Source organism: Patella vulgata, chromosome 1, assembly GCF_932274485.2.
Source record: "Patella vulgata chromosome 1, xgPatVulg1.2, whole genome shotgun sequence".
Taxonomy (NCBI): Eukaryota; Metazoa; Mollusca; class Gastropoda; family Patellidae; genus Patella; species Patella vulgata.
In genome coordinates, this window is record NC_065879.2 from 63,547,912 (window position 1) to 63,605,216 (window position 57,305).

Consider the following 57,305-nt stretch of genomic DNA (forward strand, 5'->3'; position numbering starts at 1 on the left):
ACTGTTATATATAGAAGGGTAACCCGTGTTTTCCGTTTGCGTTCGTCACTTCCTTTTGTTGATATCTTCATTACGCATCTGTCGTAGCACTGATCTCTGTGTTAAAATTATATTTAGAACGCGTTTAACCAGTTCTATCACATATGTGATAATGTCTGACACCAATATTTTCCTTTACCGCTGCTGATCACATGTTTTCGTATATTCTTATTTTTGCCTTTGACTATTTACATGTATTTTTATTCTTAGGTATTGTATCTTCTTTAAGTTTGTAAAGAGCATCTGGGCACTTAGGTGAAAGATGCGCTATATAATTATTAATGTAGTTCGTCTATTTATAGCAATTCTCTTTCTGTCTCTTTTCTCCCCTTTTTCATGCCCATTTTTGTTGATTTTTGGTCTAGAATGGATGAAGAGGGTTTGAATTAAAATTTTCTGCCAGGGTTTGGTAAATATTCATGATACATGTATGTACGGCATCTAGTTACATGTTTTTAGTGTGCTTCTTCAAGTTTGTGTATCTCAAAATTTTGGTGGTCAACCTCATACAAATTTTAGTGCAAAGACATGACCATTTGTTACTCTGTCTGTAGTGAAAAGCATTCAGCCCAACGAAAATTTGGGGAAAGGTTGGAGGTGGGCAAAGAGGCCAGAATTAACATTGAAGTTAATGGGGAAATCAATGGTGGTTACCTCCCTTATAACGTGACGCTACAGTGGCTTATAACTTATTATAGATAATGAGTGTTTTACCAATAAGCTACAATGTTAATGACACTTTTCCAAATTCTCAATTATTTGAACATCCAATAGCTGTATTATATTGATAGCGCCAGTCGAAGAACACACTCGACAAAATATCGTAATGATGTTAATGAATATTAGAGATTTTGATCGGAATGGTAACCATAGGCGTACGGGCTCGATGGCAGTTAGGGTAGGGGGGCAGGAACCCGAATTGCCCGAAAAAATTTTTTGGTTTACAGACAGCGGCGCGGTCTTGCTCGAGAGGCGAAGAATCGGGGCTTACCTTAAGTGGATCCTACCCCCCCCCCCCCAAAGAAAATTTTGGAATATCTGACGGCTGCAAACACGTTTTCCTGCTATTTCAGCCCGTGAACAAAGCAACTTCAAAGTGGTCTAATATAGGCTAATTAAGATGGCTGGCTCGAATTCCAACCAGAAGATCAATCGTTTACAGTCCACGGAGACGGGACCGTTGGGAGAAAATTTGGAAAATTTAACCACCGCAAATGCGTTTTCTGCTATTTTAGCCCGTGTAAGCAACTCCAAAAGTATCCAATGGTTTTGTAACCGAAATCCCATTCTGAATTCCAACCATCCAATCAGACTGTTGCAACTGCATTCACAATAATAATCGATGCCTGAAATTGTCCAACAAAGTAGAGTGGCTCCAGACAAAATGTTTTAATCCATAGTCAACTCAGTACAAATTCGTGGTATTCAATTAAAATAAAAGTAAAATTAGTTCTTTATTAGGGCTCGACGACAGTTAGGGAAGCAAAAATAGAAATGCCCCAAAAAATTTCAGGTTTACAGACAGCGGCGCCGGTTTTCTTCGAGAGGCGAAGAAGCAGAGCTGACCTTGTATGGACCCCCCCCCCCCCTCCACCCCCTAAGAACATTTTGGAAGATTTGACGGCTGCAAAAGCGTTTTACTGCTATTCCTGCCCGTAAAATTAGTGTTTTATTAGATTTCGGGCGCTTTATTTGGCTAAGTAGATGAAATAAAATTTTTTTTCACTTTACCCGTCTGCCCGAAAAGTCAGCTTGCCCGAAAGTTAGGGGGCAGCTGCCCCCCCCCCCCTGCCCCCCTGGTCCGTACGCCTATGATTGTAACCCGTTCCACCAAATCTATAAAAGGATTTAAAGTATCATAATAACTTGTAATCGTAAGATGCGCCTTTTTTTAAGGACGTAATGATCTAGTCTACCTTCTTAAACGGCCATGCTTCGTCAATTTCTTTCATATCGATACAAACAAGTAATTGATATACATGTTCAGTCCGTTTGTGGGCAATTTCAATTTACTTCCGCGTTCAGCCTTAAGTTCATTTTGTAATTCAAGTTCAATATGGTGTAACGATAAAACATGGAGTACATGCCAGCAACTATATAAAGTAAAGTAAGTCTAATATCTTGGATTATTAATATCGCTGTAAATGGGATAACGGGATAGAATATGCACGGTGTATATATGTATTAAACTTTTGTACATTCATTACTATACATATAAATGTATAACCACTTATATGGACATCCGGGTATCATTATAGGGAATATGTTGACGGGAAATATTTCAATATTTCAATAGTTTTTGATAATAGTGTGTTTCCAGTAGATATCGTATGTTACACAGAGTGTGTTGGGTATGTATGATTAAATATGGATCCTTAAAACTTAAACGCTAATCAAACTCGAAATTCATAAATACACGGTGACAAGTCACCGTAATGCATGAATTTTACCACAGGGGGACGTGATAAAATGACTGACGAGAGAGAGAGAGAGAGGGGGGGGGGGGAGATTAGGTCTTTTGGGGACGAACAGGTGGTTCAGTTTTATTTCAATAATTATCTTGCACGTAGGAGTCTTCAGCAGTAGGGAGAAAACCCACGAGGTTAGACAGGCCACAGTGTCAGTATTAGCTGTTTCGATAAGGGTATTCATATTATAAAACCACGTGAATTGCGTAAATACAGACACATGTTTTGTGACGTTGAGCTGTGATGAATGAAGATAAGTATACATTATATAATCCTATGTGTATCGAAACGTAGCATGTTAATAAATTCAGAAGTAGTATATCCATATAAGTGTGTTTTATTTTTATACATTATACTAATTAACAATTCCCCGAAGGACGGACAGGGCAGCCCCGGTCATGAGGAGGCGCGTAACCCTAGGGGGTTTACTCCCCCGGGCAAGAGGAAATATTGAAAAACTGAATGTAACACTCCCCCGGGCAAAAGGAAAAATTGAAAAACTGAATGTAACTGGCGATTGCTAAGTACAAATCCTCCCGAGTCATTTTGTTTTTCGATCAATTCACCAAGACTACGCGAGGACACTAACTTCTTTAGGGGTCACTGACAGGCCTCCACGTGCCACTGTATATTCGTATTATCCAAAGAAATCGTTGGTTATAATGCAAACTAGTGGGCTTTCAAATTGTTGGGGTTGGGTTGGTTGGGGTGGGGTGGGGTGGGTGGGGTGGGCGTTGTTCTCCCCCACTGCGCCGATAAATGTGGCATAAATGGGAAGAGTCCATTTGACGTATCTTTGGCGGGGAATACCATACATTGACACTTGGGTGAGGAATACTAGCTAAGCTTCATTTCTGTTCGCTAATGATAGACAGATAAGCTATCACACACGCTGTATGATATGCGAAAGGTGCGCAGTTTATCGATACAACTGTCATTTCAAATGTACTAGGACTGTCCCATGTCATATTATATTCACAAAACGTTCAAGTAGAAGGAAATGTTAGATAACAACTCTACGCTATTGTATTATTCACATTGACTCTACAATAAACAATTTATTGAGCAAAACTAAGTCCATATCAACCGACAGTCAATTATATACGTTATTTACACAGCTAACGTTATATTATCATCTAAATATAGGTTAATTATTTCAAATCTGTGGGTGCGGTGGACAATTTCACCTTTTCCGGTGGAGGAACAACCATTCTAGTACGAACAGCCACTCCAGGTCCCCAAAGTAAGACCGGAGCCCTAAAACTCTAACATTTGGTCGAACTATTGCACATAGATAGATATTGCTGCCAGGCACAGTAATAAATGATCACCGGTGCACGATTTGTTGACAAAATATTGAGTTTTAATATGAATCAACAAGAAATCAGAATTGGGTTCCTTGGTGTATATTTATTGTATGTAACATATTTTATCAGTTCGCTTGCACGCTTCACTTGTTGGAATGAAACTGGAGATCTCAGAGAAAACGCAGAGATTTTGTTGAGGATTTGACTTTATACTCGGAAATCTAGGGCTTATTTTAAGGTTTTTTTGTCCAGGTATGGTTTTAGCAGTTCGCTTGCACGCTTCACTTGTTGGGATGCAACTGAAGATCTCGGAGAAAACGCACAGATTTTGTTGAGGATTTGACTTTATACTCGGAAATCCAGGGCTTATTTAAAGGTTTTATTGTCCAGGCATGGTTTCCGGTGTTTTAGAAAAATTTATAGAATTTGACTTCCGATAACACGATATCACGCTTACACTTTTATAACCAATATACAACAGGATTAACATATTTATATTTATAATCGCGTGTCAGCATCATTAACAGTTCAAAGAAATATCCAAAGGCAAACGAAGCTACTCTGTCACCTGCAGCTGACGATGTTCTGCCATGTAATTTTCGTGTTTTAAGGTGGTGGTGAGAATACGTCAACAATACAAAACTTTTGAAACAGAAATTGAAAGTGGTAAATGATCATAATGATAGCTGTTTCCCCCATACAATCTTCAAAGCACGGATTTCAGATTTTCAACGCACAGATTTTTTTTTATCCAGAGGCATGTCTGTGCCTGCAGGCAGGCCCTGTGGAAATCCCGTGTAGGACAAATTATTTGCCATATTTTAGCCCTGCTCGGATAATCACTAAAGAATCTGCGAGCGTGAAATAGTTCGATACAATTTACATGTTATTTCTTTACTATAATATCGACGTCCCATTGAATGAAAGAGGCAGCTCTATTCATTTTTTTATTGTTTGTCCAAGGTGACGATCTAGAATATAGTGTCCAGCATATTTAAATTTTACTGGGAGGGTTTAATCAAAAAACGTGGGAGAGGTCAATTCCCATTTTAATGGCTTAAAAGCTTTAAGACTTGATTAATGTCACGAGGGTATAGTTCGATGAAATGTTTATTTTCTTTACTACTTTAGAGTTTCAATGAGTTTGGTTGAAATAAGTTAAGCTATCGACACTCTAGAAGTCTATTGGAGGAAAACGAAGAAAAAGAATATTTTTTTATCAGATCTTTATCTGTCTAATTTATTTTATAGTTCGGTAATTGATCTTGATTAAAGTATTGGGACATAGATAGAAACATTGTTATTCGAGTAGAATAAGTATAACCTATAATGCTATGCCTGAATATTGTTTGTATAGAGTGAATTAACCTTTCCAGTTATATCATATGTTGTTATAGATACACATTACCCTTCACCTTTCCCAACTATGAAAACTGTTTAACCATCATCACACGACGTGAACTAATACATTTTTAACCCTCTGAGAAATAGGGGGTGGGGGGTGATGGCCAAATGGTTAGCACGTGCGCGCTGTATCATAAGGCCTGTCATTGAGTCAACTGGCGTGGTTTAGAATCCCCGGTTGTACGTGACAAGGAGTAGGGTCGCCTGTCCAATCTCGTGGGTTTTCTCCGGGTCCTCCGGTTTCCTCCCACTGCTAAAAACCCCTACGCGCAAGCGAATTATTGAAATAAAAAGTTAAACCATAATGTTAGTCCCGAAATGACCTAGTTTGTATCGAGTGGAGATTCCCCCCCCCCTCTCCGTTTATGTTCTTACTAAGTTTATATAATTAAACAAATACAGCAAACTACAAAGTTATGATAGTACTTTTCGAGTTATTAAAATATCCACGGTCTGAGTTTAATGGGATACGGTAAAAAAAACACCGGGCAGAACCCCCTAGGGGGTTTTGACCTAGGTCAGAACCCCCCTAGGTCAAAAACCCCCCTAAGTCAGAACCCCCTCTGGTCAAAACCCCCCATTTTTATATTATATAATATTAAAATCATTTCAAAATTATGTTTTTGTGGTTTGTGAATTATTGAAATAAAAAGTTAAACCATAATGTTAGTCCCGAAATGACCTAGTTTGTATCGAGTGGAGATTAACCCCCCCTCCTCTCTCTCTCTCTCTCTCTCTCTCTCTCTTCGAGATGACAATTTAGAGTAAAATTCAGAAAAAAATAAACGCAAGAAATGGTAACTGAGGACAGATGGGTGTCACTTTCGTCTATGACTTTCTTCGACTTCACGTTGTGGGATCAATTATTTCAATCATCAATTAACTGACTTTGGAACACCGTTTATGCTCTTACTAAGTTTATATAATTAAACAAATACAGCAAACTACAAAGTTATGATAGTACTTTTCAAGTTATTAAAATATCCACGGTTTGAGTTTAATGGGATACTTTTAAAAAAAAACACCGGGCAGAACCCCCTAGGGGGTTTTGACCTAGGTCAGAACCCCCCTAGGTCAACCCCCCCCCCCCCTAAGTCAGAACCCCCTCTGGTCAAACCCCCCCATTTTTATATTATATAATATTAAAATCATTTCAAAATTATGTTTTTGTGGTTTGTGAAGGGAAGTACACAACAAAATCAATTATTTTTATATTTTATTTGCAATTATATGGGTGACATTTTTTCCATCGGATGGTGTGCCCAATACCTTTTATGGTTTGCACACAAGTTGTAAAGTCTTTCTTGTAGATCTTCTGTTGTTTTTTGGTGGTTGTCCGCGTGAGTATTGCAGGAGTGCATTCTTGACATTGCTGTGATCCAGATGGAGATATTCGAGAGGCCGCCAGATTAAGGGGTCTGATATTCCCAGCAGGGCACTAAACGCCCTGTTCCAAGACTCACATAGATTGTTAGTGCGAGACCCACCACCAAGTGTTGTCGGATGAACGTTCCCGAGTTCTGCTGGGAATAGAGGGGGGGGGGGTATAGGAGATTTTAATTTGTAGCGCTATGTCTTCAGTTGAGATTGATCAGATAATTGCTTTTCACTTGAAAGATTACAATAAATGAGGCTATGTTATTCCTAGTAAAAAGCAGATTATGTTATGTTAATGTGTGGTCAATTGTCTCAGTTGGTCATCATATTTTTTTTTTAAATAATATTTTATTTTTCAAATAATATTTTATTTTTCAAATAATATTTTATTTTTCAAATATTTCTTTTTAAATAATAATAAATAAAGGGAATAAATTAATAAAAAAAATAAATAAATAAAAAGGGGGGGTTTTGTCCGTTTTTAATTTAAGTCCAAGGGGTTATGACCTAGGGGGTTTTGACCAAGGGGGTTTTGACCGGAGGGGGTTTTGACACGGACCCATATACCCGAGTTTAATATCCTTTCTAGCTCAGACCAGAACGGCTTAAACGTGGCAAGAGCCACATACTTCTTGATAGTTCTACATAAGGTTCGCGCTAGGATGATGTTTTTACCCTAACCTCTAAGCCGAGGGGGCTATGGGTATGTTCCCCTTGAGCTCCGAATAATGTCTTCCCTACGGTCTCAGCATGATATCTGAAGATTAAACAAACCCGCTCTTACGTATATAGAATAGTATAATGCGTCATCTATTAGGGCGGGACAATTACCATTTTTGGGTAAGTGTTTCGTATAGGCAACGTTTTACGTCAGCACTATTCTAGTTAATTGTACTAATCCGTGCACGAGATGACTGGACTATAGAACCCTACTTCCAGCAATGGATACTGACATAACTGTCGGTGAGTTATTCTAAGATAGTAATAGAATAATGCAAGCCACTTCATTACCCTAGTTTTCGTCACACATCATGTAGGTAAAGATTTCTATATTAAACAGAACACGTTTCTTAATACTAAAATAAACCCTATAGTATTATACATGTACTGAACAATCTGATTAAAACGCAGATCGTATTTCGTTTCGTTTGATCTATAGTTTATAATTTCATTTTATTATTATTCACTACATTATATATAGGACCTAGAAAGATCAAATAACACACTATTTATGGATATCTTATTGTTATGGTTTATTTCATTGCGACGTTTCGACAAGATTTCACAAGTCGTTATCAAGCATATATCAACACAAATAAAATATGCAGTTGATTTCACGACTATAGAAATCTATAGAAAACTACACTGGTAATCTATGACTTTTTGCTAAGGATATACTTCGACTAATGCCATCGGTTAACAGATAGCGGAACCCAACACCTTCGTTAAATATAACAGCTGAGATGTTAAAGAGAACAACAATATGAATTAACATCGAAAATCATAATTTGTACGATGGGCGAAAATTTGTATGGTTGTGCTTACCCGTACAGCCTGTTCTGGGTCTGTATCACAACAGGCCTGTGACTGTTTACTTGGGTTTATAGAACATGTACTTTTATAATTAATTACTGTACTTACAATATTCGTGTGTTAATGTGTATGGCGTGTCTTCTTAATGGTTTTGTAATCTGCTTACAAAATAACGATCTGGATGGTGTGTCCCAACACCCTTGCAACACCCTAGACTCGCTCCTGCATGTACATCACTATTGTTTTACATGTACACCATGTTAACAGTTACATATAAAGACAAAATAATTTTAGTTGTCATACTTATAGCTGACTTTTTCCAATAATCATCATTATTATTTTTAGTTTTAGGTGTTCGAAGATGAAAAATTATATTATACAACCAGAAACTATATAATCTGAGACATAGATAAAAAAAATATCACGGTTGTTAGATCTACCCAGCGGGTTCCGCGTGTTACTTACACTATGGAAACGGTAAGCTATCTTCCAATATTACATTATTTACTTGAACGTTGATTTTTAGATGTTCGTCATGGACGGATTGTTTATGACTCAAGACACAAGAACTACGTGAAACCCCCAAACGAGAATTAAGCATATAATTTCTCGTGTACAACAACCGTCACTTCTTCAGAATCTAATGCAGGGGGCAACTATAACCGTATTTCTTACTAAGTGTGAAAAAGTAAAACATTTGAAAAAGCGACTATATCAGACATGTCAATACGGTAATAGCTGGAAATAATTATTTAGATAATTATAATTTATATGATTACAAGGAAATGAAATGGGGTTTAAGGGTCTAGTTTTATACACCAACCTACCTGATGAAGACAAAGAAAATAGCTTTGATTGAGTGTCTTAGTTTAGACTTCGACAGAAAATTAAACGAAATTAAAGAATATTGATTGAAAGCAATTGAAAGTAATGTGAACTTCATATGACCATAACTTGGTAATACTGCCTTGTATCGTGTGTGATCTTAAATCTAAAAATGAATTGGGGTTCAACGCCCTATTGTTCTGCTCCGAACTTGGCTAATGAAGACGGGCATACGCCATACAATAATAGGAATTGAAGTGTAGTGTTGCAAATTTTAATTGGCATTTTAAATTTAGGGATTAGAGTGTAGCGTTTGAAATGTAGGCATTAAAGTCTGGTCTTTGAAATTTAGGAATTAAAGTTTAGCTTTTGAAATTTAGGAATTAAAGTCTAGCGTTTGAAATTAATTTCACCCAAAACACGTCAGATTATACTTTTATGCCTGTTGAACCGAAACCATGAACATAAAACCTAGATTTTCAAACATTTTTATTATTTTTGTTAATATTATTCAGTTACTGCTAAATACTTACACTGGCTTCATCATGGGCGTACAATTTTGAAAGAAGACCGGCTGCCATACTATACAAATCAAACACATAACATTCAAAGAAGTCAACAATTTTTGAACCCTTATAGAGGTTTAACAAATTTTAAAATTTTGTCACTGAGTTCAAAAGTAATCGAAAGATTTTGACATTGCTCATTCTAAGATATATTTAGTGAAAATTCTGTTATTAGATTTACTTCCGTTCGGTTAGTCTAAAGTGTGCGGAAACGAAGTACTTGACGATGCGCTACTAATACTCAGATTAAAAGGATGCGATTTTTCTGAACACACGACTCTACCACAGATACATGGGGACAGGAACGCCCTTATTGTGCACCTATGTGATTTTTCAAATTTTTGATTTCTTCATATTTTTCATATGTTTCATGATTTCTTCATATTTTTCATGCTCCGGTTTTCTCCTACTGCTAAAGACCCCTACGCGCAAGCGAATTATTGAAATAAAATTAAACCATATGTTAGTCCCAAAATGACCTAGTTTGTGTCGAGTGGACGTTAAACCCCATTTCTCTCTCTCTCTCTATATATTTATTTTTTCATGATTTCTTCATATTTTTCAAATTATGTTTCATATAACATTTACTATCAAACATGTTCGTATTAAAAAAAAAATACGCTCTGATGTTAATTAAAGAGAAAGGTAAGACGCTTTTCTCTTGACATTTTTTTGTCCTTGAGGTACCCCTGTCGCTATTTACTACTTCAAAATCATGAATAAAATTGTCTTGCCTTTCAAATCAGCTACTCGGCACATCTATTAAAGGGGAAATTTAATGTAACTCACTTCACGTTTTCATGCCCGGGTACATTGAGATTTAAAAAAAAACCATTTATATTTATGTCTTTGATAAAATTAAGCTTATTATTTGTACAATTTGTATTATACGACTTCCTTTCTATATAACGAGGTATTTTTATTTTAAATGATGTGAAGAAACTGTTAGATGTAGAATTATAAACATATGTTTGTCCCGGTCTATTTTGTCACTTTTCTTATCTCGTGGAAGCCAGTTCATATGAATAGCCAGTTTCTAACCCATATCCGCTCATACTATCAAAGTCATCCGTGTAATTGTTACCGCTCCTTACCACATTCCTTTGTTTACGTCATTCCCGGAATCTACAAATCGTGATAACGGGTCAACGTAAACAAATACCCATGTGTTAAAATTATATTAAGGGTTTGTTTAATAAATTATGCCACATTGCCTTTTAATAAGGGTATATTTAAAGTTGGTGGACGGCGACATTGTCTTGTCTACAATATCACCCTTACTGGAAGTGGATGTAAACTCTCAGAAATGTACGAACGGCGACATTGTCCTTTGTAAAAAGTATCTTTATATTATGTCACACACTTAAGGTTGGTGGACAACGACATTGTCCTTTAAATGTATAGCCTATACATAAAACCAAATGACTTTATTAGTATAGCACCGGAACTTCTTCCGGTGGCAATTTCTCTATCATGGTTAGTGATGCCGTCTCATGGCTATTATATTAGTATTGCACCGGAGTATCTTCAGGTGATCATTTCTCTATCATAATTACTGCTGCTCTCCAATGGTGAACCAAACTGTACATTGAAAGTGTTCCGTCTTCATTAGCCCAGGTTAGGAGCAGAATAGTAGGACGTTAAACCCCAGTTCATTTCATTTATTTGAAAGTGTTACTTTTTTTCAAATTTCTTTTTATTTGAATGTGTGTTTTGTATTGGGGATTGGTTGGAACAAAATAGGCTTGTTAGAATATTGTAGTCCTTGATAATTTTCTGGCATGCGTTCTTCGAAAGTTTGTGAAGTAGTTACTTTCGGTCTTATAAATCTTCAGAAGTTTCACACTTACAGACGGAGGTCTTTCTTGTGGCTTCAAATTTTATAATAACTAGTGTTTAGACATTTATTCACGCAGGAAGGCTATAATCAACTCGCTAGGGCATCAGCTGGCCGAGATATAAATGGACTTAGTCTCGATTTCCAAGAACCATTGTTACGATGATTGACAATCTGAATGAAATTTTCAATATTCATTTTTCTTTATCTATTTTAGAACTATTATAGCAAGAACGGCCGGATTTTATATATATCCTACATAATGCATCTTTAACTAGGCATATTTGGAGGAGACGTTAGATTCTGGCCTTGCTTGACATAATACTAGGAATTGTTCTACTCTCCAAGCATCTTCCAGATTCCAATAGCATCAAATCAATTTAAAACAGATAGGACAGAATTTATTAAGTCTAAAAATTAAAATATCACTAGTGTTCAGCCACTTGAACTAAATCACCATTCGGTGAATATAAAGATAATATTCGAATAGTTGCTATAAAAAACGAGAACACCAAACTTCAGATGAATGTGTATTATTTCTCAGCCATATATAATACCATAACCACATACAAGTTCAGACATCTTAAAGATTCTTATTTAAAAAGTGTAACATTCATATACTGCAGTCTCTGGTTTTAGGCTGTTTCTTTTGTCTGTCACAATAATAAAGCGGGGTTTTTTGGTCAATAGTGCCCAAAGTACTGATACAATCACAAGCGAGGCCCATGATACTATAATGGTGTGATAATCTGCCAATCGCTAAGATAATTAATGTTTCTTAAATTAACCACTTTAAGTAACCTGCCATCACTTTTCGACCCGGCATTTGGTGACGACGTTAATCCAATCTTATGTTTTTGTTGATTTATTATATTGTTTAATCCTTTATGCATTGTTCATCTATCGACGTGTCAGTTTTAATTACAACATTTACTTTTATCCTATTATCTGATTTTCCTTAAATAGAACACAATTGTACATTTATGTCTACGATATCACCTTAGGTGAAAGTGGACGTAAAACTCTAGGAACGAACGAACATTGATGGCAGTCACTATAGTTAGGATCCCTTACTAAGTGCAGTAACTGACCTGTCAGTACTCACCTCTAAAATACTAAATATACTAACCGGCATAAAACAATATTATAGGTAGATCTATAAATAATACTTATCACAACCAAAACGGCTGCGTATATTAATGGAGATATTTCAAAATAAAACACTTTGCATTTTAAAATGCACGCAGCCATATTAACAAGTTTTTTTTTTCACTTTTGTATGAAAACAATTAATTTTAGGACACAATATTTAGAAATTAACATACTTTTCCTTATCGGCCACTTTTCCCAATACTTTGGGCGCTATTGACAAGGAAATGCTTTTGTCAGTATTTTTTTTTTTTTAAATTAGTTCAGATATCGGATGATGTCTTGAATATGCATATCTATAACATTTCCTTTTCCAGTTACTTTTCTCAATACTTTGGGTACTATTTAATGAAAACACCGCTCATGTTGGTGCAAATATAATAGGACCGTTTCCATGTAAGCGTTTCGCACACAGAAAACAAAATTTGCTCGGTAAACGACTTTTAACATTTTGTTCCGGGTCCTACCTACACGCGTGGACAACCGGATGTTTATGTTCAGCTTCTACTAAGACATCAAACGTGCTTGTTGCTGTATGGTCAGCTTGAAAATGGCAGATTTTTTGGACATGGTATGTGTTATTGTTATTTCAAAACGGCGTCGATTAAACATAAACAATGCCGACCTCCATGCTTTAAAGAGAAATCCTTTCTTATCATGCCATTTACGTGGGATTCCCATAACTATTCTGTGATATTTTCAGTACATACGGACACAGAAAATTCTCACACGGCAATGCCGGCGTTTGTCTGTTGGCGAAAACGCGTATGGAAAGCGGCCCTTAATTCTCAAAACGTCTTCAGTGGAAAATACATTAAGTCTCGTAATTACCCTAATATCTGTGACGACTTTGCCTGAAATTGTGGTCGCCCATACGCCAGTGTGCACATGTACATCTTTTTTATGTCATATACCCGGCTGATGAACATAGAAAATATGCCTTAAAACATTTCGTTCTTTTTATAAATGATTTAGGTTGTGGTATATTTTATTTATGTCGGGTTGTTGAGTATTAAATCTGTCTAAAAAGTCGAGATTGATATAGGATACAGAATGTTGAACCGGAAGGATAAAGTGTATAATGCTATTATATACGTGTGTTTAGTAAAGATGATATTATGACTGTATGATGTAAATACTTGACACGGTTTATGCACACAGTATTATCGTCTAGGTTTATTTGTTTAGGTTGCGTTGTATTTAAAGCTTAATTTGGGTTATTATCCCCTCCTAATGTTATATAGAACCACTTTTGAGCTTTTGCAATAATGGTAAAAATAAGTACATTCTGTCTTTTTGGGTGGAAGCAGACTCCAACACCCAGAATTTGTAATTTCAATATTTCTTATTTAATTCTTTTATTTCAGAAAAGCAAGAATTATATACTAAACGCCGCGGGTTCAAATCCAGCACCAGCGTTGTATAAACAAAAAGACCAAAACCAACGGTTAAAACCACCCCCGGGGGATGATGTTCCTCCGCCACTCCCATCTAGGAGAGGAAGTAACGTGGAGTTACCTCCTTCTAAACCACAGACTTCTTTATTGGAGGTGCCACCACCCCTACCTACACGAAAACACAGTACACATAATCAACCAAATTTTAGACATGCTACAGACACACGAAAGCAAGGAGAAAACCCACCCCCGTTACCAACGAGAAACAGGTCGTCATGGAAACCATCAAATGATGGTATGTAATATAAATACAATTTTTTTTCTGTTATCATGATTAGAAGTGGCGCATTGCATCTCTTTGATAATAATATAAGGCAGTAGCCTACTCATTATTTTTAGCGATTTATAATTTCTACACATCCTTTTTTAGAGAGGGGGGTTGGATGGCTGAATGGTTGAATGGTTAGCACGTGCGCTCTGCATCATAAAGTCTGTCATTGAGTCAACTGGCGTGGTTTCGATTTTCAGGTTGTATGTTACAAGGAGTAAGGTCGCCTGTCAATACCTCGTGGGTTTTCTCTGGGCCCTCTGGTTTCCTCTCATTGCTAAAGACCCCTACGCGCAAGCGAATTATGGAAATACAATTGAACCATATGTTAGTCCCGAAATGACCTAGGTTGTGTCGAGTGGATGTTAAACCCCATTTCTCTCTCTCTCTCTCTCTCTCTCTCTCTTTCTCTCTCTCTCTCCCTCTCTCTCCTTTTTAGCGAATGTTAAAAAATATATCTCAATGAATCCTACTAGGAAAACCGCCGAAATTAAAACAGACTCAAAAGTCTCATTTACAGTTTATGTGCTTTATCAGATATTATGTTTCTGTTTAATAATTTTACAATGTAACAACATGCTAATTATGTCTATAAACATATCTTTACAAGAATTAGATGGGGGTACAAATATTGTATGGGGCATTTAAATTCGTATGTAAACAAATTTGCGCATGATATGCGAAGAGTTGAATTTATAATTATTTTAATTCTTATACATGTACAAAAGATGATTTCAAATCCGTACAGAATAATGGGCCTGCGCTCCCAAAAGTTCTGTTTGCTTTTATTGTCAAGCAATAGGGGAAACCTCAGCACAATACTGACCCGGGTAATGTTTTCTTGAATGGTTGCTGTTGATGGCCTTCCAGGACGCGATTTATCGTCAAGGCTTTCTCTGCCACGCTTTAATTTAACAGCCATATGGAAAAGGAATGGACATCGTCCCCTAAAGCGGAGACCATGTCGGCTGTATCTGTGTTGCAGGTTCTTGATGACTGTCCTATAGCCAGTTTTGTCCATTTCTGGTGATTTCAATTTAGGGCAGTTTTGTCCATTTCTTGTGATTTCAATGGGTAGGTTCACAAGATGGTCGAGTATACGAAGACAATAATGACACTACAGTTGCAGCTCTTATGTTGGTAGCAAAAGTTTGTTTCAACCCAACTGATCTATCTAAAGTGGAGACCATGTCGTCAAATCACCGGCCTTCGCTTCCCCTAAACCTGTGTGAACCAGTTCATATTTACGTGCACGTCCCATCCGAAAAACTATTATACGTTGTCCCTTGCCAGACCCTCCACCACTGAACTTTCTCGGCCGAAACCGGGATCGAACACAGGACCTCAAGATAAGCTAGCCAATGTCTTACTCGCTGAGTCACCACGACTTCCCGGACAGTAAATAGATTTGGTAAATTTTTAATGAATCAATCAATCACTCTCATTTTCCATATCTTTCAAATTCAACTTTCCATTTTTTGACCCGAAAGGGCCAAGGAGGTGTGCTTTATTCCCCAGAATGTATCGGCCGTACTCAACCCCAAACGACCACCACCATAGGCCCCTGATACCATACAGTTTTATTAGTAAAATAATGTGTATTATCTGAACGCCAAAGCCAAAAATAACGTCAGATGTTAATGTGGTACAAAATAGAAATCAAACGAAACGAAATGTTAATATTATTTTAATTAAACCAAGACACGTATTACTAATGTTCATTTTGATTTTTAGTGTTTGAAGAAAGATTTAAATTCCATAAACTTAGTGAATTACCCGAGCCGACTCCTATCACTCTCCTGAAGAAACAGTATCCCTCTGCTCATACCAAGTCAAGTCGTAAGTTCGTTTCTATCATAGCCACAATTTCTCGAGCCTGCACATTTTATCTTCTGTCGTCATTTAATTCAGAAAGCGACTGAAAGATTTAAAGAATTTTAAATTTGAACTCACCATAAAAAGCTATATAATGGGAAGAGATTGTGGTAACTACGGTAGTAGTCGTCTCGGATTACACGACCATGGCATTATATTCATCATGATGAATTTGAAATTATAATATTATATTTTCTATTTCATGGATAAGACTTCCGCAATGTTTCCGATCCTGGCACTTATATGTAGTGCTATGACAAACTTTATAACTTATCTATTTTGGTAGAGTATGTTCATTAAAGCCTCATTGTGTTATTTTAGTGCACTATATATCGCTTGCAAAATACAATATGGTGAAAGATTATTCTCTAATGATTATCGGTCCATTAAGGCTTCAATTCCGTTTACTGTGTACAAATATATGTTGAATTGAAATCCGCTCGCTGTGTTAAAAGCCCGTCGTCGTTTTTTTGTGGACGAACATCATCGATGGACCTGTTTTAAATCCTATTAAATCGAAGCCATGGATTAAGCCCTGAAAATTTTGATATTTTAGCCTAAATTACAAATGACGCATCGTTACTTTAATATCGGGATTATTTGGTCAAGCGGTCTGTCTAACGTGTGCGCTTTAGATCATATAAGGTACAAATATCGCCGACTTTAAACCAAAATATACCACATCTTACTTCTGAAATGGTTTAATTTGTTGTTATTCATGTGTTTTTGTATCATTATTTTTGCAGCTAAACAAAAACCGCCCCCGCCGCCAGATGATTCGACAGAAAAAATGAGACGTATTTCATCAGATAACACGGAAGAAAATGATTATATGTAGGATAAAGGATTTTTTTCTTTTCTAAAATTAAATTGATTGTTAGTGAACGCGTAGCACATCCAGTTGTATCCAAGTTAATATTTAATTCTCTTGGTTTTAATTTAATGACTATTCGAAATCAATCTTTCAGAAAGTAAGACATTCTTGGACTTTTCGTTCCGTCATTTTGTTGACGTTTCTACCAGAAATTGTTACTGTAGGATGTGAATGTGATGTGACTGACTAGCAATCTGCGAAAAAACAATTCCGTGACAATCGAGGGTTCTCGACCATTACGGCCACTTTAATGAAGACCCCGGCTTTTGTGTTGGTTCGTCCGTGATGGTACAACTTCAATACTATTGAAAGATTTAAATAATTTCATTGTCTTTAGCTGGCGATGGCTGTGAAATCCGTTTTGTGACATTCAGGAATTCTTGGTCATCTGTCTTTATCATAATAATAAATGTTTATTAATAAGGCACAAGAATCCATAAATCTTGCTCAACAAATAAACAATTTCTTTTAAACCTAACCGAAACAGCTATTTCTTTAGGTCATATTTGAATGGATTTGCTGTAGAATTGAATAGAAGTTCATCTGATGTTCTCTACCCATTTTTTTTTATTCGAATCTAACGAATGACGCGGATTGATACGAATGTTGTTTAGGGTGTCTAATCGTCGGAATATTAAAATGTGGTATGTTATAGCAGTATACACAATCGTGAGGTAATGGGGTTATGATTAAAACTAAATAATTGGGATAATCTTGTTACACCAACGGATATATACATCAAGACTGTGATGCTGTGTATTATCAAACTAGCAGAATGGGACAAGGAGCAGGTCGGATACAGAAGGAAATGAAACTGGTGTGAAGTTTTATGGCCTATATAGATAATAAACTTAATTGATCGAGGTTTATCCTTTCCTAAAGACCAGAGAGAAGGGGCAAAATAAGAATTTCTTTGCAAGTTTCCATTATGATTAACATTATGGCGTGATCTGCAGTAATAACAACAGATTTAAGGACTTATTGTGTAAGGCATACCAAATCAACTAACCCAATGGACAGTAAAACCAGTAGACACTCTGCTGTTTAAATTTATTTTATTTTACTTTACATGGTAAATGTTTTTTTTAAACAAATGTAATTGAAGTGAATATGACTATTGTACACCTATGCTAGATTAAGCGGTGGGATGGAGTGGGGGGGGGGGGGGGTTATAGGAATATCCATTAGGATGGCATAACATTTACACTCTTAAGAGTTTATAAAATTATTTATTAGTTATTATTATATGTAGCTTTTTTGTTAATCCGCTGAGAGGGATTGTTTATTTATTTTACGCTTTGCTGGACAGTATAGGCTGGATTATAATAATGTGAATGCAATTTTCTTTTAATTGATTGATTGAGATTATTATTACTGGAGATTATTGACTGTAACATTAGAAAGCGAGTGTGGTAATTTGTACAATACTGTAGAAATTATTGTACTAAATACCAGACCAATAGCAAAATAAAGAATCGGAAGTTCCACAAGTTAATCCGCATTCTCGTCAAACATAACACCCTTCAAAATAATAAACTATTGGTTATACGTCGTAGTTAGTTGAAAGGCTAAAACCTTTCATTCATAATATGACAATGGTAATGGCGGAGAAGTTATCTAATTAGATTCGAACATCAAAGAAGTCACCCAATCCTAAGTTAAGAAAAGGTTTAAGTAGATAGCTTGCGGAATAATTTTAATACCCATTTATGTTACCAACGCCCTGCAGGTCGCATTAATTGCATGGCGCATTAATTTCTTTTCTTATGTGTCATTGTTATTTAACGAACTTACTGGACTTACAATACATTATCACGGTCACCAAGAATATGAATTAAGTTTGGAAAACTCATTAATTAAAGGAGCTAAATCGCTAATATTTGGGATCTAGAAATTGACCCAAATGGGTCGCAACGCATATAATAATGTAATCTGGTTGTATATAAACTGATTTACATTCAATTGTTTCCGTTTTTACTCTAATTTCAAATCAGTTATATCCAGCGAAATACGGGATGTGTCTCAACCCTATAGCAATTTCTAGCGTCTGGTTATTCCAGTCTATTGAGCAAGCTCTCCAGTTGAATAGTGCTAGCCTCGTTCTTTCTGGTCACTTGTTGCAAATGACGCTAAAACGCACTAGGGTACACGATTCGTGTACCAATGGTAAAATGTTTATTTTGTCTTAAATATTGGATATCAGAAGCCTGCCTTTTCCTGGTAAGATCACAACATCAAAGTCGATTTCAATTGACAAATAATTCGTATTTTCAACATGTAAGACTTTGGATGATATTGAGTTAGAGACTTAGCTACTTTAAAATAATCACTGACTCATCGTATTATTTAAAACAGGCCCCAAACACGTAAAATGAATTTAATTTTAAATGGCAGTACAAGACTATGTATATATATATATAGTTGTTCTTTTATTTTCAGATTTCGAATATAGTCTAATTTGAACATGTTCAATGAAATAATATGGGGTTTAACATTTTACTTATCTGTACCAAACGCATTATAATATATGAATACAACATTTTATATTAGTACAAAGTGCTGCTAAGACAAGCCTATGGACAAGACAGACTACACAGAAATAATCAAGTCGCGGGGACAGTCGCATTCGTCCACTGCGTTATATACAGTTCCAGTCCGATAATATTTAATGCATAAAAAATATTTACAAGAAAACAGGTCTATGTGAGATGGGCGAGGGACGAATGACGAGCTTTGCGACATGGTTTTGAGTTTTTGCGCTCCCTTGAGTTTTTGTGCGTTATCTTTCAACCGGAAGAATTTGTTTTTGATATGCAGGTATTTAGTGGGAATGCTCAATTTGGGATGAGTTTACCTATCCAATCCATATTATTACTAGGACCCGTGTCACCCAATACAGAATAAGGGTATATGACAATTTTATAACCTTCTTCTTCTTCCTTGGGGCTTAACATTCGCTTCCACCTAGAGTGATAACCTCTAGCTTTTTATGCTCCATGTAGGGAGTGGTCATCTGTATTATGTTTTGGCATCCTACAGTCTCGCACAGAGAGAGAGAGAGAGAGAGAGAGGCGGGTACCCATTTGTGTTCTTTGCGGGCACGCCAACGTGTAGCATACACGGGACCTTGATTTCTTTGTTACATCTGAACAAGGTATTGACGCTGTCCTCGCCAAACCCACCGTATTGCACCACCGGCGAGAGGAAACCAAGCTGTAAATTCCCGGGGAACTGTCTCTTAAGCACACCCCAATCCCTGCGTGACAGCCGTCAATACGAGAGTGCGATCAACAGAAGACGGCGAAGAAGATAAATTAACGACAGACTTGATCTATTCAAAATGCCTACGCATGTTAAATGAAATAAAAATTAATGTAATAAAATTTTGAATGTACAGAAAGGTTTATCATTTTTAAAGGGAATAACATTCTGGTGATTCGAAGTTCTATGTTCGAAGCTACATTATAATAATACTTCCGGTTTTCGAAGTTACAATATTATTCCGGTTTTGAGAAAACTGGGTATTCCGATACTCTGGGTAATCCGACATATTGTAACGATCCTGTACGATGTCGGATGTGACAGAGTGCACTGTATAAGAAAATAAACTCTGAATTTGGTGTTTTACATTTTAATAACTATGAAATATGAATCTATATAACAGTGTAACATAAATAACCCAGATAAAACCACACGCTTCCATTACCACGTGGTTTATACAGCTGGACGTCTACTTTCGGTTTCAACTTCCGACGGCCCCGGCGACTGAATAATGCAAACAAAATTTGTTGATCTGTGTTCATTAAACCTCGACTGATGAAATACATCACTGTTCGACGATATTGTTCTTCAAATTTCAATACCACCTCTCTTCTTCCGAAGAAAAACCCTCCGCCAATCCAAACCATATTTCTGCGAAACACCCTGTCCATAGTGGGTTCGGGGTTCGGTTTCGGAAAGACTTGATTCATCGCAACCTTTCTTGGGTTGAAATTTCGAGGGATCTTTAGAATAAATTTCTTATGCGTGTTTACGATGTCCCGAAAGTAACCTACATCCAACCATGCGTAGTGTTTCGTCTGAAAGTAGTCCTGTCTAACTGCGTCCGCCACAACCGCGAATTTTGAGTGCTGGGCGGATGAATATCCAGGAACAATTGTGTTTGGATGAAATTTCGGATATCTGGGTTTTCTGAAGATCCGACCAATCTCTTTCAATATTTGGTAACTCCAGAACCTGTTGCGATCTGTGAAAACAATCCGAGTGATATTTTTCTGATTTTTCCGGAACTTTTTCATTCTTGATATAAATCGTTTACAGTCGGAATAAACAACCAATGGATGCATTAGAAATTTGAATGACGAGGCCCAATCAAAATATGTGTCTGTAGAGAAGTAGAGTGATTTCCCCTTCTTGAATCGTCCCAGATCGAAGTAGGCTGTGACAATGGTCATAGTAACATGATGTTTTCCTGCAGTGTAAGTTTTACGAGGTTTATTAACGTCGACTGTGTAAGATGGCGCTGTTGATTTAGCATCCCCTAGATCAAAGATATCGACCTGGAAAAAAACAACCCTTGATTATTCACCCATTTTATTAAAGATACATTATGGGAGATTTTTATAGAGAGTTGGCCATTCTTGCTATAACAGTTCAAAAGTAGATGATGAAAGAAGAATATATTGAAAATTTCAGTCAAATTACTTTATTCTGAACATAGTTATCATCGTTGTAATATTTGACTAAAAATGGTAGCGAAATGCGTCTTCACCTTGGCCGACCGTTTGATTGACAGGCGTTAACTCCACCTACATATCTCGATTATCAAGTAAAGTTTTCAATGGCATACGGAAACACTTTACAGCGGTCTCGCTAAGTACACTCTATCATTTAGCCTCGATCTAACTGACGTATTTTCACCAGGTTGCCCCATACTTGATTTAATCAATTAGTGAAATCCTATTTAAATCCGAGCTGTAGTCGAGCCATCCGTGGGTCTACAGAGTTGATTTTGGGCTTGTTGTTTAAATAAAGATCTAATTTATAATTTCTATAACATCTGAAGCCTAAATTAAGACTTGCAATAATCAGATTTAGCTCTCGCATAATGCATGTTTAAGTTAAATATTTACTTGACCTAATACTGGTGGAAGCCACGGCGCTTGGTGAAAATCAGCTGGGATAGGAAGTTGATCATACTCATGTACAAATGGATTGAACTCGCCATTGTAACCGTGATGTGCTACCCATGATTAACAGTGCAAGGTTTAAGACCACGCTACCATCAATAACCCACACAGTACCGTGGTGGGGCTGTCCGAGCAAAGGGGAGGGGGTGGATTTTGTAACCAAACATCTGTTGGTCGGAAGATCGTGAGCAAACCAGTCGGTGGTTGGAAGCTTTGCGTGCTTCTAAGCAGGTCTAGATTTCTTTTGCGATTTTGAACACGTTTTCTGTTAAAATTCTTTAAGATCCTATCCCTAGCTATCAGTATAACGTAGATGTCTCCTATGGGGTCTATAGCGCGAACTAAAGTTAAATGAAATGGGGTTTAACGTACTACCTATCTGCACCAATCGGGCCGCCATGCTGTGAGGGATATGTCCGCCTGCTCTTCATCGAATTTCAACTATACAGGATCTCGGGTTTTCTTCCCATCCGAAAGACTGGAAACTTTTCTTTGGCGAAATAGACAGTAATAGACATCTCAATGGCGTAACTTACTAACGTGACCTGCACATTCGAGCTAGTGAAAAAAGACTATTTTTCTTGGCAATGATTTGCAATAGCAACGGTATTGACCAGATCTGGACGGCAAATCCCACCACTACGCTAAAGTGCACCCCGTCGTCTGGCATGATAAAGTGAGAACTTAAAAACGGAAAGAAATTAAAACTTAACTGTAGCATTAATAATGTACGCAATGACTATAGTCTAGTCGACTAGATACAGATGAAATGGGGTTTAACGTCCTATACTGTTTGCACCGACTAAGCTAATGAAGATGGCATGTATACAGATACACAGTGAGCTATGAGGGAATGTTACCCGGACAATGGCACTACGGCCTACTCTTATTTTTCCGTGTACGCCAATATATACACGGGATCTCGGTTTTAGGTCCCATCTGAACGACTAGACACTGTTCCCTGTCAAGCCCTCCGTTCTACACCACTGACACGGGTAAACCACGCCAGAAAATACCGAGGAACACCGGGAGCGAACCGGAGACCTTCTGGTTAGCGGTGACCGCGGTTCCCACGACTAAATATAAATACTGGCAATTTTTAAATGAGTGAAAACGAGACTCTAACATACCAGTCGATTTGGATCTATCCACTGCGATATGTTCACCTGAAACATACAGAAAAACACAATGTGATTAATGCAACTGTATCCTTTCTACCGAGAAAAGAAAAACAAATAATTTTGTACAGTATCATATTGAAACTAGTCTCAAAAGTAACAAATTGAGAATATTATCGATAATCTAAGCATTGGTCTGCTTACAGTTAGGTACTTTGCGCGAGACTTTTGCTGATCTTCTGGAAATGAACTACAAAATTTATACGACTCGAAATAAGAACTGAAGGAATCACCGTCTCCCCAATAATAGCCAGATTGTTGTTGTTGTTCTTAGTGTTTAACGTCCGCTTCCGCCGAAGGTGATATCACAGACAGATTTTTTTATTTTGGTCTAATATAAGTAGGCCTACCATCGATCCTAAAGGTCAAACAAATTTAAAGGGATGACCTAGCTGTAAAAAGAATGATTCGACCGAACGTGGGGACATAGTATGTTATACACAGCCGTGGAAGCTGAAGTTTTGATTTTGTTTTGTTTTTTTGCTCCAATCTGTTTTGCTCAACATATCACTATTACCATAACTAAAGTAATCATTAGCAGCAGTCGAATACAAAGATTCTATTTTTTTTTAATACGACAATACATACTTCCCAATTAAATAAGTTGTATCAAAGATTAGGCACATTTTGTATCTGGCAAAGAAACGACAGAAAAGACAACTTACTACTGGTAAAAGGCCTAAAAATGGATCAAAAGAAAAACTTCCTTCCTGTGACATTCTCATGGACGAGATATCCCATTCTTCAACCGGGCTGGATAAAAACGTCACACATGTCATAAAGATTAACCAAACGAATACTATGATATAGTTTTTGTTTTGAACAAACGTTGTACCTGAAAAGTACAAACAGTAATATATCTTCTTGTCGACACTTTATACTTCTACTTCCCGTTTTCTTTAAATGCATTGAACATGTGCAGACGCCACGCCCATGAGTTGTTAGTTACAGCCAAAATAGAGTCTGCTTCGACTATATCGAATATAGTCTGGACGAAACAGTGCTAACCAAAATTTGCCCGACAGTAGCCTTTCTACTTCTCGTCTTCTTCAAATGCACTAACAATGGCTAATCCATCCTTAGGATGCAGGTGCCTGATGATGGTACGGCCTAGACATTGTGGCGTCAAAAATTGAATTTGGAATGTAGAATTGAAATGAAATGGGGTTTAACGTCTTACTGTTCTGCTTCGACTGGGCTAATGAAGACGGGGAATCGAACTGAAAACGAAAGATACTGAAAATGTGAATGCTTGTTTAATATGATACGAAAAAATCATGAAAGCAATATTGTGCACTATTCTGATAATATTCCGATTATGGCGTCGTGATACTTTTGATTTCTGGCCCAAAAGTGGCGCAAAAGTCATTGTAGCAGTGGCGCATGAGTATTGCTACTCACGTACTCATTATCACTGGGCCCCTGAGTCAATCCCAGTCAAGAAGCTAACGCCTTTGTCAGATCCGAGCTAGTCATTACAGCGTATAAGGTCTGCTTCGACTACAACGGGAGTCTGTGCAGAACAGTCTCATAACTTTGTACACTTGGGTGAGAGAAAAATCCCCTTAAAAGACGGGTTTTCCATTATGACCAATTCCACTAAACTTGACACAATTTTCGAAAACCCAGTTCTGTATCGCGTTCACAAGATTTTGCGAATCTGAACGGAAAAGGGGGCCATAACTCGGCGATTGTCATTTAGAAAATGATGTAACATAGTAAATGGCGTTCGATCGCGCAAGTTAGTTGGGGGGGGGGGGGGGGCTGAGGCTATTTGGCCGAAAATTTTCTTTGTCACCCGAATTTCCAGAATGTTTTAAATAACTAAAACGAGTTTTCCACAAAGCTGTGATGGTTGTTTATTTTTAATTAATTACACAATTATAGTACTCAAAACGTAATCCGTCAGCTATTTCATTTTACAATTATACAATTATATTTAAAAGTGGACGGTTCGCCGAATCTGGAGTCCCAGCTCGTACGGCCAAATCTATTTGTTAAGGCCAGCTCAAATTTTGTCATGGTCGTTGAGATGTAATACGGTTAAGGAACGTGATTGTTGGCGAGATTGTAGGTTAGGGTTAGAGTGAACATTGGGGCTAGGTCCAGGGTTAGGCTTTGGGTTGGGATTATCGCTAGCCCGGTTTACAACTCGTGACCTAAATGTATGACGAAAAATTGAGCTGGCCTTATAATTTAGCACTAACCCAACTCCTACGCCTATGAAGGCAATCCATAACTTGCACAAAAGATAAATGTTTATAGAGAGAAGAACAGACAATTCGGACTAACAATGAGTTCAGTAAGTACTACAAACCTTGGGTTGGTTGCATGCTGTTGCGACTGTCGACCGCACGACTTATGATAAATCAAATATATTACTTGACCAAAAGTGTCCTTTTTTTCTGTCAATATTCATTTCAACTGACAGCTAAATCTGTTGTTTACGTCGCCATTTTGTAATGTTTCGTCGGGATCACTCTAGTTCAGCTCTGAACGTAGGTCTCATTCACGTCGAGTGCAACGAGAACTTACGTTCAGAGCTGAACTAGGATAACTCCTGAGTTTTGGGAGAATAGCCTCGAGCAGACAAGTTATCTTATTTTCATTTTTTTTTATTTTCTTAGTGCACGCTCAGGGGTCTTTCCTGTGGGAGGAATCCGGAGTACCCCCGGAGAAAACCCACGAGGTTGAGAAGGTGCCCCCTATATCCACGCCACATACGCTCACACCAGGGATCGAAATCACAACCGCAAGCCAGAGGTGATCGGCCAACCAGAGGTCGAAGCGCGGCACTCTAGACCACTAGGTTATCCCAACTCCCCGAGTATAAGTTCAATGATAATAAATGAAATGAAATGGAGTTTAACGTCCTACTGTTCTGCTCCTAACCTGGGCTAATGAAGACGGGCATACGCCATACAGTGTGCTATGGGGGAAATTTTGCCCGGGCAGCGGCGCTACGGCCTACTCTTATATCGAATTCCAACTGCCAAAGGATCTTTTACATGCACGCCAATGTGTTCACGGGGCCTCGGTTTTTCGTCCCATCTGAACGACTAGACAGCTGTCCTTGTCAGGCCCTCCATATTATACACATTTGAAATCAGGGAAACATACTACAGATTAAATATAAATGAATTAGAATATGGTTATCTACCCTTATAAAAACGAACGCGAAACGACTGGATTGTAAACAGTTTTTTTGGTTGGTTCGTAGACTTTAGCCACAATCAAGGTCAGGACAGATAATTTGAAATCGTGGAAACCCTATGGATTAACCCAGGGTATAGTGGAGTAAAACGGAATGAGCACTGGGGATACCGATGATGCTCTCGACTCTTCATGTATCGAGATGATACTATACTATAGCTCCTTCTTGAAGAATCCGATGTGAATTAAATCGTACTTCAATAAGCAAAACTGCCAATTTGAAAACAACGATTGATTATTGTTATGTATTACATTTCTGTCGCATCCAAGTACATGTACAATTAAGCACATAATCCACTCTTTCCGATCGAAGCGTTAAAAGCTCGCTTTACCCGGCATTTTAAAATGGAATGTCTGACGTCTTACTTTAAAGACGTCATGAAGGCGGGGCTAAATATATGCCGTGTACAACAGCCAATCAAAATATGCGAATAGGCAATTTAAATTGCAAGTAGAGAACTTTAATGGGTCGCGTAAAACTAATGCACATGGTTATGAATGTCGTATCATTCTGTTTAAAATACCGCTTGATAAACTTTACTACAACAATATTTGAAGGTAAACAAAAGTTGTTTCACTACATTGGGCCGGGTATATTTAATTAGTCCTAATACTATAAAATTAACTTATTTTTAAGATGTATTAATAAGAAATTAATTTTGCTAGGTGAGACTATATGCATCCAATCGTAGGCTATACACTAAAAACAAACACGAAAGTATATCTAAACGTTTTAGCTACGTTCTCATAGCTAGGGCCAACTGTACTGGATATAGGGTAAAATTATTTTGGCAGACCCGTTGCCTCGTCGGCGTCGCATTTCTCTTAGTCGACGGAAGAGCATAAGAAAATGAGACCTGTCAGCCACAATATCTACATTGACCTTGAAATTTTTATTCGTGATAAGCTTATTGTCATTTGATATTACAATAAATTAAGGTAAATTAATATTGAACGCCAGGATCACATCATCTAGGACGATTCTGCTGAAAGCTATAGGCCTATACAGAACCCATTTAAGTGCATCACGTATACTCAGTTATAGTAAACTATGAACAGAAGACAGATCAACAAATTATGAAATCTTAGAACATTGTTCCTACATTATGTAGGAAACTATAGTGTTAAACTGGTTTAAGTATGCATATACATTCTACAGACAACTATAAAATCTACCCCTCTGTTGTATTATAATGTTTAATTCTAAAAAATATATAAAATAAATATTTTTCTACAGTTTTCAATACAATATCATAGACATCTATAGGATTACACAACTGACTTAAGAATACAAGTATAGACAACTATAGTTTTTATCACCAAATCTTTAAAAACTATAGGATTACACAACTGACTTGGGGATACATGTTAGTTCTATAGAAAACTATAGTTTTACCAGCAGCAGCAATGAATCTATAGTTATTTTTCTATAGTTTCTTAAAATATTCTATAGAATTCTATAAGAAATTAACTACCGATCCTATTATACAAAACTATAGTAGGCCTAAATGTCTAATTAAACATACATTATGCAAGAGCTAAATCTGCCTATTGCAATTTTTTATTTGGGCTTCAGATGTTATAGAAATTATTAATTAGACCTTTATTTACACGACAAGCTCAAAATCAACTCTCTGTAGACCCACGGATGGCTTCGATACAGTTTGGATTTAAACAGTCGTCCATTTAAAATTAAATCAATAAATGGCGGACCAAGATAACGTTTACCGTTAGCCGTTGATGTCACCATCGGAAACTGGTGATGAAAGGCCTGCCAAGCGAGGCTACCATAGCCATTGAGCATGTTACTTGATAATTGAGAATATGTGGGTGGAGTTATCGTCTGTCAATCAAATGATCGCCAATTCTCATAAACGGTGCAGACGCCTATTTCTAGTCCAAACTTCCAACAGTGAGAATTCCGTTCAGAACAAAGTAATTTGGTTGAAATTTTCAACATTTTCTTTTCTTATCATCTATTTTTGAATTATTATAGCAATGACCAACTCTTTATAAAACTCTTAACTAATCAAGGAATGACACTTATCAAGAGAGTTGACATCTTCAGACAGTAGCATGACTTAGCCTCTCTAATAGTTTTAGATACTCTGGCTCTTTCATCTTTATATAATTGCCGATGTACCTCAAGATGTGTAGACCTCCATTTCCGTTCAGCCAAACGACGACTTTTCTTTGTATCACGTACCTCGGTGTTATACCAGTTAGTGCCAGGTTGGGGTATAATCTGTCTTGTAACGATTGGAGCATGTTGATCCACGATGGTGAGCAGCTTCGTGTTGTACAGGACAGCAAGATCATCTGGGTCTTGAGGAGGGTTACAAACTAGGTCAAATGAAGCAAGGCCAGCGCGGAAAACGTCAAACTGAATGGATCGTATCTTTCGAATAGACTTGAACAGTTTATCGGGTTGGGGCTTTTCAAAATTCCATTTTGAAGATACCAGGTAGTGATCCACCCGATTAGATTTTATTACATACTTCGAGAAGGTATTTGTTGAGTAATAAAACCTTCTAGTAGTTTATCGAGGGCTGGCCGTCCTTACCGCACGGTACAAATAAAACCTTCTAGTAGTTTATCGAGGTTCGGGTGCTTCCGGAGTCCAAAATGGCCGCTTTATATCAATGAGAATTTTGGGGATAACTAACCCGAACCCTAACTCTAACCCTTTTTAAAAGACTGAACTTGGGTCTAATTTAGTTTTTACTTCTCTTAAAAGGGTTAGGGTTCCTGTTAGTATTCCCCTAAATACTCATTTGTATAAAGCGGCCATTTTGGTATGAGTTCTGGCTTGTTCTGGAATTTGTTGCTTCTAGTGGTGATAATATTTGTACCGTGCGGTAAGGACGGCCAGCCCTCGATAAACTACTGGAAGGTTTTATTACTCAACAAATACCTTCTCGAAGTATGTAATAAAATCTAATCGGGTGAGTGATCGGCGATCTGTATATCGCCTATTTTGACGTCTTCTATCAAGATACAATCTTGACGAGTGACAATCCAATCAAGGATGTGGCCTGCTTTATGAGTTGGCTGATGAACATATTGTTGAAGGTCAGCAATATCCAGCACTTATGAGTAATAAAACAGATAGGCTATATTGTGAAGTTGTAAAAATGTTAATAAGAAGTTCAAAATTAAAATAACAATGATACAGAGAAATCCCAAGTCATATAAAGGCCAATATTCAATCTGCAAAATTTTTAATTATTAAAACATAGTTAAAACCTCAAAAAGTGTAACGTAATCACTAAAAAAAAACACAACGGCAACAAATGACGAACGATAGAAGTATTAATTACAAGCCAATCAACTTAGATCCGTATATTGTGTAACTACTGATCACTACAACAACAGCTAATCACGATAATAACAAGTACTTTATTCCTGACAATCTCGAACCAAATACGTAATACTTTTTCCTGAACTGATCAGTGATCAGGAACCATCTAAAAAAAAAAAAACAGTAAGTAGATATAGTTTCGTTGTTAACGCTAACAACAGTTTCGGACATGCTCAAATGCCCAGGAGCAAACACACACCGGGAGTCAATTCAAACTGTCACCCCGGTATCTCCAATAATTTATAATATAACATTTAAGCCCAAACCAAGACCTGCAATGGGTAGATTTAGGTCTTACATAACGCCTATTTAAATATAGACGTGGTAAATAAATTTTCCATATATGATTGGCTCTAGAAATATGGTTACTAACTTATTTCGAATCCGGGTGCTGAAATATGTACGTGAGAGATTCCGCACGATTCCGAACTTAGAGGTGCGTTAATATTGTCCAATGATGAATTTCAGTTAATAAAAATCGAAGAAATAACAGATTTACGCTACAATATAGAATATCAAAATATTTAAGGATTCATGAAGCGTAAAATATAATTAAAACTCTGTAAAATAAGACCAATAGCTTCCAAAAGTAATCTATTTCAACATAGGAGTCATTTTACTCCGCTACAACAGAAATACATGAGAATTATCTCCCATGTCAGGAATTACTGTTGTCATTTCATGGAAAATTAATAACAAATTTTCATAAAAATTACCGGTTAATTTACACAAGAAAAACTGTGAATGGCCTCAGTATTTATGCTAAGATCATATTTAGAACTGGCAATGAAGGTATATCGGAATTAAGCAGCTGTATAATTAAGGATCGTGATCATAGCGTTAGCCAATATTTTGTCACTTTTGTGACAAACTGTGGACTCTTTTTTTTTTATTACCGGTACGTCGCTCGAGCAGGTGAGGTGAGTGCATACAGGACTGTCTCTAAAAACGTGATTTGTGTGATGTGCATAGGCTATATATTTACCATTTGGTTGGAGCCCTTTAGTTCCTTTTTAAAGTACACGGATATCAGCAACACCCCATGTAATATAACATATGAAAACAACAACTTGATTCATCAATTTAGTAGAATTTTATTTTGTTTTTGTATCTCCTGAAAAATTGATATATAAATGATTATTGTTAAGAATATAAAATCGACTCTTTGCAGACAACACTAACATATTTATCTAAAAATTAATGACCCAACCGCATGCACGACTGTCTTAAATAGTGATCTTAAAATGTTAAAGGGACTATCCCAATTTGAACAGTCTCAAAAATAAAAGTCTGCTGTTTAAACGCCAAAATATAGAGGAATGGTGTATTTACCTTGTCTCAAAGTTTCAGTTCAAAATATCGAGTCGTTTGGGCGTGAACGTCAAAACTGCTTATCCGGACACGTAACCCTTTTAAGATTTCGGGTCAATTTTTATGTTGGTTGACCTGATAATCGGTTGCCGTTCCTTTAGAGGTCTATACAATAAATGACCCATGTGCTGTACTTGATAACGAAAGGTAAATTTAACCTACACATTACACTCGGCAAGAGAAGCGAAGACGTCACAAACTCATCTTAATGTACAAAATTATGAATCAGCTAAACCTCCATACCTCCACAATTTAATTCATTTTCCAAAACTCCTTATAATCTTTGTAATAGCAATAATTTAACTGATTACTTTTGTCTAACGACTTTACTAAATCCTTTATACCTTCTACCTTAAAAGAATGGAATAGCCTTGATCTAAGTATTAAGAATTCGACCTCTATAAGTAAATTAAAAATCTAAAATAATTGATAAAGATAAAAATATACCCCCTTATTTCAACTTTGGCAAATATAAAAATCAAACAGTTGTCTTCGTCTACCTTGAAGTTGCAATGACCTGAATGGGTATAAATATTTAAGACATTTCGGACAGTCCCAGGTGTGATTGTGGTCATTCCTTCGAAGGTACCAGTCATTTTCTTTTACATTTCTCCTTACATTCTGATGCACACAAAATATCTATAAATCTTTTGCCAACCAAGTTTATCAATACACATAATCTGTTAACCATCGTTAAAATGGTCTACTACTTGTTTTTTGACAGCAGCAGTAGGTTTTAAGATCAGTGTAACATCTATATCGATCATAACCAAAATGCGAACATGAACAACTGCGTAGCCTATGTGTAAATATAATACAAACTATTGTTGATTATGTACTCATTTATTGTGTTATTTTGTTGTTTACCCACTTGTTTCTTTTATTTATCCACATTTACACATGTATTCTTGTATTTAGGAGAGAGGTCATATACATGTAAGCTATGCCTGTTCTTTAATCCCTTTCAATTTCTGAATAGAATATTGCTTATAAGAAAAAAAAAATATCATCAAGTTCAATAGTCTCTGATTGAATAAAACAAAAGACAACTAGAAATTAGTTTTTCATTGTTTTTTCTTTTCTTACTGTCACCTGTTTTTTCTTAATTAATAATGACGTGTATAAACCTCATTTTGACACATACAAATTTATTTTGTGGTTTATAATGGTTTATAATTTAAATGGGGCGCCAAAGTACCTAGGATCTTTATGGGTCTTAATCCGGCCCTGACTGCAATAAATAACAATCATTAGCCTCACCTAAAATGCCTGCACTCAAAACAGGTCTTAAAAGTCTCTAACTCAATATCATGCAAAGTCTTCGACATTGAAAACACAAATTATTTGTCAATTTAAATCAACATTGATGTTGTGATCTTACCAGGAAAAGATGGGCTTCTGATATCCAATATTTAAGACAAAATAAACATTTTACCATTGGTACACGAATTGTGTACCATAATGCGTTTCAGGCCCATTTTTAACAAGGGACTCGACGAACGAGGCTAGACATATTCCGCAAGTCATGTCAAACGGTGACGGCATAAATATATTCATATCTGGAGAGTATACGCAATAAATACTATGTAGACTAGAATAACTAGACGCTAGAGATTGTCATTCGATTGAGACTTCTGGCGTATTTCGCCGAACATAACTGATTTGAAATTATAGTAAAAACGGAAATGATTTAATGTAAATCAGTTTATATATTACATATTACATTATTATATGCAGTGCCACCCATTTGTGTCAATTTCAAGGTCCCAAATATTAGCGATTTAGCTCCTTTAAAAATGATATAGTTTTAAAATATTTTGCCGAATTAAATATACACAACAGTACAACAATGTACATGTAGCGACATAACTGCAAGTATTATTCATATTAGTAGTTAAAGATGCATTAGGCAAGATTTAGATAAAATTCTGGATGTGCTCACTATAATAAATATATAATGAAAAATGGACAGGCTAGTATTGAAAATTTCATTCATCTGAGTGAAGTTATGAATGTTTAAAGTTTTGACAATAAATAGTGTAAATAGTCTTGATTGCCAAGTACCATTTATTGCTATTATAATAAACAAAGTCTTGGTTTTCCATTTTAATGTTTAACGAAGATATGGCTATTGTCTAATCCATTTGATATCTCAGCCATCCGATGATGGTTTAGAGAGATGATTATGGCCTTGTCATGGGAATAAAATAGATCTGCAATAGGCAGATTTATCTGTTACATGTACATTTGCATCTTCAAATTAATCAAGTACCATAACGTTTTTCACTGAGTTTGACAGTTCATTCTTAGTTTCCCTGCATTACACATGCATAATATAGTACTAATAGTAGTCTATGCATGTCTTTCGTTTTGGGCTTGAAATAGAAATGTCTGCCTAGCATCGCTTGACCATTTTGATTTAAAAGATATGATTTGGATCCGCATCAGTTAACTCCTACAGTTCTGTGGTTCATGCAACGATATGCAAAGATTGACACCTGAACACAGAGAGTATGAGTATTGGAGCTATCCACCAAAGGTTTATATGCAAACACACTACCATATTCCTGAAGCAATGGCCCGAGAAATTCCCTCTCTGGCCATTGCTGGATTAGCTTCTGATACTTGTGCTTTTGAGGGAGTGTGTCTATTTTTCCCGTTCAATCAAATCTATCACAAAGCACAGCAACATGACAGCCCTTCTTTTAATCAGGAGCCTTTTCTAACACTTTGGACAGTGATTTAAGGTATTAAAAACGGTGAAAGTGTCGTTCGACTCAAAACAGTATTGTTTACATTATAATCCGTGCTGATAACCTTGTTTGTCACACAATTAGTTTTTCTTCAATATTCTGCTATGCACTGGTTAATTGGGCATAATAAAATCGTGAGTCATGACGTAACGTTCTGTAAATATATTTTGTCCAATTTGGAGCTCTGTTTGTTATTGTTACGCAGTTAGCTATTAGTTGTTAATCGGACTATTGACCAGTCAGAATTTAGAACAAGAATTTGTCTTCTATACAGCAGTGAGTAGTGGGATTAGCTCTAATCAAACGAATCACTGCGAGGAGTATGACACACTACCATCCTGATACTGCTTGATCGTTCCCACTTTATTTTCTCAAAATTGCATGTAAGATCCCCTCTACCATTAGAATCTGCTATATGTAGCCCCTCAACAACCAGATCATATTATAAAGCATGGTCCTTACAATATCCTCGAGGTATTTAAATGGCATAGGCTAATGGCCCATATGTGTATTATTGTAAAGCATTCTAGAATAAATTAATGTGATGTACCAGTATGTACAACTATGAATAGATGCAGTGTAGCCTACCGGAACATTGAACCATTTAAATTGCTCACAGCAGTTACACTGTACTTTTGACCTGGAATATATGTCTAATACAACAGTTAACTTAATAACAACATCATAACATTTAATGTCAAGAGGCTGACTCACTGAGTGAAAATAAAATCTTTGAAAAATAGATTATGATTAGATTGTGGTACATGTAACTATCTAATATTTGCTTTACCAATTCGAAGTGAAGCATTTCTCGAAAAGACTTCTGTACGGTACAAAGATATGCGGGCATATTAAGGTAAAAGTTGTATTTTTAACCTATTTGGTTATGCTGAATTTCAGTAGTGGTGTATGTCGAGAAATACTCTCCATTTTCACAGTCAGATTATTTTCAAGGCCAAATTTGTTTTTTCATATCTGCACACCCATACACAAAATTGGTCTTTACAAAATTTAGATCAAATTTGACTAAAACTTCTTGTGGGTGCCACAAATCTGGGTAATAACTAGACTAAATGATATGTCAGATCTTAGATATTAAATATATAAATTATATGATTATAATAGTGAGATTTTGTATGTCTGAATCCCAGTTGGCAGTTGGGATTTACAGAAGCATAGGGAAAATTGTTCGGGCAAAATTCTCAAATTGCCAACTTAACCATAGGAATAAAGTTTACTGTGTTGATGTGACGTTTAACCCTATTCCTTATGTTTTGTAGGTCTCAGAAGAGTAAGATGTGTTTGAAATAATTTATTTTTTAAAACAGAATGCTAAGAAGAATGAGGATGAGAAGGGGTATGTATAATAAATAACTTCTGTTTTTCTTCAATATTTATGTTACTTATGTCATGTGGGTTATCCTGCCAGTCTTGGATTACCTGTGCAGACTGAGGAGAAGCTGCTAGATTTTTAATTCCTGGTTCTCACTTGTCTGACAAGGAAGAGTGTGCCGGGGATGAAAAACCAAGGCCCCAAATACAAATTGGTGGTGCATTTAAAAGATCCCATTTTAAGGTTAAATTGACTAATAAGTAAATTCTTCAACTTATCAGTTTCCATCACATACAATTAAGACAGGCAAGTATATGACAAAAACAGGAACCAAAATGTAGTGCAACTCCACACTATGACTGATACACAATGTACTTACATCCCCATTTTAAAAATATAGTAAATGGTTTTGTATTTATTTCTTGGGTGGGGGGTTGGATGGCTGAATGGTTAGCACATGTGCGCTGTATCATAAAGTCTGTCATTGAGTCAACTGGTGTGGTTTCGAATCCCCAGTTGTACGTGACAAGGAGTAGGGTCGCCTGTCCAACCTCGTGGGTTTTCTCTGGGACCTCCGGTTTCCTCCCACTGCTAAAGACCCCTACGCGCAAGCGAATTATGGAAAAATTGAACCATATGTTAGTCCCGAAATGACCTAGTTTGTGTCGAGTGGACATTAAACCCCATCCCTCTCTCTATTTCTTGGGTTTATTCCCTTTGTTTGTATTTTCAGGTAGACTGGGAATCGTGCTGAGTATATTCTTTGTGTGTTTTCTGATGTTACGATATAAAGGCTATTCCAATCAGATTTATCGTCTTCTATATGCGACATTTGACACCGTGTACTCTTACGATCAATCAAGACCCCATTTCTGCTGTACCGTCTTTCAGGGTGGATTAGGAAATTTATTGTTTCAGTATGCATTCTCGTACGGTCTAGCTAAAGATAGAAATCTCACCCTTCTCGTCTCCAAAGATGAACTGGGCCAATTACAACAAGTATTTCAAATTCCTAATACATCATTTGATGAGAGGGGCCACAGAGTTTGCCGATATTCCAAGAAATATGAGGATAAATATGATGTTGGTTACGACAGTAGTATCATAGCCGTGTCAAATAATACCGACCTTCATTTTGAAGGCTATTTCCAATCTTGGGTTTATTGGAGAGATTATGATGATGATCTTCGCCAGCAGATTCAGTTTCATCCGCAAGTCTTAACACAAGCGAAACGTCTGCTTGCTGAAGCACTAGGAACTCTCGGGAAAATATCACGGGAAGTGACTTTAGTAGGTATCCATGTCAGAAGGGGGGATATGATAACTAATGACTATTTTAAAAATTATGGCTACAAGGTTGCTGATGAGAAATATTTAGCCACAGCTATGAAATATATCCGTGATCGTGTGAAAGGGGATATCGTATATGTTGTTTGTTCCAATGATATGGTTTGGACCAAAAAGGCTATAACGGATCCAAATGCTGTTTTTATCAACGGTACGAAGCGAGAATATGACATGGCAGCGTTGACATTATGTGATCATTTTATTATGACTGTCGGAACGTTTGGTTGGTGGACGGGATTCCTCGCCAGAGGGATTATAATTTATTATGACATGCCATTTAGACCTGGTACTCCATTGGCTAAAAATTGGGCCAGCGACTACAAAGAGACCTTTTTTTACCCTGGTTGGATTGGGATGAGATAGCATGATACGATTGGATTGGGATTACAAGTCATTTTTCTTAAACTCCGGAAACAGTTGTTACCGAGAGAAAACGCATGAAGTTAGGCAGACAATGCTCCTCCTTATCACATACTAGCCTGGGATCGGTCCCACAACTTGTATAGGGGTCATTCCATATCAACTGAACCTATGGTGGGAACATCACCCCCTCCCAAAAAATAATAAAAAATATGTTATAGGTCTAGTATATGGCCTTAAACTAACAAATCCAAAATTTTACCTTTCTAGGTCAAAAACTTGCTGAGGTATGGCAATTTGAAATGAGGGTGCTGAAACGGATCATAAATTCAGTTATTTTTTTCAGGTTTCCAGGTGCTTTAAACTCACATTTCTAATATGATAAAAGTTGATCAAAAATGATAAATATGACGGGTCTTTCAGAAGTAATTTTAATCTGATTGTCAAAACCCAATATTCCAATTTGTGAAGCGGAATAACCATTTTTTATACGCCCACATAGAAATGTAGACATATATTGCTGTCGCCCCCGTCCATCGTCCACAATTTCTTGTGAACGCCAAAAGTTATCATCCAATTGTTTTAAAATTATGTTGTTTACATTAGTGAGATGAAGAAGCCTATTGAATTTCAGCAATTTCTGTGTATTACTTCTAGAGCCATGGCCGTTGTTTCACTTTATTGAACCTTGTGAACGCTCTAATGCCAAAAGTTAACATCCGATCTTTGTGAAATTTGTATGGAATATTTAAATTAGGGACACGAAGAAGCCTATTGAATTTCAGCAATTTCCGTTTATTACTTCTAGAGTTATGGCCCTTGTTTCACTTTGTTTAACCTTGTGAACGCTTTAACGCCAAAAGTTATCATCCTATCTTTCTGAAATTTATGTGCATTATTTGAATTAGTGAAATGAAGAAGCCTATTGAATTTCTGCAATTTCTGTGTATTACTTCTAGAGTTATGGCAAAAATTATAATCTGATCTGTATGGAACTGTCTTGTAAAGGCCCCTAATTACCTACCAAAGGATTAAATATGCGACATCCCTTGTCAACCGCTCGGACGATTTAGCCGCTGTGGGCGTATGTTTCGTTGCCTGGCAACCTATCTTTCTAATTTGGTAGGCAAAAAAAATTAGAACAATACAATGTAGATCCAAAATGATTGCATATTCGTATTCAACGCAAACATCACTCTATATAGACACATTTGAGGGGTATAAGTACTCAATAGTGACTTTGCCAGAGGCTGTGGAAATCCTGAAAAAAAAGTGAATAGTTCACTTGTTCCACATTTTGCCACCTGGTGGCACGAACTGTGTGAATCGCACATTGTGTGTGATGCTAAATTCGTAAACTTCACCAAAAGTTGTCTTAGATTACAAAGTCAGAAAGTTCTACTCCAGAAATGTGAGTTTAAAGCACCAGAAAACCTGTAAAAATTACTGAATTCATGATCCTTTTCAGTACCCTAATTTCAAATGGCCATATCTCAACAAGTTTTTTAAGACATGGAGAGGTATAATTTTGGATTTGTTTGCTTAAGGCCATATACTATAACATATATTTTTATACGCCCACATTTTCATGTGGATGTATATTGTCGTCGCCCCTGTCCGTCCGTCCGTCCACAATTGTTTGTTAACAGTCTACAGGTCGCAATTTTTAACCGATTTCAATGAAACTTGAAATATAGGTTTATCACCCTAAGATCTCGGTTCCTTTCTGTATCGGACAGTAACTTCATGGATTATGGCCCCTGATTGTACGAAAAATCACATTTTTAGCTTGTGAATATCTCTGTTTAGCATGTACACACGTCAACCTATTACAGTAGTTGTCCGTCCGTCCTGATTTCATTTCCGGAGCAATCCGAGCATAACTCATAAACCGTTCAAGATATCTTTTTGAAACTTTGTACACACATCAACCTATTACAGTAGTTGTCCATCTGTCCCGATTTCATTATCCGTTCAAGAAATCCTTTTGAAACTTTGTACAAACATCAAACTATTATATAGTATTTTATTTTCTGATGTATAAGCTTAATTTTTAACATACAGCAGCGGATTGAGGTAGGCAAAGGTTATTGTGCAAACCTTACAGGGAGTAGCAACTGTGCCTTGCCGAGCTACTGTGATCAGAGTATGAATCTTCTGACTAGTCCCATTGATATTTCTTATGCCTTCCGAACAAGTGCAAGGACGCAATATGTTTGGAATTACATTTAGCATTGTTCATGCCAAATCTGATGAAAATCCATGCAGACACAACTGAGGAAATTCAACTTTTGTTGTCATTAGCACCCTTTATTATCATGCTTTTGAGTCAAATTTGAAACATAGATGGTAAATAAAATTGGTATTGTTTTTGGTGATTAATATGTAGTTCATCACCCCCAATAACAAAAAATGTCATATCTTATGAACAAAAATTACAGTGCTCGCTTTAAAATGTGCATTTTGGACTGCTCAACACCTTTAAGGGCTGTCGGCTCGAGTTTTGTCATAGATGGCACGTGCAGATTGTCTAAGCTCTTGGCAAGTCACATGACACAAACATGACTTCTTTTTAATAGATATTTTATAGCTTGGGGTATTTTCTCAAAAACACAATGTTTTTAGAGAGATTTGAAGGAAATTTTTGATAGATTAATTAGTTTGAATATGTTTTTAGTCCAAATATATCATCAAATCACCCAGTTTGTACCGGGAAGGTATCTTTAAAATGTATCTATATACAGTAAATTTCTATTAAAACTGGTGTCATATACCTCTTTTAGTTCCTGCAACAAGATATTCTTACAAAATGTCAGCAATACATTCACAATATCAAAGCCTTTTAATTGAGTACGATATCCCTTTACACTTTCTGTTCAGTACATTTGTTATAATATTGTCAACAAATGAGACATCTTTTGATCCCTTACACTTCTTTATTAATAAGTAGTGGTAAACTGAAGACAATAAAACATTTTTCATAAGTATCCAATAACATAACTTGCAGCTGAATTGGTGGGTACAAATACATTGTCAAATTAGCACTTAATTAACATTAATGTCATTGAATTCATTGAAATAGCATTGATGTCATGTGATGATATGATGTCACCAGAAAAGTTAACCAGAACATGGTGACATAATACTGAAAATGGTCAATTACATATTTTTCTCTTTAGCGAATCTTGAGTTTGACGTGGTGAAGATGATGTTATTTTATACCGGGTATATGTATGTATATTATATGCTTTGTTTTATGTATCTCGTATTCAGTATGATATATTATATTACCTTGCCTCCCAACAGCTTTAAATTTTATACAAAATATTGCAATACTCCATATATTGAATTTGAAGTCAGGATAATCAGGTCACAATCATAGACGAGATTGTTTTTATTTACTTTAAGTATTTTATTTGTTATTGATTGTTTATAATATATTATATATTGCCATATTTCTATTTTTACATGTATTTTGTCACATATCATATAATGTATTGCACTTAAATCTTGAGGTAAAAGTGGCCATATTCCAAAAATCTTTACAGATCACTGTCACCCTCAACCACATTTAAAATGGCTGCACAAGACTGACTATGCCAATTAATGTGCATGTACAGTTCCATTAACAAGATGATTGTGATGATATCTTGTCAAGACTATGATGGGAATCTCAGATGATTGTGATATCTTGTCAAGAGTCAAGACAATAAATAATGGGAATCTCAGGAGAATACCAAGAATGTGTATAGCATATAAGTCAGATATTAACGGTTTTATTTCGGGTACTGCATTGTATATGAATGCAATAAAAACTGCTAGATGGGCTGTTAAAGGCAAACAGCTGGCAGCATTTAACTTATACTATCATGATGATCTTTGTGGACCAGACATTATCAATAGTGTAATCAGTCTCATGCAGCTATTAGGCAGGTGAATTTTTTGTCAAAAATATTACATTGAATCAATGATGTTTCACCAATATTGTCATGGGTTATTTGATCCCACATATGGCAGAAGAAAAATTAGATTTAATGTCCGCACCTCAAACCCTTTCCATAAAGATAAAGAATTAACTTGCATAATATGCGAGTCATAATTTATTCTCCAGAATATTTTATTTCATTGATATGTTTTGTATATTAGAAACATTTTAAAGTATGAGTTTTAACTTGAAAGTTGTAAATATATACATTTATTGGTACATTAAGAAATATATTGTGTCATATTCACAGGACCCACTAACATAATTGTTGGAATTGTGACCACTTATGATAAATTTGACTTGGCAATTTTAATCTTGGTTGTTGAGATTACCACAGCTTGAAGCAGCTTCCACATTATATTCTACCTGCAAATAATGTAAGAGAATATTATAGGTGTAATTCATATAGCAATGTCTGACCTCTTTCATATTTGCCTCTTCATATTTATCAAATTATTAGTTAAATTTTTAATATATCATCGCTTATGCTGAACATCTAAACCAATGAAAATTAATACTATATTACTACACTATATATTCCATTATTATTTACCAAAAAAAGAATAAAATATATATCTAGTGTCCCAAATTAAGTATAGTGGTTATATGTTCATGTATACAATGAAAATTGTCCTCAACTTTTGTCTAACATTACTGAGAAGATTTTGTTTTATGGCTTAATTTTACATAAATTATTAACTTTGTCACTTATCCTTTCAAATATTTTTTTTTTAAATCAAAATCATCTTTGCTTGGCTGTAGTCGTTCCCGAAAACTTCAGGTGGGCAGGTGGGAATATATCTGCATTACAGCCTCTCATTACATCTTGAGTTTTTCATGAAAATTGATATTCTGCATCTCTTACAGTTCTTCTGAAGAACTTCATCTATCATTTGAAATAAATTAGATATCTATTGAAGGAAAACAAAGATTATATGTTGGTCACAGCATTATCTGTACCAGTAATCTAATTCATATTTATAGGCCAATAATCATTTCGATTTACTTAATACATATAGAGATGTATATAAATTTTATGGTTATTTGAATACTGTAGACAGGGGCAGATCCAGGAATTTTTGCAGGAGGGGGTTTGCAAGGTTCCTGTTAAGGAAGTTTGTCAGTGGACAATGCATGATGCCATCGTCGTCTCCAAATTACGTAGGCATACATACACACCAAGCTTTTTAGAAAGAGACGTTAGTTTTTATAATGAATTAATAGGATCACATTGTGATTCAATTTCATTGATGCAAATCATTAATTGTGATATCACAATATAACTTTATAAAGTGGATTTGATTTATGGACACAGTTGAGATCCTAAGCTATATAGAGCCTGGAGGCTCCTTGTTAAAAAGTCATTATACCATATACCATAACTGTCCATAACAGATCGCCACAAAACTTGGAAAAAAAAAATATATATATACAGTACTGTTACATATAAAAAAGCATTTAGCATTTTAAAATTAAAAAATAATTGTTAGACTGCTGTAGATTTTGAGGCCCTTTAATAAGCTGTAGCTTGTTTTAGCTTATGTCTAAATCCGGCACTGCACATGGCTATAATTGTCCCCCGCCTTTCGAAGAAAGCAGGGGACTATTAAAATGGGTTCGCCCGTCTGTCTGTCCGTCTGTCTGTCTGTCTGTCCGTCTGTCCGTCCGTCACACTTTTTGGGACACAATAACTCTCTTCCTAATTGAGCTAGAATGTTCAAACTTGGTGTATGTGTTTATTAGGTCAATGCCTTGATGGAGTTCGAAGATGAGCATTTTCCGCTTAGGGTAAGCAGAGATAAGCAATTTGATTGGTTGATGCTTTGGGACACGATAACTCTCTTCCTAATTGGGCTAGAATGTTCAAACTTGGTGTATGTGTTGATTAGGTCAATGCCTTGATGGAGTTCGAAGATGAGCATTTTCCGCTTAGGGTAAGCAGAGATAAGCAATTTGATTGGTTGATGCTTTGGGACACGATAACTTTTAATTGAGCTAGAATGTTCAAACTTGGTGTATGTGTTTATTAGGTCAATGCCTTGATGGAGTTCGAAGATGAGCATTTTCCGCTTAGGGTAAGCAGAGATAAGCAATTTGATTGGTTGATACTTTGGGGCACGATAACTCTCTTCCTAATTGAGCTAGAATGTTCAAACTTGGTGTATGTGTTGATTAGGTCAATGCCTTGATGGAGTTCGAAGATGAGCATTTTCCGCTTAGGGTAAGCAGAGATAAGCAATTTGATTGGTTGATGCTTTGGGACACGATAACTTTAGTTCTAATTAAGTGAGATTGATGAAACTTGGTGTATAGTTTCATTACAGTAATACCTTGACTAAGTTTGATAATGAGCATTTTCTGCTCAGGGTAAGCAGAGCGATACGCAATTTGATTTTTATATGTGTCCTCTAATTATTTTCCTATTTCGGCGGGGGACATCAGCCTCACTGTTGGCTTGTTATATCCATTATGGGGGTGATATTTTGTCATTTCTCATACTGATGAACAATATCAATTTCAAACTAGGCACTAGTGGTTTTGAGATTCTCACTGTTAGTTAAAACAAACTAATTGTTGATAGCACATGTGTTGACTATATTATTAGAAATGTTTAAATTAGACCATACACCAAAAAGAACATTGGGCCATAAATAATACAATCCTAACATAACTCATAAGTTGTGTCTGTCTCAAGTTCACATTACCTTTTGTTGATTTTACGGCAGGATCTTTTTTGTCACTGAACATTGTTATCCTTTAAACATACATTATGCAAGAGCTAAATCTGCCTTTTGATTGATTCCTATCTACAAACATTGAGAACACAATGACCTAACCTTTTTTTTTTTTTTTTTTAATCAAACTGATAGATTAATCTCTATAAAACACATTTGTAATTATTGGTCATCTGGCACATTGAGGTTTTTATCAACTAAATTAAATATTTAAATCAACTAAATTAAATATTTAAATCATCATAAATCATTAGTGTGAAATATGCTAAATCAAAAAGTAAATGGTTATCAAAATCAAAATGTACATTGTTTATCTAAATCAAAATGTAAATGGTTAATCAAATTCAAAATGTACATTATTTAACTAAATCAAAATGTAAATTGTTTAACTAAATCAAAATGTAAATTGTTTTAACTATAAATCAAAATGTAAATTGTTTTAACTAAATCAAAATGTAAATTGTTTAACTAAATCAAAATGTAAATTGTTTTAACTAACTCAAAATGTAAATTGTTTATAAAGTCTGGACATATATTATGTATGTAATGTGACTAGAAATCACAAAATAAATACATATCATGTAATAGAGGTCTAATACGAAATCCAATATTTATATTATGTCCAGTCCCTAAATCTGACATGTATATGTAATGAAGCCCTGGATGAAATGTGTAATGGAGCTGTAGATCATGCTTAGTCTAAGTGTATATTGTGTAACTAAGTCTGAAATATATATGTAGCCTACTGAAGCTCTTAATCATTCTAAGACTAAAATATATATTATGAAGCTCTAGATAATTCTCAGTCTGAAATGTATATTATGTTATATTATTATGTTATAAAGCTCTAGATAATTCTATGTATGACATGTATATTATGTTATAAAACTCTAGATAATTCTAGCCTGAAAAGTATTTAATGAAGTTCTAACAGAATTATATTGCCAGCAAGTAAATTGATATAATGAATATATAATGTTATTTATATGCAATAATAAAAATATAAAGACAAGAATTGTCTTTGATTTTATTAGTGGATTGGTCAAATGATTTATGCCATACCATCCCGTGTGTGTGTGAAATAGCTTTTTTTAACGTCCCCTGTCCTTTCACTTTTTATACGCCCACATTGAAATGTGGTCGTATATTGTCGTCGCCCCCGTCCGAACGGCGTCCACAATTGCTTGTGGACGCTCTAGAGGCTAAAGTTAATATCTGATTGACTTTAAATTTATAAACAGTGTTTAAGGTCATGAGACGAAAAAGCCTATTGATTTTCAGCGATTTCCGATAATTACTGCCAGAGTTATGGCCCTTGATCGCTTCAAAAAATCTTGTGGACGCTCTAGAGGTCAGAGTTAATATCCGATTGACTTTAAATTTATACACAGTGTTTAAGGTCATGAGAGGAAGAAACCTATTGATTTTCAGCGATTTCCGATAATTACTTCCAGAGTTATGGCCCTTGATCACTTCAAAAAATCTTATGGACGCTCTAGAGGTCAAAGTTAATATCCGATTGACTTTAAATTAATACACAGTGTTTAAGGTCATGAGACGAAAAAGCCTATTGATTTTCAGCAATTTCCGATAATTACTGCCAGAGTTATGGCCCTTGATCACTTTGAAAAATCTTGTGGACGCTCTTAGAGACTAAAGTTAATATCCGATTGAGTTTAAATTTATACACAGTGTTTAAGGTCATGAGACGAAGAAGTTTATTCATTTTCAGCGATTTTCGATAAATACTGCCAGAGTTATGGCCCTTGATGACTTCAAAAAATCTTGTAAATGCTCTAAAGGCTAAAGTTAATATCCGATTGACTTTAAATTTATACACAGTGTTAAAGGTCATTAGACGAAGAAGCCTATTGATTTTCAGTGATTTCAGATAATTACTGCCAGAGTTATGACCCTTGATCACTTTGAAAAATCTTGTGGACGCTCTAGAGGCTAAAGTTAATATCTGATTGAGTTTAAATTTATACACAGTGTTTAAGGTCATGAGACGAAGAAGTTTATTCATTTACAGCGAATATTTGATAATTACTGCCAGAGTTATGGCCCTTGATCACTTCAAAAAATCTTGTAAATGCTCTAGAGGCTAAAGTTAATATCCGATTGACTTTAAACTGATGCAGAGTGTTTGAGGTCATGTGACGAAGAATCGTATTGATTTTCAACGATTTCCGATAATTACTGCCAAAGTTATGGCCCTTGATCACTTTTAAAAACCTTGTGACCCTCTAGAAGCTAAAGTTATCATCCGATTGACTTCAGATTCATACACAGAGTGTAAGGTCTTGAGACAAACAAGTATATTGATTTTCAATGAATTTTTATGACTTTAACAGCTAAATCCATGATGTTAAAAGTTTCCTATACTAAACGTTAGCATGGGGCAAAACTTTATAAAAACCAAACAAATTCTAATGGTTTTCTGATAATTACTTAATGAGTTGTTACTCTTAATCAGATTTTAATGCATTATAAATGTTTCATTGCCGAAAAATATAAATATGTGACAACTCTTGTTGACTGCCCGGACGAGTTAGCTGCTGTGGGCGTATGTTTCGTTGCCTGGCAACCTATCTTTATACTCCCACATTGAAATGCGATTGTATATTGCTGTTGGTCCTGTGTCCTCTATTGCTTGTGAATGCTCTAGAGGCTAAAGTTAATATCCAATTAACTTTCAATTTATACACATTGTTTAAGGTCATAAGATGTAGAAGCCTTTTGATTTTCAATGATTTCCTATAATTACTACAAGAGTTACAGCCCTTGATCAGTTTGAAAAATCTGGTGGACACTCTTGAGGCTAAAGTTAATATCCGATTGACTGTAAATTTATACACAGTGTTTAAGGTCATAATTTCCGATAATTACTGCTATAGTTATGGCCCTTGATTTCTTTGAAAAATCTAGTGAATGCTCTTGAGGCTAAAGTTACTACACGATAGACGTTAAATTTACACAGTGTAAAGAAACGAAGAAACCTACTGCGGAGTCATGGCCCTTGAACACTTTGAAAAATCTTGTGGACGCTCTACATGCTTAATTTAAACATACATTATGCAAGAGCTAAATCTGCCTATTGCAGGTCTTTCTTTAGGCCTGAAATGTTATCTAAATTATTAATTAGACATTAATTAACATATCCAGACCATAATCAACTCGCGATGTCAACGCTAGCCTGCGATGTTTACTGGATCAGGATACCATTTGCTTCTCCACTTTCATTCTTGATTTAATCATGAAATGGATAATCAAGACTATGTTTTCTATCGTACTGACTTTAGTAATGATGATCGAGGCTAGGCCGAAAATTCAATCGCTAAAATCTCAGTTCAGAGTGGATCAATTTGACTGAAATTTTCAGCAAATTCCTTTTACATTATCTAGGTTTTAACTATTATAGTGAGAACTGCTAGCTCTTTATCTAATCTCCCACAATGTATCTTAATATCCGATTGAATTTAGATTTATACACAGTGTTTACGGCAATGCGACGATGGCGCCTATTTATTTTCAACAATTTCTGATAATTACTGCCAGAGTTATGGCCCTTGATTGCTTTGAAAAGTCTTGTAGATGCTCTAGAGGCTAAAGCTACTATCCCATAGACTTTAAAATTATGGACTGCCCAGACAACTTAGCTGCTGTGGTCATATGTTTGATTGCCTGGCAACCTATCTTTTGACATTTTCTTCAGAACTGGGTTGAGTAGTTCTTGGAAAAACAGACATTTTCAACTCCTTAATGGATTTCTACCAAATTTATGGGTTGAATTGAATTGGAGTTCCTCGGTCCCTTAACTTAAAAGGGCAAATGTAATCTTTTTCTTACTGCGTCTTGAACAACATTTTCTCATAGAGTAATTATTTATATTTTTCTGCCCTTAGGCCTACTCTACTGCAATGACGGGCAATTAAGCCCCCAACATTCAAGGCTAAATAAAAGGTGACCTTTGACTGGATGACGTTTTGTTTTGTTCTATATTCATATTAAAGATGCAGTTCTATCTTTTGGCCTCAAATGTTATATAAATTATTAATTAGACATTTATTCACATGACAAGCCTATAATAAACTCTGTAGATCATCCGATGGTTGTGATTTTGAATGAACTGAAACACAATCAGCATTTAATTTAAAACAGATAATCAAGACTCTTTATTGTAACAACGGTAGCAATGAAAATCGAGATTACGCTATTCTTGATACACTCATAACTTATGGCGGGGTATCGGGCTCAAAATGCAATCTAGAGTAAAAAGCAGAAATTCAACAGTAAAAAGTAGAAAATCTGAAGTAAATGGGGAAATTTTTTATCTAAAAGGGTGAAAACCTATAAATTTATGTACTGTACTACTTAGTCTGCAGAAACCTCAAGCTTTTCAACTTTTAATCGCCATAATTCTACTTTCATGGACATAATTTCTACTTTCTACTATCAACTTTTGACTTTCGGCTTTCTGCTGTCAACTTTTGACTTTCGACTTTCCACTTCAGATTTTCTACTCACGATTTTCTAAAGTAGTTTTTTCCCAATATTATGATGGCTGATAGTGGCCATGTACATTTTTTCGCCATTTTCATAACCCGACAACACAACATAACAACAGTATTAGTGAGAGCATACATCAAAGTAGACTTGGATATTACAGACTTTTGGAAAGCGTAAATTCCTGGTCTGCATCGCGTATCCGTATGGATTTTGTGTGTGACGTCATCAATGTGTGTGTATTTCTCATATGTGATACGGCACACGGATACGGCAGCACGTATAGAACAGCTTTCATACGGAAAGGTCCGTATAACATCGTTGTCTTTTTATCGCCTTTTTTGCTACTTTTATACGCTGAAATGTTGTGGTATAGCGTTTTTATGAATCTATGTGTATCCTAGAACACGAAGGTGTACATATTTGATGTGATGTTAACCATGATAAAGGCGGGGGACAAAAAAAATAATAGGTTAATATCCAAATTTGATGTATGGTGGCTGATAGTGGCCATGTTAAATCTCGCCCTTTTCATAACGCGACAACACAACATCACGACAGTATTGACGCAATCATACGACATCGTGTTATTTTTATCGTAACGTCGAGATGTCGACTTATTGTCCTAGTCTCTTTCTACAAGTCACAAAAATACAGCTGTACTCATTACATCATATATAGGCCTAAGTAGCAGATTTGATAAATATAAAAGAGATAGTAGGAAAACGTTGATTAATTATTTGTTTTCTCAAAATAATGAAACATTTTGTGCCCACAAGTGAATTATATTTGGTATTATATTAAAAAATCTAGAATTACAATAGCAGGACCAAAGTGAGTTAGCCAAGTTAATTCCTTGAAGAAAAAGTGGTGTCGGGAGGTATCGAACAAGTAAGCATTCATTGCCATGTGTACGACACCCACCAATATTTATAGATGACTGGAGCGATAGTTTAAAAGTGATATCAGAAGACAGGGTGGGAAGGTGATTGTAGAAAAACCAAATCGGGCCACATTCTTTAAAATCACAGCATTATTTTTATCATAGTGCAGCACGTCACCCCAATAGTTGCAGGAGTTTTTTTTGAATGAGATGGATAAAACGATTCGCAGCCTGTCATTGAGTCAACTGGCGTGGTTTCGAATCCCCGGTTGTACGTGACAAGGAGTAGGGTTGCCATTTAACTTGAAACAAGGGAAACAGTTGCTCGAAGAAAAACAGATTTTAAAAAAAAAAAAAAAGAAGGTTTCAATGTGACAGTAGTGCTTCGGTCATGCATTTACCTCCGAGAGTGCCATCCTTTCTTTGAAAGTAATGATTGTGCCAAATTTGAACAAATTCCATCTAGATTCGCGGCCTGTAGGTAGAGTGTTGACAGATCTTACGATCGATGATACGACAGCACGACAAAATAAGGTCGATGATACGACAAAATCAGACGATCTTACGACAGTTTGTTCTGTCGTAAGATCGCCCGATTTTATCGTAAGATCGTGTGATTTTGTCGTGCCGTCGTATCATCGACTTATCGCCACTGTAAGTTGATGATACGACGACACTACAAAATCACACGATCTTACGACAAAATCACGCGATCTTACGACAGAACAAACTGTCGTAAGATCGCGTGATTTTGTCGTGTCATCGACCCAATTTTGTCGTGCCGTCGTATCATCGACTTATCGCCACGACAAGTCGATGATATGACGGCACGACAAAAAGCGAAACTGTCGTATCATCGACTTGTCGACTCGGAAGTTTAAAACTGCACAGTGCACATGCGCTATAGTCTTAATCTACAAGACCCTTTCTATAACTATTCACTAAAACACTTAGCACATGTGAAAATAATATAATTTCAAAATTAAAATAGTTTTAGAAAATATATTTTTATAGGTCTGGTTTTTTTTTTACGTTTTATCTGTCAACACTTTACCTACAGGCCGCGAATCTAGATGGACTTTGTTCAAATCTGGCACAATCATTACTTTCAAAGAAAGGATGACACCCACAGATGTAAATGCATGACCGAACCACTACTATCATATTGAAACTTGTTTTTTAAAATCTTTTTTTCTTCGATCGGCTGCTTCCCTTGTTTTCAAGTTAAATGGTGATCCATTGGAAGGAACATTTTTAGTAAATGTATCATTGATACGGATTCAAAATGTAATATTTACTACCCTAAATGTATCATTGATACGGATTCAAAATGTAATATTTACTACCCTATGTTGTTTAATCAATTTTAGACACATTAATTTCCAGTCGTGTCAAACATCATTGATAGGGACCTACCATTTTATTGATTCCGAAATTATTTGTTAAACAAAATAAGAGGGGGGGGTGTGCGTAGGGGACTTTCGGAGTGTGTTCATAGCTGAAGGCAATACTGGGCCTATTTTTAATCATCTAGGCCCCGATCCCATTAGTGATGCCAAACGGATGAATATGCGATAAGGTCAATAACAGCTGCAAATCGCTTTCTTCACCTCATAAAAAATCTCCCTGCACTTATTGGGATGGCGTGCTACACCAATGCGGTGATTTTATGTGGTCTGATTTGAGGTTTTATATAATCCCCTTCCCACTCTAATAAAATAAATTGGAAATCTTCTGAAATCGATTCTAAACTATCGCTTCAGTAATCTATAAGTATTGGTGGGTGTCGTACACGAGGCAATGCATACTTGTTCGATACCTACCGACACCACTTCTTATTCAAGGAATTAACATAGCTGACTCACTTTTGTCCTGCTATTATAATTCTAGATTTTTTGAATATAATACCAAATATAATTCAATTTTGGGCGCAAAATGTTTCATTTTTTTTTAGAAAACGAATCAACGTTTTCCTATTATCTCTTTTGACAAGTCTTACTTATATGTATCTATTTATATGTATCTGATGTAATGAGTACAGCTGTATTTTTGTGACTTGTAGAAAGAGACTAGGACAATAAGTCGACATCTCGACGTTACGATAAAAATAACACGATGATACGACAGAGTTAAGTGTTGTATGATTGCGTCAATACTGTCGTGATGTCTTGTTGTCGCGCTATGAAAAGGGCGAGATTTAACATGGCCACTATCAGCCACCATATTAATGTGCTCAAGTTGATTATTTTTGGAGAAAAGGATAGTTGTTAACATTTAAAATCTTAGGTCTACAGACTTTTAAGCCAAAAATGAAAATGAAATTAGTAAACAAATGGACTTTCGCATATTGTTCTGAAATTAAATTTTTGATCATATATAGCTAATAGATATAAAGCATCAGATCAACTCAATTCTTTATTTTATCTAAATCAAAGAAGTTTAGATCCTTTACATAGACATTGCAAAGGACTTGTCAATTCACAAATGCCAAAAGACCAACACAGAACCCTGTAAACATGCACCCCACCTTAAATTTAGCAAATTAATTTTAAAATTTTATTTACAATCTTTATATAATTTATACATACAGGTAACATAACTTTAACAAAACAATCATAAAATTTATGTCAGGACTCGAAACTATTAATATGGTGGCTGATAGTGGCCATGTTAAATCTCGCCCTTTTCATAGCGCGACAACAAGACATCACGACAGTATTGACGCAATCATACAACACTTAACTCTGTCGTATCATCGTGTTATTTTTATCGTAACGTCGAGATGTCGACTTATTGTCCTAGTCTCTTTCTACAAGTCACAAAAATACAGCTGTACTCATTACATCAGATACATATAAATAGATACATATAAGTAAGACTTGTCAAAAGAGATAATAGGAAAACGTTGATTCGTTTTCTAAAAAAAAATGAAACATTTTGCGCCCAAAATTGAATTATATTTGGTATTATATTCAAAAAATCTAGAATTATAATAGCAGGACAAAAATCAGAAGATTTCCAATTTATTTTATTAGAGTGGGAAGGGGATTATATAAAACCTCAAATCAGACCACATAAAATCACCGCATTGGTGTAGCACGCCATCCCAATAAGTGCAGGGAGATTTTTTATGAGGTGAAGAAAGCGATTTGCAGCTGTTATTGACCTTATCGCATATTCATCCGTTTGGCATCACTAATAGGATCGGGGCCTAGATGATTAAAAATAGGCCCAGTATTGCCTTCAGCTATGAACACACTCCGAAAGTCCCCTACGCACACCCCCCCCTCTTATTTTGTTTAACAAATAATTTCGGAATCAATAAAATGGTAGGTCCCTATCAATGATGTTTGACACGACTGGAAATTAATGTGTCTAAAATTGATTAAACAACATAGGGTAGTAAATATTACATTTTGAATCCGTATCAATGATACATTTAGGGTAGTAAATATTACATTTTGAATCTGTATCAATGATACATTTACTAAAAATGTTCCTTCCAATGGATCACCATTTAACTTGAAAACAAGGGAAGCAGCCGATCGAAGAAAAAAAGATTTTAAAAAACAAGTTTCAATATGATAGTAGTGGTTCGGTCATGCATTTACATCTGTGGGTGTCATCCTTTCTTTGAAAGTAATGATTGTGCCAGATTTGAACAAAGTCCATCTAGATTCGCGGCCTGTAGGTAAAGTGTTGACAGATAAAACGTAAAAAAAAAAACCAGACCTATAAAAATATATTTTCACATGTGCTAAGTGTTTTAGTGAATAGTTATAGAAAGGGTCTTGTAGATTAAGACTATAGCGCATGTGCACTGTGCAGTTTTAAACTTCCGAGACGACAAGTCGATGATACGACAAAATCAGACGATCTTACGACAGTTTGTTCTGTCGTAAGATCGCCCGATTTTATCGTAAGATCGTGTGGTTTTGTCGTGCCGTCGTATCATCGACTTATCGCCACGACAAGTCGATGATACGACGGCACGACAAAATTGGGTCGATGACACGACAAAATCACGCGATCTTACGACAGTTTGTTCTGTCGTAAGATCGCGTGATTTTGTCGTAAGATCGTGTGATTTTGTCGTGTCGTCGTATCATCAACTTACAGTGGCGATAAGTCGATGATACGACGGCACGACAAAACCACACGATCTTACGATAAAATCGGGCGATCTTACGACAGAACAAACTGTCGTAAGATCGTCTGATTTTGTCGTATCATCGACCTTATTTTGTCGTGCTGTCGTATCATCGATCGTAAGATCTGTCAACACTCTACCTACAGGCCGCGAATCTAGATGGAATTTGTTCAAATTTGGCACAATCATTACTTTCAAAGAAAGGATGGCACTCTCGGAGGTAAATGCATGACCGAAGCACTACTGTCACATTGAAACCTTTTTTTTTTTTTTTTAAAAATCTGTTTTTCTTCGATCAACTGTTTCCCTTGTTTCAAGTTAAATGGCAACCCTACTCCTTGTCACGTACAACCGGGGATTCGAAACCACGCCAGTTGACTCAATGACAGGCTGCGAATCGTTTTATCCATCTCATTCAAAAAAAACTCCTGCAACTATTGGGGTGACGTGCTGCACTATGATAAAAATAATGCTGTGATTTTAAAGAATGTGGCCCGATTTGGTTTTTCTACAATCACCTTCCCACCCTGTCTTCTGATATCACTTTTAAACTATCGCTCCAGTCATCTATAAATATTGGTGGGTGTCGTACACATGGCAATGAATGCTTACTTGTTCGATACCTCCCGACACCACTTTTTCTTCAAGGAATTAACTTGGCTAACTCACTTTGGTCCTGCTATTGTAATTCTAGATTTTTTAATATAATACCAAATATAATTCACTTGTGGGCACAAAATGTTTCATTATTTTGAGAAAACAAATAATTAATCAACGTTTTCCTACTATCTCTTTTATATTTATCAAATCTGCTACTTAGGCCTATATATGATGTAATGAGTACAGCTGTATTTTTGTGACTTGTAGAAAGAGACTAGGACAATAAGTCGACATCTCGACGTTACGATAAAAATAACACGATGTCGTATGATTGCGTCAATACTGTCGTGATGTTGTGTTGTCGCGTTATGAAAAGGGCGAGATTTAACATGGCCACTATCAGCCACCATATTAATGTGCTCAAGTTGATTATTTTTGGAGAAAAGGATAGTTGTTAACATTTAAAATCTTAGGTCTACAGACTTTTAAGCCAAAAATGAAAATGAAATTAGTAAACAAATGGACTTTCGCATATTGTTCTGAAATTAAATTTTTGATCATATATAGCTAATAGATATAAAGCATCAGATCAACTCAATTCTTTATTTTATCTAAATCAAAGAAGTTTAGATCCTTTACATAGACATTGCAAAGGACTTGTCAATTCACAAATGCCAAAAGACCAACACAGAACCCTGTAAACATGCACCCCACCTTAAATTTAGCAAATTAATTTTAAAATTTTATTTACAATCTTTATATAATTTATACATACAGGTAACATAACTTTAACAAAACAATCATAAAATTTATGTCAGGACTCGAAACTATTCATGTTTGTAATATCTATATGTTATAAACCAGCGGTTGCCAGGCAAGATACGCCCACATTTTGCAAGAGATGGATAGAGAACAAACTAAAACTAAAACTAAAAAAAAGCGATTCTTCATACAATCTGGGACCATAATTGGTCTGAAATGCACAAATATTGAAAGGGACTGAGATCTTTGGGATATAAAGATATATTTTAAGTTTCCTTAAAATCAATAAAAAATTGTGACCTCTAGAGGGACCACAACCTTCGTAATACGTACTTTTACACAATTTGCGTACAAAGAGCAGCCATTTTGTCAAGCAGTTTCGTTTCAATTTTATTGAAATTCGAATTCAACCTTCATTATGGTGGAATGGTGATATATTTAACTCTTTCCATGAGAACTGGGTGGAATCCACCTGAGAGCCCTGTATTTTTGTAATTACTCGCTTTTCTTTTTTTGGGATTTGAACGAAACTCTATCTAATCTTCAAGATAGTTGTTGTGCATTGCCGGATTGGTTCAATTTATCGTATTGTATTTTGGTGGAATTTGTGGGGGTTCAATTTTTTTTTCTACAGTCCCTGACAACTGGGTGTATCACACCCGTATATCTTTTAATAGACATTACATTGAACAAAAGTAGTAAGTAATAAAAAATCGATTTGCTGTCAGGGCCCTCACAAGCCTATGTGGCACCCCAGGGTAAAAGTTTCTGTGACGTCCCCCTACACCCCCTTGCATAATGTAACAGCTTTAGGTATAAAATATTATTCCCATATAATTAGTATACGTACGGGTGTGTTACACCCAGTTGTCAGGGATCAGGTATGAAATATGTTGCAAGGAAAAGGGTTAAACGGTTTTTAAAATCGGATAAAAATTGTGACCTCTAGACATTCCACAAACTAAAAACATTATTTTTTCGTACAATCATCAGCCATAATCCAGGAAGTTACAGTCTGATATGCGCGAATATCGAAAGAAACCAAGATCTTTGGGTTATAAACATGTATTTCAAGTTTCATCAAAATCAATCAAAATTTTGACGTCTAGAGGGTCCACAACCTTGATATACCATATGTTTACACTATTTGCGTATGAGGGGTGACCATTTTGTCCGGCAGTGTTGGTCTGATTTTCACAAAATTTTAACTCAATCAACATTAAGGGTTAACGGTGATATATTCAAACGGTTCTTTAAATTGGATAAAAATAAAAATTGTGACCGCCATGGGACCACAAGCCAATAACGCGATTTGTCGTACAATCAGGGTCCATAATTCAGGAAGTTACAATCCTATAATAGTATATGCGCAAATATCAAAAATAACCATGATATTTGGGTTATCAAGTTTCATCAAAATTGGATGAAAACTGTGACCTTTAGAGGGTCCACAACTTTGTTATACCATATTTTTACAGAATCCATTATGTCCAGCAGTTTTGATCTGATTTCCTCAAAATTTGAACTCAACCTACGGTGATATATTTCAACGGTTTATAAAATCAGATAAAAAATGTGACCTCTAGAGGGACCACAAGCTAAAAACACGATTTTTCGTACAATCAAGGGCCATAATTTAGGAAGTTACAATCCGATATGCGCGAATATCGAAAAAAACCAATATCTTTGGGTTATAAACATGCATATCAAGTTTCATCAAAATCAGATGAAAATCGTGATTTTTCATACAATCAGGGGCCATAATCCATGAAGTTATGGTCCGATACATGCCAATATCAAAAGGAACCAAGATCTTTGGGAGATAGACCTATATTTCAAGTTTCATCATAATCAGATAAAAATTGTGACCTGTAGAGTGTCCACAAGGTTTGTGGATGGACAGGGGCGAAGGCATTATAAAAGTTAATTTCTATGTCACTCACAATAACTGTTATATAAACCCCCATTTCATTTCTATTTATTGTGAATGACATGGAAATAAGCTACTTTTCTGAGCGAACTGAGGTAATGAAAACAAGACACTAAAATATTTGAGAAACATAACAAATAAATAAAAGAGATAATTGATATTCTTTTAAACATCTAAAATTCATAAATAATGAATTTCTATGATGTTCTAAAGCATCTTTTAAAAACTATTAGGGGTCATTTTGGGGGAGAGGGGAAGAGGGTGGAGAGACACCCCCTCCCCTACTTTTAGTTACAAGTATGGGCAAATGGTATTTTTATGGCAGGTCTATGATGGAAGTGAAAAAAAATGAAACAGGGTTTAACATTCTACTTTTCTGCACCAATCAGACTAAGGAAGAGTCTTTGAAGGTCTGTGGAGTATAACCCAAAATGTTTGTGCATTGATCCACTCAAAAATAAATTAGTGCTGCTCCATAACGAAACAAAATAAATAGGGTTTTTTTTTCTGCCGAATAAATGTAATTGTCACTTCCTGATGTGCCATCTGAACATGATAATATCATCACCACCGATATAAGTTGTCTGTTTAGGATTACAGCGCAACTCTACTAGCACCACTTTAATTGCAAGGGCAGACAAATCTCAATTCCATGTCACTCAATTACAGT

General features: G+C 35.9%; 2 protein-coding genes and 1 long non-coding RNA gene across 5 annotated transcripts; 2 read left to right on the forward strand and 1 right to left on the reverse strand.

Moving 5' to 3' along the window:
• The first annotated feature begins 1,972 nt into the window (after positions 1–1,972).
• On the forward strand, positions 1,973–18,941 carry LOC126816340 (uncharacterized). 2 transcript variants are annotated; one of them, XR_007678316.2, is made up of 5 exons: positions 1,973–2,146; positions 8,474–8,605; positions 13,873–14,197; positions 15,965–16,069; positions 16,852–18,941. It is a non-coding gene; the product is annotated as an uncharacterized LOC126816340 (long non-coding RNA). The 2 variants fall into 2 exon arrangements; XR_007678317.2 differs by lacking the exon at positions 1,973–2,146 and adding an exon at positions 2,285–2,390.
• A 1,662-nt stretch (positions 18,942–20,603) lies between these two features.
• On the reverse strand, positions 20,604–25,983 carry LOC126816329 (uncharacterized). Its single transcript, XM_050542759.2, has 4 exons — positions 25,664–25,983; positions 24,012–24,181; positions 23,299–23,334; positions 20,604–21,538 (listed from the first exon to the last, which is right to left on the reverse strand). Exons 1-4 carry the CDS (start codon positions 25,677–25,679, stop codon positions 20,633–20,635), a joined length of 1,128 nt encoding a protein of 375 aa, XP_050398716.1. The 5' UTR covers positions 25,680–25,983; the 3' UTR covers positions 20,604–20,632.
• A 4,593-nt stretch (positions 25,984–30,576) lies between these two features.
• Positions 30,577–45,330, forward strand: LOC126828496 (galactoside alpha-(1,2)-fucosyltransferase 2). Of its 2 annotated transcripts, none has more exons than XM_050558311.2 (3): positions 30,577–30,840; positions 35,325–35,401; positions 36,111–45,330. In XM_050558311.2, the coding sequence occupies exons 2-3, from the start codon at positions 35,374–35,376 to the stop codon at positions 37,085–37,087; spliced, it is 1,005 nt and encodes a 334-aa protein (XP_050414268.1). In that variant the 5' UTR covers positions 30,577–30,840; positions 35,325–35,373; the 3' UTR covers positions 37,088–45,330. The 2 variants fall into 2 exon arrangements, with proteins under 2 accessions (XP_050414268.1, XP_050414339.1); XM_050558382.2 differs by having other exon boundaries at positions 30,577–30,712.
• Positions 45,331–57,305: the final 11,975 nt, after the last annotated feature.

Bases quoted from the DNA above. Each gene is read 5' to 3' on its own strand.
- LOC126828496 (XM_050558311.2), top strand. From the start codon at position 35,374: ATGCTAAGAAGAATGAGGATGAGAAGGG. The intron at 35,402-36,110 runs GTATGTATAATA...TTGTATTTTCAG, and splicing joins AAGAATGAGGATGAGAAGGG to GTAGACTGGGAATCGTGCTG.
- LOC126816329 (XM_050542759.2), bottom strand. The intron at 23,335-24,011 runs GTAAGTTGTCTT...TGTATGTTTCAG, and splicing joins TTTTAGGCCTTTTACCAGTA to GTGAACATATCGCAGTGGAT. The intron at 21,539-23,298 runs GTATGTTAGAGT...GTTTTTTTCCAG, and splicing joins GGATAGATCCAAATCGACTG to GTCGATATCTTTGATCTAGG.